This window comes from Hibiscus syriacus, unplaced genomic scaffold, assembly GCF_006381635.1.
Source record: "Hibiscus syriacus cultivar Baekdansim isolate YM2019G1 unplaced genomic scaffold, ASM638163v2 tig00116971_pilon, whole genome shotgun sequence".
In the NCBI taxonomy this organism is placed as follows: domain Eukaryota; kingdom Viridiplantae; phylum Streptophyta; class Magnoliopsida; order Malvales; family Malvaceae; genus Hibiscus; species Hibiscus syriacus.
Window position 1 is genome coordinate 1101742 of NW_024063495.1, and position 72089 is coordinate 1173830.

The 72089-nt window shown below is 34.9% G+C and overlaps 6 protein-coding genes and 1 pseudogene across 7 annotated transcripts; 3 read left to right on the forward strand and 4 right to left on the reverse strand.

Moving 5' to 3' along the window:
* Positions 1–21383: 21383 nt before the first annotated feature.
* LOC120192097 (autophagy-related protein 16-like) lies at positions 21384–22046 on the forward strand. The gene has a single exon (XM_039194947.1). The coding sequence runs from the start codon at positions 21384–21386 to the stop codon at positions 22044–22046; it is 663 nt and encodes a 220-aa protein (XP_039050878.1).
* A 438-nt stretch (positions 22047–22484) lies between these two features.
* On the reverse strand, positions 22485–26944 carry LOC120191738 (CBBY-like protein). The gene is made up of 8 exons (XM_039194657.1): positions 26602–26944; positions 26454–26524; positions 25755–25913; positions 25037–25103; positions 24283–24378; positions 23973–24019; positions 23480–23560; positions 22485–22765 (listed from the first exon to the last, which is right to left on the reverse strand). Exons 1-8 carry the CDS (start codon positions 26905–26907, stop codon positions 22642–22644), a joined length of 951 nt encoding a protein of 316 aa, XP_039050588.1. The 5' UTR covers positions 26908–26944; the 3' UTR covers positions 22485–22641.
* Positions 26945–45903: 18959 nt separating this feature from the next.
* On the reverse strand, positions 45904–47755 carry LOC120192083 (heme chaperone HemW-like). Its single transcript, XM_039194937.1, has 2 exons — positions 46903–47755; positions 45904–46812 (listed from the first exon to the last, which is right to left on the reverse strand). Exons 1-2 carry the CDS (start codon positions 47694–47696, stop codon positions 46092–46094), a joined length of 1515 nt encoding a protein of 504 aa, XP_039050868.1. The 5' UTR covers positions 47697–47755; the 3' UTR covers positions 45904–46091.
* Positions 47756–49133: 1378 nt separating this feature from the next.
* LOC120192084 (26S proteasome non-ATPase regulatory subunit 6 homolog) lies at positions 49134–52252 on the forward strand. Its single transcript, XM_039194938.1, has 8 exons — positions 49134–49391; positions 49498–49612; positions 50493–50583; positions 50697–50842; positions 50944–51163; positions 51261–51369; positions 51507–51675; positions 51892–52252. Exons 1-8 carry the CDS (start codon positions 49253–49255, stop codon positions 52064–52066), a joined length of 1164 nt encoding a protein of 387 aa, XP_039050869.1. The 5' UTR covers positions 49134–49252; the 3' UTR covers positions 52067–52252.
* A 1351-nt stretch (positions 52253–53603) lies between these two features.
* LOC120191939 lies at positions 53604–58995 on the forward strand. 2 transcript variants are annotated; one of them, XM_039194801.1, is made up of 8 exons: positions 53604–54309; positions 55760–55927; positions 56114–56212; positions 56305–56406; positions 56499–56618; positions 57020–57142; positions 57308–57598; positions 58626–58995. In XM_039194801.1, exons 1-8 carry the CDS (start codon positions 53815–53817, stop codon positions 58905–58907), a joined length of 1680 nt encoding a protein of 559 aa, XP_039050732.1. In that variant the 5' UTR covers positions 53604–53814; the 3' UTR covers positions 58908–58995. The 2 variants fall into 2 exon arrangements, with proteins under 2 accessions (XP_039050732.1, XP_039050733.1); XM_039194802.1 differs by having other exon boundaries at positions 57029–57142.
* Positions 58996–63504: 4509 nt separating this feature from the next.
* On the reverse strand, positions 63505–68588 carry LOC120191990 (transcription factor GTE8-like). Its single transcript, XM_039194836.1, has 9 exons — positions 66586–68588; positions 66452–66500; positions 65175–65236; positions 64960–65029; positions 64791–64871; positions 64602–64717; positions 64411–64477; positions 64177–64307; positions 63505–63940 (listed from the first exon to the last, which is right to left on the reverse strand). The coding sequence occupies exons 1-9, from the start codon at positions 67834–67836 to the stop codon at positions 63665–63667; spliced, it is 2103 nt and encodes a 700-aa protein (XP_039050767.1). The 5' UTR covers positions 67837–68588; the 3' UTR covers positions 63505–63664.
* A 1147-nt stretch (positions 68589–69735) lies between these two features.
* LOC120191778 overlaps positions 69736–72089 on the reverse strand; it is a 6638-nt pseudogene continuing 4284 nt past the window's right edge.

Here is a 72089-nt window from a genome sequence, read left to right on the forward strand (position 1 = left end):
AGGGAAGAAAAAAATTGTAAAATAATTAAATTTAAAAAATATTGTGATGTGAAAACTAAATAAAGAAGAGTAAAGGTGAATTTGATAATTAAAACAAAGTGCAGGATAAATTTAAAAAGAAATTTTCATGAAATTAAAAAGGGTAAAATTAATTTTCAAAAATTTTAGGGACTAAAACTGTAATTTGACCCTATTCTATTAAAAACACACGATCCTAGGGTGAAACGGTAGGTTTCGGGTCGACTATAAAGCCCAAAAAGAATAAACATATTTCATATTTTCCTCCCTCCAAAATCGATCAAAACACCCAAACTTCAAATTCTCTCAACCGTTCTTCTGTCCTTCATGACACGAAGAACATTCAACCCCAAAATCAGATTCCAGCCAGCGAGGCGTAGATCGGCATCAGTCGCCGTTCATCGACAGTGAGACCCCAAAAAATTTCATTTTTAAAAAATTTCCATCTCTTTCTTCGAATACCATTCGTTTTCATAAAAAAAAGCCTCAGGAAGGGCTAGATCTAAGAAAAACTTTCCGAAAGCCCTCCCCGATCATCGGCTTTTTCATTTTTCGAGGGTAAAAAAGAAAAGCAAAAGAGATCAAGCAACATGCAAGAGCAAAACCAAGGTAGGTAAAAAATACCTTTTTATTTCGTGTTTCCTTTTCGAATTTTACAAGAATTCCTTGCCTCTTTTCTAACTTATTTTTGCTTTGTTTTTGCAGGAATTTATAGCCTAAACATTCCTTATTTTTCGTTCGATTTAGTGTTTCATTAGGATAGAAATACATGGTTGTTTTTTTGAATCGTATGAAATCGTGTTTGTTGAGTTGTGTGGTTGGTTTCGTCGAGAAAACGGGTGGTGGGTTGCGGCTGGGATGAAAACTCTCCAAGCCATCTTGATCATCGGATGACACGTTGATCCGACGGTCCAGGACATGCGGCGTTGAAGGAAAATAACAAACCCTAGCTCAATCAAAGCCTTGAAATGCGGGCCTACCTTTGGGTTGAATTGGGCCTACACATAAAACAAAACCAACAAAAAACGTTAAAATAATATAATATAAATATATAATAATATAATATATGTATTATGTGAATATAAATACTATAAGGTTTAATAACATAATATATGTATGCTATATCACATAAAATAATCAAAAAAATAACATATTATATAATGAGGTTAGACGAACATGTGTGGCTACAGCTACCCCTCTTTGCCCATAGTCGTGTAACAGGAATAGGGCAAATATTACAAGACACAATTTTCGTCTATCCTGGGGTTCAACGTCCTCTATTATGGGGATCAATTCATATCTCATCGAATATTTCCGTCGTAGAGTTGAAATTCGATGTTATGATTAGTTTGTTAATTCGGACGGAATTACAGAGAACTCCCTTTATGTAAAGTTGAAAAGACTGTTTGCACGATATCCATTGTCATAACGTTGAAATCGTGGTTGACTCCTTCGCTGTGAAATTGAGTTGAACTGGAAAATATTGAGCACGATATCATTCGTGTGAAGTTGAAATTGTAGACATTTTGAGCGTGATAACCTTCGTTGTGAGGTTGAAACGAGCTCAGTATTGAAAGTAGCTCACGAATCGTCTTCTAGCTTTTCCTTCATGAAGCTGAAATTTGACCTGAAGACTTTGGTATGAAAATGGTTATGCATTGCTGAGTTGAGCTGAGGCATAAATGACTCCCTTGTCATGGAGTTAGGTCAATCTTTTGGGTTTGATATCCTTCATTGTGAAGTCAAAATCGTAGGTCAAAATTTGAATCGAAAAGTGGCTCCTTGCTGCAAATCTTAGTCAACCTTGGTCTTTTTCTTGGTTTAAAGATCTTGGTATGAAAATTTGACCGGAAAGTAGTTCCTTGTAGCTACCTTGCGGTAAATACATCCTCGAGCTGAATGGAATCGAAATCGAAAGTTCTCATTGCCAGATAATTCTTCTTGCCTTGAGTTATGTTGTACTAGACTGTGAGATAACTTCTTCTTGTTGCGGATTACTTATTTCTATGACACTAAGTCAATACATAGCCACCTGATTTAAATGTGTTGCAAAGAGGTGGGAATATCATGGGTTCCCATTTAAATTCACTGATATTTAATCTGGCCAATCTTCTTTCTCGGTTTTTCTGAATTTCCTTCCTCTTTAATATAGGAAAGACAGAGTGGATCCATCCTTGCAACAGATTCCTAAATCCTCTTCCTACTTTGGTACTCTTCCCAAGGTCTGTTTGATCTCATTTAATGCATTCGGAGAGCCGAGGATTGGAAATCTTTCTCCCTCATAAATGTGGCATTCACAAAACTCTAGAGAGCGGAACGAACACTCTATCACTTCATCATTTATTTATATATGGGCATCAGTGGTCATTCTCCACGATATCTTCTTCAGTATTAACAATTACCAGAGCCCCGTCAATGAAAAACTTGACTTTCTGGTGCAGCGTAGATGGTACTGCTCCAGCTTGATGGATCTAAGGCATTTCTAAAAGGCATTTGTAGGAAGGCATGATGTCCAACACCGAGAATTTGATGTTGTAAGTAGCAGGTCCAATAATTAAAGGTATCTCAATCTTCCAGATTACTTCTCTCTTGGTCCCGTCAAATGCTCGACCCTTATTTTGGCATGCTTCATATGGGAAGTATCACTGGTATCCTTTTCAAAGTAACTAAAATCATCACATTAAGGGCAAAACCATTGACGATTAACACACTCGGTAAGGCGTGTCCCTTGCAATGGGTGGTGATGTGTAATGCCTTAGCTCGACCTCTTCCTCCAGACGGAATCTCATCATCAGAAAATGAGATGAGATTATTAGCTTGAATATTGTTAACAGTCGATCCATCTTGCTGACTGATATGTCTTGTGGCACAAACGTCTGATTTAGGACATTCAAAAGTGTTCATGTGTCTATGAACTTAGCAGCAGTGCCAACATTGAAATACGTATCGACAGGCTGTGTAATTGTTCTACGATGATGTATTCGTTGTGTTTTAAAAAATTTAGAAACTCTATAGCTTTTCCTCCTTTATTGGCTCGTTTATTGTCAGCACATCCCCTTTGAAGGGTTCAAGTGGTCTATGGGGGACTTAGCCTCTTGGGAGTAGCGTTTCCCCATGATATACCCCACTTTGTTGTCATATTCCTGCAAGGTGCTTACTTGGCATTCATACTTCCAAGACACTTGCTTGATGTCCTTGTAGGAAAAAGGTCGGGGTGTTGTGATCACCACCTTTGCTTGTGTTTTCTTTGCTATCTTCACTTTAGGGGTCATTACCAAAGGATGACCCCTATCATATCCACCTTCGAATGATTCTCTGGTAGTATAAACATCCGCTTCCAGAGAGTCTCAGACTTCTTCATAGAATTCCAGCTCCTTCATATCCATCATGAGCTAGATCAAAGCTTTAAACTTCGGGTAATCTTGCATCTCATGCCCTTCTTCATTGTGGTAGCAATAGTGATTACCATCTCCACTCCTTGATGTATCTAAATGTGGTGCAAGAAACCCTGCTTTCACCATCTGGCTCCATACCCAAGCCAAAGGGGACTTTATTTCAGAAAAACCAGTTTTAACTTTCATGCCTTTCTCTGTAGTGACTGCATAATCCCAGTCTCTTGATGATTAGGCAAATGATTTTGTGCAATATTTGGTGATATTGAGTTAAAGTGATCCATTCTTGTTACGCATTCTTTGTACGATTCTCTTGAATGCGAGGCAATTCTCAATAGTGTACCCCGGTACACTGATAACTCCTAAAAAGGCTACTTTTAAGACCTTTTCATTTAAGTTATTATTTTTTAAAAGCTCATTTTAGTCATTTTAGGATCATGTAGTTGCATATAATTGCATTTGTGGTGGTATTGTTATTTTATCTCTTAAGGGTATTGATGAGAGAAAAGTACAATTGGTTGTGGTGCAGGAAATAGTAAACAAAAGGTTGCACTGGGAAGGAATGATGTGGCATCACACGTTGCTGAAGCAGATTGAAATGCCTTGGCATTTCTGGCGCAAAAAAGGACAAAAAGATATTTTTGTACAGACAGCTGGCACTGTATGTGAATGATGGTTGTAACCGCCTACTGGGGGACCACTGCCACCTGGAGGATAAGGTTCATGCAAAAGGTGTGACTCTAGGGGTATGAGGGTAATTTAAACCCAACAACCTCATTATTACCCTAGATATTTTTATTATATATTACACCTCATAAGGGAGAGAAAAAATAGATAGAGATAGAGGAGAGGAAGATTTTCAGCAAATTTCTTATCTTTTTCATTGTTTCCCTTTCTTCTTCCTTGAGTGGTGTTCCTCTATTGATAAGCTCTGAGGAGTGGCGAGCTAGGCGTCCGAGAGGAGCTAGTGAGCTAAGGCGATTCATGGTGGCCGATGAGAGCTTTGGTGGCGCGTCGAAGGCTTCTTCTCCCTTCCCTTTGCTATTATTTTTCATTATTATTTAGGTTGTTTGGAACAAATATTTCATGGCTTGTTCTATGGATGATTCGAACCCCACCATGAACTAACCTTATTTGGTGGGGTTATTTTGATGGATGTTTGACTTTATTTTAATGGTAGATTTATGTTTATCTTTGGTATTTTCCTGCTTTGCTTATGTATGCTTCATCATCTAAGCTTGTAAGAGGCATAAGAGTGTCTATTTCTTAGATGAAGGCTAGGTGTTCGAGAGAAACTTAGCTAAAAATACTTGTAGTATTCGAGAGAAATACAATACAAGATCCTCATAAGCAATGGCTATAGTATTTTCATAAGCTTTGAACCGGCCTAAGAATACTATATCCTAATACCTTAGTACTCGAGAGAGACTAAGATAGGATTTCAACAACTAAAAAGGGGTAGTTTTTATCAATAGTATAGGCTTCCATAGCTGAGACTGAGAGGAGATACCGTGGCATTCTATTATGTTAGGTTCTTTGACTAGAGATAGCGGGAGCACTTTCCACAAACTCTGTCGAGCAAGTGAAGTTTTGATAGATTACATCTGTCTGAGAGATAAGTTTAGCATCCTTAAATCAATCCATACCATTCATTCCAGTGGAAGCTTGTCGTGTGAGGATTATCAACTTATAATTTATTTGTTGTTTTTACCATTTTTCATTTCCTTGACATTTCAATCATTCTCAACATTAAAATATGTTCTTGCCACTGCATTTCCATTTGCTACACTATCAGACATCAATCCATATCCACCAACATACACTTGCCATTGCCGTGATATTGTACATATCAACACTAACTATACTTAAATAGTGCTTTACTTTGGTTAGACTTTTGTAATTTCAATAATCCCTGTGGATACGATACTCACTCATCACTTTATTACTTGAGTGATTGTGTATACTTGCACATTATTTGCGTATAATTTTATAGTTCTCACAACACGCAACAAGTTTTTGGCGTCATTGCCGGGGATTGACAGCCTGAAGTTAATTTGTTTTGCCAGTGCATTTTATTTTTGCATTTTTTGTGTGTATAGTTTACTAGATATTTTTATTTTATTATTTTTCAGGTTTATTTAGTTTATGCGTTAAAGACATTCTGAAGAGCATTGGAACCGATAGAACCTGAGATTGAAAGACTCTTTAGACAAAGAAGACATGTTCAACGTGCTCAAGGAAATATGTATCAGATTGGAAACCAAGGAATTGGTCAGGATGATAGAATTCAGGATGTCGAGGCATTAGAAAATGTTGAACCTGTTGATAGGCCTCGTGTTATTCGTGATCATTTAAATTCGATGCTGGATGATCTGAATCCTGAAATTATGGCACCCGAAATTCAAGGTGCACATTTCGAGCTTAAACCAATCATGTTCAACATGTTGAATTCCATTGGGTAGTTTGGGGGTATGCCAACTGAACATGCTAGGAAACATATTCAAAATTTTCTGGAAGTTTGTGATTCTTTCCGCCAAGAAGGAATGCATGCGGATGTTCTGAAATTAAAGTTGTTTCCGTATTCATTGCGTGACTAAGCAAGGGCTTGGTTGAGTGGTGTTCCATCCGGTTCGATGGAATCATGGGATGATCTTTGCAAGATTTTCTTATTGCGGTACAACCACCGAACATGAATACTCAACCAATGAATGACATAGCATCCTTTTGCCAGGGCGACGACGAATCCATGTATGAGTGCTGGGATCGTTATAAGAGTTCGTTTTGAAAGTGTTCAAATCATGGTTTTCACGATTGGACTCAAGTAGTTATGCTCTATAATGGAGTATTGCACCCACGATGATGATTGATGCCTCGGTAAATGGGACATTGTTGGATAAATCACCTAGTGAGGCGTTTGATATCTTGGAAAAATTGCTAATAATGATTATCAATTTCCTTTCTCAAGGATGGGAGTGGGAGAAAAGCACTTGGAGCATTTGAGTTATATACCAAGGATTCGATGTCCGCTCAACTCTCAGCTATCACTAATATGCTGAAAAATTTACAACGTTCCACTGAGTTGAAGGAAGTGAAAGCAACTAGCTTGGTATGTCTGTTATGCCAAGGCAATCATCACGAGAGTGAATTCTGAACCACATGAGTCCATCAACTTTGTAGGAAATTTCAATCGAGGCAATAACAATCCTTACTCTAACACTTATAATGTTGGATGGCGTCAGCATCCCAATTTCTCATGGGGAAATCAAGGAGCCCACAATACTAGTCAACCCACTCGGTAACAGAATCACAATGAGCCTCAAGGTTACCAAAATGCTATGTCATTGCATAATACCAACAAAGGAGTTTCATCTTCAATGAGCATGAGTTCATTGGAAGCTACAATTCAAGAGTTCATATTTACTACGAAGACAATGTTGCAAGACCATTATACTTCAATTAAGAATCAATGAGCTTTACTTCATAGTCAAGGCGCCTTACTTCAAAGCCATAGCTCGTCTATGAGAGCTTTGGAAGGTCAAGTTGGTCATATTGCTACAGCATTACAAGAGCATCAGCAAGGACGTTTACAAAGTGACACTGAAGTCACTAAAACGCATGGAAAAGAGCATTACAACGTGTTAACTCTTAGGAGTGGAACACAAATCAATCAACAAGTCAAGGCTAGTGGGGCACAACATGATGATTCTACTCCCACTACTGATAATGGTGAAGCTGAATTACATGATGATATCATTTCTGAAAAGGACAAGGAGGAGGGTTCTACTAAGGCACCAAATTCTGATGCCAAGGCAAAAGTAATTCATATTCTTGAACTTAAGGAAGCTAGACCCCCACTACCCTTCCCATAAAGATTGAAGAAACATAATGATGAAGTTTAGTTCAAGAAGTTTATGGACATTCTTGATCAACTCCATATAATGTATCTCTCTTGGAAGCTATTGAACAAATGCCGACGTATGCGAAATTTCTCAAGGAAATATGTACTAAGAAAAGGAAAGTATAGACTTATGAGACTGTTGCCACGACAACAGAATTTTGTTCTTCATTGAGTAAGTTGTCACCAAAGCAAAATGATTCGGGCAGCTTCATTATTCCTTGTTCTATTGGAGCTAATTTCGTGTGAAAGGCACTATGTGATCTTGGCCGAGTGTCAACTTAATGCCGAAATCTATATTCTTGAAGCTTGGCATAGGAGATGCAAAACCACCTCAGTTATTTTACAACTTGCCGACAAATCTCATGTTAAACCTGAAGGGAGATCGAGGATGTCATAGTAAGGGTGGATAAGTTTGTGTGTTCGGTCGACTTCTTAATTTTGGACTGTGAAGTTTATGCCAATGCACCCATCATTCTGGGAAGACCTTTCCTAGCCACTGGATGTATCTTGATAGATTGTGAAAAATGTGAACTCATGAGAGTGATTGATTAGTTTGTGACTCTCAATGTGTTTCGAACTCTCAAGTATGTCAATGACAGTAAAGAATGCCAATGCATTTCTGAATTGAACTCAGTAATTGAAGAAGAAGCTGAACATATTTGCTAGAACAATTTCATTCAGCTAGCAAAGAATGAATATTGGGTGGATAATGAAAGCTTAGTGGATACGACAACTTCCCAATTTTGGATGAGCAATCTAGCTTACTACAAGCTAGATCAGGTATGAATTTTGAACCTCTGAGTTTTGATGAATTTATTCCTCCTAAGCCTTCATTATTGCATGCACCTACTTTAAAGCTTAAAACTTTGCCAGGGCATCTTAAATATGTTTATTTGGGTAGCGATAAAACTTTACCGGTGATTATTTTCGCTAACCTTACTGTTAACCAAGAGCAAAGTTTGTTAAGTGTTTTGATGTAGCATAAGAAAGCAATTGGTTGGACTATGGCTGACTTGAAAGGAATTAGTCTTACGATTTGCATGCACAAGATTCTGCTCAAGATTGCCATGGCAATTCGATAGAACGTCAAAGAATACTCAACCCTGTTATGAAGAAGGTGGTAATGAAAGAAATCCTGAAATGGCTTGATGCTAGAGTGATTTACCCTATCAAATAGCTCATGGGTGAGCCCTCTACAATGTGTTCCGAAGAAATGAGGCACGACAGTGGTTACCAAAGGATAATGAGCTATTACCCACTCGCACTGTTACCGGATGGAGGTTATGCATAGATTATAGAAAACTCAACAAAGCTACAAAGAATGATCATTTTCCTCTACCTTTCATCGACCAAATGTTAGATCGATTGGCCGACAAAGCATTCTATTGTTTTTTAGATGGATACTCGGGGTACAATCAAATTGTCATCGCACCAGAGGACCAAGAAAAGACTATATTTACTTGTCCCTATGTCACTTTTACCTTTAGAATGATGCCTTTTAGACTCTGTAATGCCCCGACAACGTTTCAGCGCTATATGCAAGCCATATTTTAGACATGTTTGAGGATTTTCTGGAGATATTCATAGATGACTTTTCTGTTTCTAGAGACAATTTTGAACGATGCCTCGACAATTTGGCAAAATTTCTCAAAAGATGCGAGGAGGTGATTTGGACTTAAATTGGGAAAAATGTCACTTCATGGTGACTGAATGCATTGTGTTAGGCCACAAAATATCTCAAAAGGGCATTAAGGTTGATAAAGAAAAGATTGAAGTAATTGAAAAATTACCACCACCAACTTCGGTAATGAGTATAAGAAGTTTTCTTAGACATGCTGGATTCTATAGAAGATTTATCAAAGACTTCTCCAAGATTTCTAAGCCCTTGTGCACATTGCTTCAACAAAACCACCCTTTGTGTTTGACAAGTTATGCCTCGACACATTCACTGATCTGAAACAAAGATTGATCTCGGCACCTATTGTAGTTCCTCCGATTGGACATCGCTATTTGACTTGATGTGATGCAAGCAATTATGTCATAGGAGCTGTTTTGGGGTAACGTCGAGGTAAACTTTTTCATGTTATATATTACTCTAGCCACACTTTGAATGAAGCATAATTGAACTACACCACCATGAAAAAGAATTACTTGTCATGGTATTTACTTTTTATAAATTTAGATCATACCTAATAGGCACTAAAGTTATTGTTCACACTGATTATTGACTATAAAATACTTAGTGAACAAAAATGGATGCAAAGCCTAGACTTATTAAGTGGATCTTACTTTTGCAAGAATTCAACTTAGAGGTGGTAGATAGAAAATGAATTGAAAATCAAGTTATTGATCACTTATCTAGGCTAGAGAACAATTCTGAATGCCATGACACTGTAGTTATTCAAGAGGAATTTCCTGATGAGAAAATTTTATATGCCACGGCAATCTCATGGTACGCTGACCATGTTAATTTTCTTGTTAGTGGAATATTGTCTTTTGATTTAGACAGCCAGGGTAAAAAGAAGTTCAAGCACGATGCAAGGCATTTTTGGGATGGGCCATATTTGTTTAATCATTGTGTCGATCAACTCATTAGACGATGTGTACCTGAAGAAGAAGAAGAATGTGACATTTATACCATTGTCATTCAGCCTCAAGTGGAGGCCATTTTGGTGGAGCAAGGATTGCTGCTAAGGTCTTGCAATCAGGCTTTTACTGGCCAACTCTGTTCAGAGATGCTCAAGCATTTTACAAATCTTGTGATCGATGCCAACGGACTAGAAACATATCCAGACGAAATGAAATGCCATTGTAAAATATTTTGGAAGTGGAGTTATTTGATGTGAGGGGAATCGATTTCATGGGACCATTCCCATCTTCTGGAGGAAATCTATATATCTTGCTTGCTGTGGATTATGTATCAAAGTAGGTGGAAGCAATAGCAACATCAAGGAATGACTCTAAAATCGTACTCAAGTTTTTGCACAAATATATTTTCACTCAGTTTGGAGTACCTCGTGCTATCATTAATGATCAAGGAACCTACTTTGATAACAAGTTGATTGCTAAGGCATTAAGGAGATATGGAGTTGACATAAGATTACCACGGCATATCAACGCAAACAAATGGCCAAGCAGAGATATCCAATCGAGAGATCAAGCAGATTTTAGAGAAAGTGGTGAACCCAATGCATAAGGATTGGTCGCCAAAGTTAGATGAAGCACTTTGGGCCTATAAAACAGTGTTCAAGACTCCTTTGGGAATATCACCATTCAAGCTGGTGTATGGGAAAGCTTGTCGTCTCCCGGTTGAACTTGAACATAAGGCGTACTGGGCCATTAAGCAATTGAATTTTGATGTTCAACTAGCTGGGGAGCAGAGATTACTGGAACTTAATGAAATGGAAGAGTTTAGAGCACAAGCATATGAGAATGCTCGGATATACAAGGAGAAAACCAAGAAGTGGTACGACCAAAAACTGATGCCACGGCATTTTCATGTGGGCCAACAAGTATTGTTTTATAACTCCAGACTCAAACATTTTCCTGGAAGCTTAAATCTCGATGGTCAGGACCATTTGAGGTGCATTTTGTCTATCCCCATGGAGCAGTTGACATCAAGAATATAGAGGATGGGACGATCTTCAAAGTCAATGGCCAGCGTCTGAAAGCATATAATGGAGTTCCACCATCGCAAAACAAGGCAGTGTTGTATCTGCATGATGCTGAAGAGTTCCCAGTTGAGAACCAAATTTCGAAGCCAACATTGAATTCTATGACTGTGCATAAATAATAAATTTATTTTTCCTTTATTTTATTTTTTAATTCTTATTTTATTTTGTAGATAATTTTTTATTTGTTTTGTAGGAACTACAGTACTTAAGCCGTGAAAGGAGCGGTTACCAAGGGAGGAAAGGACAAAGTAATCAATTGGGGAAAAGATTTTTTTGATTTATTCCTTTTGTCTTTTATTTTATTTTTGATTTTTACTTTTCCCTCTCTATTTTGTCCCATCACCATTACTTTTACAGTTTACTTTTTTCTTTTCCTATAAACACATTTACCCCCACCCACTCATTTTTTTCAACTGTCATATCACTCATTTCATTTTTAACTTTTTCTTTTTATCTCTCATTTCTTCATCTTCTTTCTTCATTTTCCCCATAGCCGAAATTCTTCAAGCTTTCAAAGCTTCTTCCTTTTTCATTTTTCTTGCTTCACAAATATTGAAAAAAATGGTACGTACAAGACCAACCAAAGCCGAAGTTCCCGTTTTTTAACAGTTCGAAAATGATGAAGCCAAAGCACAGTTTCAAATTTCAAGAATAGGAAACTTTTCTTTGAGTTGGGATTCATTTTTACCGATGAAGTCGACGGCGGTTTTTGACCGGACGTGATATACATATTGCTCCACATAAATGGAAAAAGTTTGTAAGGCATATGGGTTCAATGAAAGCTCACTGGTTAAAGAGTTTTATGCCAACATCTCCAAGCTGAACCAAACACTCCATTGTTGTGCGAGGTAAGCATAACTGGTTTACACCATCTGCGATTAATAGATACTTTCATTTGCAGGATGTTGAGGACCAACATACCAAGTTCGAAAATGATTCTAATAGCTCCACATATGATGAGATTTTGGAGGATTTATGCTTCGTAAACACTACATGGAATAGTCGACAAAACAATCGATATTCGGTCAACCGTGAGCATCTACAACCACGTGCCAAGTTATGGAACCATTTTCTAAAGCATAAACTTATGCCTATATCTCACAATACGACATATCTCTTTCTCGTTTAATGTTTTTACATTCGATCATGGTAGTTCGTCCTATTGATGTGGGCCGAATCATTGTTCATAAAGTGCATAAGTGTTTAGGTAAAAAGGCAAGTGCTTTAGTGTCCCAATTTAATCATTTTGTGTGTAAGAAAAAGGAAATGAGAATGCTTTTGATGAGATTTTATCTGGAGTTTCGGGCATTACTAGGGATAGATTACCATTGTTATTGGAAATGAAAATCCAAAATCTAAGGCCCCTGCTCATGAGAAGTCAGCAGGTGATGAACAATCAAATGACGAGGCAAAGATGCTTGCTCTCGAAGAAGTTGTGATGAAACTTAGACTCACTTACACGTTTTACATGGTGATATTCGTAATTTCTTTGGTTATGTTAAGCAGAATGTTGTGGTGGAAATGATGTTCCAAGAAATCCTTCCCCATGTCCAACAGAATTTTCTAGGCTTTTTGGATGAAATTCTACTGGTATTCAATGCTGAGGCATCTCCCGAGCCAGAGCAAGATGACATCGATCCTCCAATTGATGAACCAACTCCTGACCTGCAACATTCTGAGGCACTGAATCACTTGTTGCTCTTGCTGAAAAAACACTCAGTCCAATTCATGTGCCCGATCCTTCTCCTATACCATGTAGTGGTCGACGTACCAAAACCTTGGCTGGACGCATCAATATAGCACATTACTACTCTAGTTCTTCAGAGTCTAGGCCAACACCACTACGAAAGTGCACCAGACGAGGAACTGCTACCACCTCCAAGGCAACACCACCACGCAAAACATGAGGTACCTCCACTTACATTCATTTGCATTTATTTTGCATTTCATTGCATGTCATATAGTTTTTTATTTTCTAATTTAGTTTAGTTCTCTTTAAGCATTGAGGATAATGCTTCCCTTAAGTTTGGGGGAGGTAGTATTCTCGGTAGAGCATATGCATGATAGTATTAGCATAACATTATGCCATGGCATCAGTAAATAGTATTACAGTTAGATAGAATGTTTTGAGGATACCCGATGATGATGAACTTAGGCTAGAAATTGAATATAAATGACTATTGAGAATGATAGAACGGATTCTAGGCTTGATGTTTTGTGAATTATTTTTACACGATTTGTATGTTCTCTATACTTAGGAAATTTAGAAAATTTTTTATGAAGGAACTCTAGTTAGTTTTGGCATTGAAATTTAGTATTGTGCTTGAAAGATAAATAAAAAATAACTCCCTTATATTTGAGACTGTGAATAAATGCTTAGGCATAGCTGTAGAGGGACACTCCGCTTTGTCGTGGCATTGCCTGGAACTCTCTTTAATAAATGGCAACCATATGCATATGAGTGAATGAAAGTAGTCGCGGAATGACTCTACTTAACTAGCTCGGGGTGGAAGGTATGCTCCATTTCACTTAGAGTGTGGGAGTAAATGTGATTAGCTGACTCCATTCGTAGCAACAATAGTAAAAAAAAGTTCATTAAAAAGGGAGTAAAAATGTGCTTAATGAATGAGTAAATGCCTTGGCAAACCTAGGGGACAAGCTGAGAAATCGTCTAAATTTGCTAAGTATATATTGGATACAATCACAAACACACACCACAAAGGATCTTAACCTAGGAAAAAGTAATTGAATTCTTGATATGTCTAACATGTGAAGCAAATTTTTCTGAGGGTTGAAATTCAATTTTTTCATACTGTCTTATTGTTGAAAATTGTCATGATATTTTGGTAATGTAATTGTTAAACATTGCTTGAGGACAAGCATTAGCTTAAGTTTGGGGGTGTGAAAACTTCTAAAAAGGTTTTTAAGGCCTTTTTCAATTAAGTTATTGTTTATTTAAAAGCTCATTTTAGTCATTTTAGGATCATGTAGTTGCATATAATTGCATTTGTGGTGGTATTGTTATTTTATCTCTTAAGGGTGTTGTATGAGAGAAAGGTGCAGATTGGTTGTGTGTGCAGGAAATAGCAAGAAAAATGTTGCATTGGGAAGGAATGTGTGGCATCACACGTTGCAGAAGCAGATTGAAATGCCTTGGCCTTTCTGGCGTAGAAAAGGACAAAGAGATATTTTTGTATGAGGACAACTGGCAATGCACGTGAATGATGGTTGTTCTGCCACCCGGAGGATAAGGTTCACGCACAAGATGTGACTCTAGGGGTATGAGGGGTATTTTGAACATAATAACCTCATCATTACCCCTAGATATTTTTATTATATATTAAACCTCATAAGGGAGAGAAAAAATATAGATAGAGATAGAAGAGATGAAGCTTTTCAGCAACATTTTCTTATCTTTTTCACCATTTCCCTTTCTTCTTCTGTTAGTGGTATTCCTCCATTTATAAGCTCCAAGAAGTGGCAAGCTAGGCGTTCGAGAGAAGCTAGTGAGCTAAGGCGTTCGTTGTGGTCGAGGAGAGCTCTGGTGGCGCGCGTCGAAGGCTTCTTCTCCCTTCTATTTGCTGCTATTTTTCCATTTATTATTTGGGTTATTTGGAACGAATATTTCATGGCTTGTTCTATGGATGATTCGAACCCCACCATGAACTAACCTTATTTGGTGGGGTTATTTTGATGGATGTTTGACTTTATTTTAATGGTATATTTATGTTTATATTTGGTATTTTCCTGCTTTGCTTATGTATGCTTCATCATCTAAGCTTGTAAGAGTCATGAGAGTGTCCATTTCTTAGATGAAGGCTAGGTGTTCGAGAGAAACTTAGCTAAAAATACTTGTAGTATTCGAGAGAAACACAATACAAGATCCTCATAAGCAATGGGCTATAGTATTTTCATAAGCTTTGAACCGGCCTAGGAATACTATATCCTAATACCTTAGTACTCGAGAGAGACTAAGATAGGATTTCAACAACTAAAAAGGGGTAGTTTTTATCAATAGTATAGGCTACCATAGCTGAGACTGAGAGGATATGTTGTGGCATTCTATTCTGTTAGGTTCCTTTGACTAAAGATAGCAGGAGCACTTTCAGCAAACTCTGTCGAGCAAGTGAAGTTTTGATAGATTAAATCTGCCTGAGAGATAAGTTTAGCATCTTAAATCAATCCATGCCATTCATTCCAGTGGAAGCTTGTCGTGTGAGGATTATCAACTTATCATTTATTTGTTATTTTTACCATTTTTCATTTCCTTGACATTTCAATCATTCTCAACATTAAAATTTGTTCTTGCCAGTGCATTTTCATTTGCTACACCATCAGATCATCAATCCATATCCACTAACATACACTTTCCATTGTCGTGACTTTGTACATATCAACACTAACTATACTTAGATAGAGTAGTGTTTTTCTTTGGTTAGACTTTTGTAATTTCAACCAATCCATGTGGATACGATACTCACTCATCACTTTATTACTTGAGCGATTGTGTGTACTTGTACATTATTTGCTTATAATTTTATAGTACTCTCAGCATGCAACACACACAACCATGATATTTGCAGTGAGCGTTCTCATCATACCATCTGAGGTATGGGGGCTTCATAGGTTCCACTGGGTATGGTGACACTACATGAGTGTCAAAGAGTTGTTGATATAGTTCCTTGTACGTCATGGGAATATGATCAAAATACTCATTTTCTCTTTCTTTCCTAGGTTCCCTCGGATTGTGTCTAGAAGTACCTGACGGTACAGCTGCAGTTATTTTTAGTTTGAGATTGTAACACCATTAATGGCATTGTAGGTGTTGATGTTATTAATCTCTAATCTCTCTTCTTTATAGGAGGTTTCTTGTTGGATTCCCTCTTCGATCTTGTCTTGTTTTATAGCCATTTCAATAATCTCTCCGGCCATAACTAAGTTAGAAAAATTTTCTGATGTGATTGCAACCAGGTGCCCGAAGTAAGGAGCCTTCAGGGTTTGCATAGAGAGCTTATTGGTTTCCTTCTCATCCAAGGGTGGATGAACTTGCACAGTTAAATCCCTCCATCTCTGTGCATATTGTCTGAAACTTTCGTTATGCTTCTTCTCCATGCTTTGCAACATAACCTGATCTGGTCTCATATCATTTATATGCTTGTATTGTTACCAAAAAAGGCTTGGCTAGATCTTTCCAGGTCTTAATCAGTTCAGCTGGTTGTACCACCGGATGGTCAAACCAGACAGGCTCTCATTAAAGCAATGAATCATGAGTTGATCATTTCCTACATATCATGTCATCTTCCAACAGAACATGGTGATGTGAGCTGAAGGGAAACTATTTCATCGAGCTTCTCGAACTCGGGGACTGAATTTTGGTGAAAGCACCAAATTCGGGATTAAGCTCAGCTCTAAAACATCGACTCTATAATAATCATGGTCCCCCTTAACCACCTTCATTTGGTCTTCCAATAGCTTGATCTTTTCTTTCATCTTCTTTGCATTGTCTTCCTTATCAAAATCTGGTATATGGTAATTATTTGGATTATTCTCAGGGTTGGATAGAAATATGTAACTTTATAGCATATGAGGCTTTCGTTTTTGCAACGGAAGAGTCCCCTTGTAGTCCAGGTAAAATTCCAGGTGAAATAACCACTTGCGGGGTAGGTGGTATAGTTAATCCTTCAGACGAACCTGCCCAGCACTTGTTTGATTTAAGCCATATAACTTGGAAACAATTTGATCGACCAAAGACTCTTGGCTCTTAGTGATCGACTCCAGAGTACTTTGATTATTCTGGCTTATCTTTTCTTCTAACTCCCTTTGCAACCTCGCCAAGTTCTCTTCGAGTTGAGCGATTTGGCTTCATTTGTCTTTTCTTTGTGCGGGTGTTGTGCAGATGATGCGTGTCCAAAACTTGTAGAGGTAAATCCGGTGTTTGTTCCCTCTTCTGATGAGACATTTTTTGTTAGTTAATGTGAATGTTAAAATATGGAAAACAAAAATAAAATGCAAAGTATGAAATGCAATGCATGATGCATGAGAATTACAGGCACTGATCTAGAAACGTGTCTGTTATTATAAATAATCTTTATTGAGACAAAAGTGTTTTAATTTTAAGAGACACAAAATATCTTAAAGGTACATTCTGACTAAATCTTTTAAACCCAAACATCTTCTAATAGGTTAACAAGTCTTCTTCTTTCATCTGTCACAGGTTGAATACCCTATCGAACCACTCGGTTTCTCTTGCTAAACCATGCAAATAACGAGCTACTTTTTGTACTTGCTCCAAGAAATCTCAGATGGCTGCATCTCTAGCTTTCACCCTTTGTTGAGCTTGTTCCAACGAAAACGCCACTGAAACCCTCCATCAAAGGGAACTATCTGAAGCTCACTTACTTATTTCTTGAACTCGTCCACAATGGCCTCCAACTCAGCTATGGTTTTATCATCACATTCTTGATATTTCTGAAGAGACTTCTCTAAATCAACTGGATCCTCAAACGCTTGTTATGGTGCTAGTTTTCTAGCAAACATCTCTAGGAAGTCTTTAGTTGTTATTTCAAGGTATCTCTTTTATCCTTCCCTTCAAACCTCCTTTTCAGGCTACTAGTTTTACTTTTCCAGTACTCAGAAAACCTTTTCAGATTAGAATTGCTCTGGACTTGTTCTTGATATCCTTTTCTCAAGTCTTCGAGATCAAAGCAGATTTTCTTCTGTTCCTTTTCTAACTTGTCTTCCCGATCCTTCTGAGTATCGACATTTAATTTCCACTGGAATCTTTCAGCCTCGAGTTCCCTTAGCCTTTGTTTCAGCACTTTTTTTTCAGCTTCAAATTCTTTCCTTGTTATCTCTAGCTCAGAGGGAACATGCTTAAGATGTTCTTCCATTATTTGAGTATCTTCATAATATGGCACGGGGATGGTGTCATTTTTCTTTAACCTCCTCCATTCCAAATAGTCTGGAGTAAGCATGTCTTTAGCGTCCAAGACATCTATATGAAACATTTTCTTCCATGACTCAGCTACTTATTTGACCTTTTTCTTGTAGTTATCCCCATGGTATGCAAATTTCGATCCAGATATCTTACTCCTCCCCATAATCCAAGTAATGTCATAGTTTATGAATCTCAACATCGGAAAAGAATGTCATTTTGGGTTAACCAATGAGCTCTCCAAACAATATCCCTATCTTGAAGGTATATGAATACTTTCATCCACTTTTCTTTTGGGATGCCTTCTTGCCATTTTAGGGTAAGGAATTCCCCCAAAGAAGAATAAGTGGTGTTGAATTGGCGGTAAGAAATCTCGTTAGTCTTTCAGAAGTGACTGTGGATCCAAACTTGGAGAAGCTATGCAGACCCTATAATTCTTCCTCTGCCATTCTTTCTACAGTGGTTGAGGGAGTGAAAAGTTTCAGCTAAAATTGATGTTACTAGATTTACTCATTTTGGGAGTTGTTCGAACAATTCCACCAACAGTCGCCTCAATGTATCCCAAAGTCTTCGGGAAGATAACCAAACCATAAAGGCCCAACGCAAAAAGGTTCATTGTCTTCCATTCATTGAGGTGATTCTTCATTAGTTACTTAATATGGGTCCAAGCAATTCCCTCCTCGCTACCTTTGTGTTGAATCTGGTCAATTACCCATTTCTCATCTACCCCCTGTAACTTTTGCCAGCCCGTTCTTGAAAGGCTGACTTTTAATGTGCTTGATGTAGACTCGATCCATTATGATTCCCTCGTAATGCAGCAATGTGGTATACTCTTTGATTGTGGGTACCATGTCTTCTTAGTTAAAGGTGAAATAATTGTACCCCGGATTCTAGAATTGTACTAGGGCTCTAATTAGAGGTTCATCTGTCTTGGCATAGAGTTGCAGATTATGTGTGTAACGAACATTTTTTTATGGATCAATTACCTCTTTTTATGATGTAAATAGAAAAAACAAACATGAAAGAAAAATCAGTTAGTAATATAGAAATAATAATGATAAATTGCATGCTTTGAACAGGAAATAAAACATCCTAGGTTTTGAAATGGAGTTTCGGGGTGGGCTCTAATTCCCTGTAGTCTTCAGTTTAGGTTCTAAAGAAGGTACTCGAGTTCTCTTTGCTAGTGCCTTATTGGGCTTGTCGACCCTCAGTCCTAAGCCCATTACAAGCCTATACGGAGAATAAATTCACACGAAGACATAAGGTTTGCTAGTGCCTTATTGGGCTTGTCGACCCTCAGTCCTAAGCCCATTATAAGCCTATACGGAGAATAAATTCACACGAAGACATAAGGTTTATGAATCCCGAAGGTTACTTGCTAGGCTTATACGGAGAATAAATTCTCACGAAGGCGTCATTTTCACCTCCACTTAAGAAAAGGTTTGGAGCTCAAGTATAGAGCCTGAGATGAAAATGTTTAATAAGTTGAATCCATTAAAAACGTCAATATAATTATTTACTTGAAAATTAATCAAAGGTAAGTAATAAGGATCGAAAAATTAACTTAAAATTTAAACTTACAATTTTCACTTAAGAAGACAAATGGAAATTAGCCTTAGCCTGACTCACTTACTTGTTCCCAGTGGAGTCGCCAAGCTGTCGTAACCGTCTTTCGGGTGGGCCCAAAATTAGGCTTCGACTTAAATAAGTGGGTTAGAGTCACCACCGATCATTTATCTTTAAAATAAGAACTAGGTTGATCAGGCACCTCGGTTTATTTTCTTACCTGATCTGCATCTTACCAAAAATATGTCGGGATCAGGAGTCAGTTACAGTCAGGGAAGGATTAGCACCCTTGTATTATCCTTTCGGCATTAATTTAATTTCCAGTTATCTTAAATAAGAAAATTACAAGTTAAATTAAAAAGTAAAAATTCGATCCAAACTACTCACCTTTAATTGATTTAAAGTACCCCTAAAAAGGTCAAAAAATGTTAGAATGTAAAAATAAAATATTGAATGAATCAAAAGGAAAAATTAGCAAAAAATTAAATTTTAATACTTTAAATTAAACAAAGACAAAAAGAAACATGCACATATATACATACCGAGAAATAAACGGAAATAAAATTAAAATAATATAACACAAAAAATAAATGGGATAAACTCATGCCCAACAAGGGGTCAAATCATGTATATTAAGAAAACGTGGAATAAAAAGGATAAAAAAGGAATAATGTAAAGGGAAGAAAAAATTGCAAAATAATTAATTTAAAAATAAAAATTGTGATGCGAAAACAAAATAAAGAAGAGTATGGGCGAATTTTATAATTAAAACAAAGTGCAGGACAAATTTAAAAAAAAATTAATGAAATTCGATAAAAAGGGTAAAATCAATTTTCAAAAAAGTTTCAGGAACAAAAACTGTAGTTTACCCCATTCCATTGAAAACACATGGATCTTGGGGTGAAACTGACGGGTTTCGGGTCGGCTATAAAGCCCATAAAGAAGAAACATATTTCATTTTTCCTCCCCTTCCAAAATCGATCAAAACACCCAAACTTCAAATTCTCTCAATTGTTCTTCATGACACAAATAACATTCAACCCCAAACCCATATTTCAACCGACATTGCCTCGTCGACCGTCATTCATCGACGGTGAGACCCCAAAAAAATTATTTTTCAAAAGCTTTCCATCCCTTTCTTCGAATATACCATTCGTTTTCACAAAAAAGGCTCAGGGAGGGCTAGATCTGAGCAAAACTTTCTGAAAGCCCTCCCTCGATCATCGGCTTTGTCCTTTTTTGAGAGTTTTTTCTAGTCAAAAAAAGAAAAAGAAAAGAGATCAAGCAATATGCAAGAGCAAAACCGAGGTAGGTAAAAAAATAATACCTTTTTATTTCTTGTTTCCTTTTGAATTTTACAAGAATTCCTTGCCTCTTTTCTAGCTTATTTTTGCTTTCTTTTTGCAGGAATTTATAGCCTAAACATTCCTTATTTTCGTTCGGTTTAGTGTTTCATTAGGATAGAAATACATGGTTGTTTTTTTAAATCCTATGAAATCGTGTTTGTTGAGTTGTGGTGGTTGGTTGCGTTGAGAAAACGGGTAGTGGGTTGCGGCTGGGATAAAAACTCTCCAAGCCATCTCGACCGTCGGATGGCCCGTTGATCCGACGGTCCAGGACATACGGCACTGAAGGAAAGCAGTAAACCCTAACTCCATCAAAGCCTTGACATGTGGCCCTGCCTTTGGGTTGAATTGAGCCTACACATAAAACAAAACCAACAAAAAACGTTAAAATAATAATACTATAAATATATATAATATAATATATGTATTATGCAATATAAATACTATACGGTTTAATAACATAATATATGTATGCTATATCACATAAAATAATCAAAAAAATATGTTTACATTATATAATATAAATAGCATATTATATAATGAGGTCGGACGAAAATGCGTAGCTACACTAGCACCGGATCTTTAATCCAAAATCTTTCTGGCTGTCTTGGTTCCGTCCTTGATCTCGCAATTACCCATGACAATAGCTTCGTAATAGCAGCAAGCAGTTCAAACAGGGATGTCAAATCCGGACGAATCTGGCATTCTCTCACAGGTCACAAGGATAAAGTTTGTGCTGTAGATGTGAGCAAAGTATCGAGTCGTCATGTTGTGAGTGCTGCTTATGATCGGACGATAAAAATGTGGGATTTGCAGAAAGGTTACTGCACCAACACTATAGTTTTTCACAGCAACTGCAATGCTCTTTGCTTCAGCACAGTTGGACTGACCATATGCTCGGGTCACGTCGATGGGAATCTCCGTTTGAGGGATATTCAGACCGGAAAATTAGTTAGTGAAGTTGCGGCACATTCTCTTCCCATTACATCTATCTCTCTGTCTCGAAACAGAAATGTTGTATTGACAAGTGGCAGAGATAGTTTGCATAATTTATTCGATATACGATCTTTGGAGTTTGTGGTACACTCAGAGCAACCGGAAGCAGGGTGGCATCTAATTGGAGTCGCTCGTGTATTAGTCTGGATGACAATTATATTGCTGCCGGCTCTGCCGATGGATCCATCTACATTTGGTTGTTATCAAAAGCCGACATTGTAAGAACTCTGAAGGAGCACACTGTTCCAGTTATGTCCTGTACTTGGAGTGGACTCGGAAAACCATTAGCCTCTGCAGATAAGAATGGGGTTGACTGTATCTGGACATGATCCACTGGTTGTACATGGAATGGACACTGACCTAGGGTACTTATCAGAAGCAGGTATGTTCAATATTCTCTATGTTTGAATATGTACTTTGAGGATCCTTGTAGGGTTATATTCCGATGCTATTGTTTGAATATGTCTCATTACAAGTCAGAGTAACATAAACATGGAAAAACAGTATAGTTGTATATATACACGTTTAAAATGATGATTTGTGTGTGGAATTCGCTTTTGGTTGTTCTATTGAATCCGGTTTGATTTCGATTTGGACAATAGTTAACATATTCAACCAGCTTGATTCCATGGCATTATTTAACGTCTTTAGCAGTTTCAGAACCAAGAAATACAAGTTTAATCTAAATTTTCAGTTTTTCAGTGATATTTCAGCAGTCAGTCGCCAAAAGTGACAGACCATTAATGAATAGTTAGACAACAGAAGTAAGCTACTGATCTCAACAAGCAATCATGGAAACAAAATAATATTGTAAGGTTTAACTAACATACTGTTTCTCAAGAAGGCTTGCGCAGAATGCCAGATCGAACCTCTCTTCTGGTGGATCTCCGATGCAATCGAACACTGCATCCGCATTTAAGAAGTCTTCATCGGCTGTGTAACTGCAACCACAGGACCACTCAATGTTAAACATGAATTGTTAATGCTTCGCATCTTCTTTAGTTCTCAAGTAACAAACAAATTCAGCTGACATCAGAAAGAAGGATACTGTAATAGGTCTATATTCTATAATGGCGAATGAACGCGATTATAAAGTAAAAAGAAGTAAAAACAAAGATTAAGATTTATGTAAAAAAATTAAATCGGAAAAAATCACGGGTAAAGAAGAAGTTTCATTTGGAAAACAGATTACAAGAGAATTTACGGTTAAACGCAATTCAGAGTTTAATCAATTTGCTACAAACTCTTAAATCCTAGTATCCATTTATAAGGACAAGAGTCTGATTATAAAGGAAATCTACGTATAAAAAATCTATTCAAACTGAGTTTTCTTTTCTTAATCAACATAAAATAGGAGAAGTAGAGTTTTGTACGGATTTAACAACCTTGTACTACTGGGGTTCTGCCCACGGTCTTTCTCCAAAACAAATCCCCTATTGTTCTTTCTTTCATTTTTTATCAAATCATTTGTATCACGAACTTTTTCAGCCGGATCATAACGGAATCAGTTCACACAACTCTAAAAGATCGGTAATTAGTAGGGCATTACATTCGGTTGATTCGACCAGAGAAAAAAAACAATTGAAACCAATTTAATCATCTAATTCAGCCTATAGTTTAGGAGCACAGATGTCTCATTTGGTAAAGAAATTTACCCGCTCTTTGTCACTATGCAAGTCATTCCAGCCGCTTTGGCAGCAGCAAGTCCTATGGCACTGTCTTCTACAACAACACAGCTATGGAAAAACATCGGGAAGAAAAAAAAATCAGATCTGATCTCCAGTATATATCAACAAATGTAAGATAACAACAGATAAACATAAGCTTTTATAATTACTGATCTTCCAGTATCGAGTATCGGTCAAGCACAATATATGTCTATATTGTTTTAAATCTTTATTTTTCTTAAAGTACTCGTTTCCGGCATCAATATCCAACAAATATCTACACATGAGTACGGAATATGATACTCCGAAGACTCATCATGGGAATCTTGCAGAAAATTAGCCATACCCGTGTTAGACACAGGTTGGACACACTTCTGTGTCTTACTCTCACAGCCGAGTCCGAGTAACATAGATACATATGATGTAATTTGTTAATTTTGCATCGAAAAACATCAGTGAAGGCTACGTTACGATGCAATACCTTGAAGGTTCAACACCGAGTGTGTTTGCTGCTAATGTATAGATGGCCTGCCATAAAGAACATGTACTCTTTAAGGTAATCCATCTTTATGTAGACAAAAATATGAATGAATTTGAACCAAGTAAACTGTAATGAGACACTTGTGAACCACAACGGAATAAAAGTACGGTTAAAGGGTTTCTTTGGCAGATAAATGTCCCCATTTTCTTCAAAAATGTGTCCCAATTAGATATGTCTCGATTAAATTTATAAACGAATGAAAGTTTGTTTTGTAAATATATATAAAAATTAAGAGGGATAAAATACTCACTGGATCAGGTTTCTTACGAGGAACCACATCACCGGCAAAAATCTGTATTTTTTCTGCACGTTCTGGTCCCAGTAAACAAGAAACTACAGCAGAGACCTATAAAAATAGTAATGGACTTGTTTATGAGAAATAGGATTGAGAATTCAAAAAGAACACTGAGTGGCAGGTTTGTTTGAGACTCCACAAATATGCTTTGCTATGTGTTGATGGGAAAATGTTGGTTGTGACGGTTGTAAACGGTCCATCTCTCTCACAGAATCACTGGACGTGATTCTCCGCTCAAACCAGAAGGAGTGAATCATTTACAGATGGGAAAATGTTGGTTGTGACAATTGTAAACGGTCCATCTCTCTCACAGAATCACTGGACGTGATTCTCCGCTCAAACCAGAAGGAGTGAATCATTTACAGTCTCACAACCAACATTTTCCCATCAACACTAAAGCTCCTAAATTAGGAAGTATTTGTGTCTTGCATCCACTAAATAGGTATGAAGATATAATTGTTTAAGAATATGCTAAATACATGGAAAAACTTCTAAAGTGTCGAACCCATACTCATATACCACACGCTCGAGTCTTAGTAACATAACTGCAAATCATCCTTAAACTTGGCAATCTATGCATATGCAATTATTGTGTTCTATATATTTTCTGTTTCAGCAGTGTAAACAACGAAAATAAGTTGTCATGTTTATCACATTACTTCCATGTCTAATAAATGTTTTCTGTCTGTATAAAACCTGATTAGCATACCGCCTTCTCATTGGATGTACTGCACACTGCAACTTTTACTCCTTTCTCCAAAGCTTGATCAATCAATCTGTGTGATATAATCACAAATAACTCGAAAGGCTAGAATCTATCCATCTAAAATATCTCAAAATAACACAAACATTTGAGTACCAAAATGCAATTTTGTAAGATCCGAGTACTAAACACAAACATTTGAGTACTAAAATCAAATGTTATCTGGATTCGAGTGAGTGTCGGATATGATTATGTGTTCAAATAATCAACTTTTCCATGGTATTCTTTGTAAACATGCTAAAGAATCACATCTACGATTAACTCGAACCTGTAACTAATTAAGCGGATGTGATGCCAAACAAACATTTGAGTAACAAAGTTCAACATTACTCGAGAATCTGGTGAGTGTCGGATATGGCATATGGGTATATCTCCCACAATAGGTGTACTTTGGAAAGATCAAACCCATATCAATGTCTGAATAAAAGTAATCAGTTAAAAGATAAAGGTCAACATAGTGATCAAACAATAAAATAAACACTAAAATTTTACGTAGAAAACCTTTAGGAAAAACAGAAGAAAGTTTACTTTTATCAAACTATATTTTCCTACTTTCTTCCAATCAATTTGATTCTAACAAAGTCGAACACAAATGTAAAACACTAACTTTATATGGAACATCATACAGACTGCATAGGTTAAAAGAAGTAAGAGAGGGACTAACTTGGCTACACCGGGACGAAGAGGTAGCAATCTATTTTCAATAAGGGCCATGAACAGCTCGGTTTTTCGTTTATGAAGAGAAGCAATGAATTCCTTTCTTTCTTCTTCACTCTTCGGAGCTTTATCTGGCCACCCTGTCTTGTTAAAGTAAGCAGTCATCCTAAAAAAACATAGAAATAACTTAGTTGCGTTTTGGAATTTAGATTTCAAAAAGAACGTAAATTGTATGATAAAATGTTTGCATTTCTCAAATTCTTGGATTTCATTTCATTCTCATCTTGGATCCTGAGTTATTTATACCTCGTGTATTCATTTCATTCTCACAATTTATAGAATAAATATTATCCAAATCCAAAATTTAATATTCATGATTTCAAATTACTTTAGGTAGAATTTAGGAACTTGGATGTCAGACTTTGGATTGAGCATAATATACATAAAACAGTCTCGTGATTACTTACCAAATATACGGATGTGAGGGATGCCTACTTAGCAGTGAATTTCAAATTCCCAAGGAATTTATGAACCGAACAAATTTATGGTTTTTATACTTTCAAAATATACAGTATGCTGAAATCAACAACTGTAGGCATTTCATTCTTACAATTTTCATGGAAAATGGAATTTTCATATCCAGATTCGAAGCATAACTTCAAGCTCTTATTCATTTGAAAATGAAAGAAAATGTAAAATATATTACCTTTCTTTCCCACCACCAATTTTGAGCAACTCTCCGTACAATTCCACATCCCATGTAACGCCTAATTCTTTCTGCAATTCGCACAATAAAAAAATCCCTACAATTTTTTTTAAAAAATACACAAAAATGAAAAGAGCTTGAAATTTACTTCATCGAAAGTATCATTGAACGAAACCCGGTGGCCATCCTTCTCAGTATCAACGAGAACACCATCGCAGTCAAACAGAAGAGCAGAAGGAAGAGTACTCGAAGATGAAGAAGAAGCAGCCGATGAGCATTTGATCCTGAAAGAAGTAGAAATTTGCTTTGTTGCTGAAAAAGAATAGAGTGAACGAGATGGTGAGTTCTTTGCAATGAATAAACGGCGGTGGCCGAAAGGGGAATCTTTGGGTTTAACAGAAGAAGAAGATGAAGGAATTGGTGGCAGTGAAAGAGAGATGGCGGCGGAAGCCATTTTCACAGCTGTGATTTTCAAGCTGTGATTTTTCTTTTCTCTCTCAGCATATCCGCCACAATTTCCCACGAAAAACATATCGGTCTTTCAACGTTGAATTGAACCGGATCGGGTCGACAATATAAAACAAAGGGTAAACTACACGTTTAGTATCCCCAACTATTACTTTTGTTCTGTTTTGGTCACTTAATTATTATGTTTTCAAAATCATATATAACATTATATTTAATTTTAATAACACACTATTAAAAAAGTAACATAATTGTTGACGATATATTTTTTAAAAAAAGGGTAAATTATGCATTTAGTATCTAAACTATCAATTTTTCTGTTTTATATCTAAACTTTCAATTTTTTAAAATCATACTTAAATTTTACTTTTTGTTTCATTTTAATATCACGTCCTTAAAAACTTAACGTGTTTAGTACATAAACTATCAATTTTGGTCCGTCTTAGTGCCTAAATTTTCATTTTTTTTTCAAAACTTAAGTATGATTTAGGTACTAAATGTGTTTTGGTACCTAGACTTTCATTTTTTTCAAAGCTTAATGGTGGGGTACTAAAATGAAATATAAACTAAACTTTAGGTATGGTTTTGAAAAAATTGAAAGTTTAGGTACTAAAACGGATCAAAACTAATAGTTTAGGTATTAAATGCGTAATTTACCCTAAAAAATTAATGATGACATGGCCTTACCAATTATGATACATCAACATCACTGCTAATTTTTAACATGGATTACTAAAATGAAACCAAAACGTAATATTAAGTATGATTTTTGAAATAAAAATAGTTGAGTGACTAAAATAGAATAAAAGTGATAATTAAGACTAAACTTGTAATTTACTCTAAAATGAATATTTCAAAGTTTTTATGGGAATTAGATCATTGTCTTATTTAAATAAATATTTAATAATAAAGGAGTATTTTTATTAAATTTTAATTGAAATTGTAGAAATTAGTGTGATTTTATTATTTTTTAGTATAATGATGATTAACTATTTGAATGAGATTTAATAGAGTTTTTAAAATTTATTGTTCAATTTAATTTAATGACAATTGTTTTTAATTAGAGTTATTATATTCTGTCTTACACGACAAAAATTAAGTAGAATGATAAAAAAATATATAAATTATATAAAATTTTGAATTCAGATTTTATAGATAAGAAATAATATTAAGAAAGTTTACCTTCAAAACATGATTAAGTTGATTTGAGATATTTATGTCCTCTCGATTCATTGAAGGGTAATTCTGGTCGGGTTCCTATAAGCCAGCTAACCAAGTTTATCAAGAGGGAAGATGCAGGTTCATGGGATTCTTGGGATGATGGCTCTCTTCAGCAGCTTAGGAAGATTCTGAGCACTAAGCATGCCAAAAGTCACGAGAGAGACGATGCATTTTCAGATGATACGTCCCGGCAGCAGCTTAGGAAGAATGGCCTCACACAAATATCTAGTTCAGCACCACCGACTTCGACCGGCCTCTTTAATGCCCATGGAAGGGGTGCAAGATGACTTTCAAGTGGGCATGGGCTCGAACTGAACACATAAGGGTTCACACAGGTGCTCGCCCTTAAGTGTGTGCCGAGGAAGGCTGTGGCCACACATTCCGTTTTGTGTCAGATTTCAGTCGTCACAAAAGGAAGACCGGTCATTCAGCAAAGAAAGGCAAGAGAAAACCCGAAGCGCGAAAACTATAAAATTAACACTTCTGATGAACCTGTTGCCATTCAGGTTGAAGAGAATGGTAGGTTAATTATGTTGAATAGTAGGGTTAGGATTTGCCCCATTGTTGCCATTCAGAGAACTGTTGATTATGTATTGTCATTGGGTTTCATCATGCCCATTCATTCACTTGCAATCAAGGCTGAAGATACTCATTTTTTTTCATTTGAATATTATTTATATTATTATTATTATTATTAATAAATAGTTTTACAGGCTCATTTACAAATCCTGAAGCCCAAAGAAATGCAAACCCAACCCGGTTGAGAAATCCTAACCCTTCTAGGGTTTCCCCAAGCTGCCAGCCGCCGTTGGGAAGATGAGCAGCCACTTAATCCTTTGCTGCCAGGTGATCCAACCGACGCTACCGACGTTTCCACTGCCAGGTGCTTCAACTACAACGTCGCCGTCCTCAACAGCTGCCACGACGCCCGTCGAAGCCCCCAGAAGAGTCATTCCAGCCGTCCACGCGTCCCATTCTTCCGTGAGTCACCACAAGTTCGGTGACTCACCAAAGTTTACTCCTTTAACCAGTCTAAAGCCATCATCGTGGTGGCCTATAAAAATGGCCACCATACCTGTGAAAAAGAAAAAAAAACGGGGAGTGACCGAGAGATACCGAGCAAAACAGAAGAAAAAAAAAGCCAAACACAGAAAAAAAGAGGAACCACCAACAACAGACAGCAACAAGAACACGAACCCACAGCAGCCAATATAACAGAAAGAGAAGAAAAGAAGAGAGAGCTTACTCTGTCATTGGAGGCTTTCCTAGATCTAGGAAATTCTAAGGGCTTTTAAGATAAATAGAGGTCGTATTCGGCCTTAGGAAGTGAAGATCTACATTTTGGTGTATTTTGAGTTTTCCGGCCACCGTGAACAGTGGCCGGCGGCGGCGGTTATTGTCGGAGCAAGGCGGCCGGTGAGTGGCCAGTTCTCTCCCCCGGTGGATGATTTTAGAGAGAAGGGGGAGAAATTCTCTCCTAAGAGAGAAAGAAAAGAAAGAAAATGAAAAGCTTTGGCCCTTAAGGGCCGGTTATAGGGTTTTTATACCCTCATCAAAACGGCGTCGTTTCGATGAGGGTGTATGCGTAATTTCGCACATGGTAAAATCATTTACTAAGCCATCTCAGTTTGTAACTTTTACGTTTTAGTCACTGGAATGATTTTCTGGACATTTTAATTTTTTCTTCGAAATTTATTTTATCGTATTTTAGTCCATACCAGTATACATATATTTTAGATTAAATACTAGATTTAGTCCCTCATGTTTTGATAAATTTCAGTTTAAATTCTCAATAATTAATAAGGCTAAATTACATTATTAGCACTTATATTTTTTATTTTTTTTTGAGTTAAAGCTTTTAATTTTAATTAAGTTTTATTTTAATCACATATTAGTAATTAGGGGCTAATTACACTATTAGTAATTATAATTTTATAATAATTTGAATTATGTTCATTAAATTTTGATATTTTACAGTTTATTCCTATTGTTTTAATTTTTATTTGTTTTAGTCACTTTTAAATTGCAATTTTAATTTTTTTTATTACACTATATGTTCCAATACTTTAAATTATAGTTACTTATATACCTTTCCTTAAATCACGTATTAATTTAAATAGTTGTAGTTGAAAAAGTGCTTTTGTTTATTATAAGACTTTGATGTTGATTAAATGGAAAATTACTTACCCTCAATCGTGTAAACCAAATCTCTGCTTTTGCATTGAATTATTTTAGCTATATATTTAGGGCCAATACCATAATTAGTCCTTAATGTTTTTTATTTTATATAGTTCGATAATTTTTATTTTTTATTTATATACTTTACAATTAATTTCATAATTTTAATTTCTTTTAATCATTATTATTGCAATATTATTTTATTTTACTTTTATATTCAATTATTGCTTCAATTATTATTTTTATTATCTTAGTCATAAAATATATAATAAATAATATTATTTATTTGTTTTTCTATGAAATAAAAATTATTTATGAACTATATGTTTAAATTTATTCTATATTATTTTAAGAAATATTTTAGTTATTTATTTATTTTTTAATGTTGAAGGAAAGAGATGTCTTAAAGTAATAGAAGCCCTTTTCTAAATATTTTTAAATAAATATATCTTACTATATTAAAATAAATTTTTTAAATGTTAGTATTTATTTTTTTTAATATCAAAGAAAAGAGTTGTCTTAAGATACCTAGAAGCCCTTTTCTGATATTTCCAAATAAATAAATATTTTACTTATAAATATATAAATTAATATTTAAAATTATTTTTGCAAATAAAAAATTTGAATTTAAATTCTATATTAGAGACAATTTATAATTAAAAAGTACCAATTTGGGCGTTGTAGGGTGCTAATCCTTCCCTAAACATAACCGACCACGAATCTTTTTTTAAAGAACGAATTTTTGGTTATAAACGCATATCAGTTCATCTTTTAACTGATGTTTTCTTAAAACTCTTTTAAAAGATAATTTTTAGGTATTTGACCTACCTGACCCAAAAGGCCGATGGTGACTCCCAAATTATTTTAAAAAAAACATTATTAACATCACTTTTCCTGCCAAGTAAAAAAATTCGTGCCCGGACGAAAACCGGTTACGACAGCTTGGCGACTCCGCTGGGGATTGTCAAACTTTAAACTTAATTATAAATTGTCTCTATTAATTAGAAATTAAAAATTCATTTATTTAATTTTTAATTCTTTTCTTTCAAATTTTTATTACTTATTATTTTTATATTATTTATTAATATTTTTTCAGGTATTAATTATTTTATTTATCTGTTAGAGGTTTGAACATTTCTCCTCACACACAACACTTGCATTGCATAAGCTTTTTAATTAAGTTTGTCCCTTTTAAGTGGGAGTGAAAGCGACGTCTTCGTGAGAATTTATTCTCCGTGTCAGACCTAGCAAGTAACTTTCGGGGTTCAATTGCTCTATGTCTTCGTGAGAATTTATTCTCCGTGTCAGGCATAGAGAAATGTGTCCCCTCGAATTGAACTCAATCCGCTTAAGTCTGTAATGGACTAGGATTGAGGGTTTGACAGCCCAAGGGGGCATCAACAAGGACAATTCGAGTGCCTTTACTCCTAGAACTGAAACTCTGCATATAATAAACCCTAGAAATTCACCTAATCTAAGACAGTACTGAAACCCTCTCCATAGGTGTACACAAAGGAGAAATAAGCTCTAGCTTTTAATTTATTTTTCTCTCTGAATAAATTCCTGCGAATTAGTAATCATGTTGTTAGGTTAATTTTTCCAAACAAAGCATGGAACTAGAAAGCATGAGGTTAGGATATATTATATACCACGATAGGTAGAATATTTTCTTTTCATTAATTAGTACTTACCAATTTATTTATTTCTTTTCTCATTTTTATTTTTCATACATTTTGTTTTGTTTTAACTTGTTTATATTGATTTATTTTTGTTTTGTGTCTGCATTACATGATCATGGCATAACCAAAAGGTGTTGACTTAAAAGACTGTTCATCAAATTGAAAAGAAATCGTAAATGGACAAAAAGTTTTATGCTCAAAAAAAATATGATGCGGCCAAGGAAAGACATCCTGAAGAAACTACGAGGATCGAGGGAAGTTCTGTATATAGAGAACCGGTTATATTAATACCAAAAGTATTACACAAAGATCCTACCAGATTGATACCAAAAGCAGCCTATGGTAAGAGCATCAGTCAGGGCATTCAGAGTGGAGGAGGTTTTTACGAAGCTCAAGCATGTTATTTGAAGGACTTGAACGACCAAAACAAGAAATTGAGCACAGAAATGAAAACCATGCATGGAGATTTTCAGAAGATCAGTCAAGCCTTTCAAAATGCTGGCCTAGGAAGCACCCCAGAAGAGTGGATCACAGGGGTCACCAAGCTGAAAAAGAACTGCAACTTATATGAAGATCTTGTTCAAGAACTTCTTGGACAGAAAGGTTCTCTTACAAGGGAAAATGAGCAACTCGAGAAGTGACACAAAGATGAAGGAGAATGTCATAGGAAGAAGTTGCAGTCCAGACAAGCAATATGTCCCTTAAGCTGATAGACTAATTTGGCTTTGGAGAAGTTAGGAATGAAATATATCCCTATATGTAAAGTTTTGTTTGATGTACCGAAACTTTTGCGTTCAATGAAATCTGTTCTAAGATGATCACTCTTGAGTAACACCTTTTCATACATGCATTTGTATTTTGCATTTGTACATTTTTACGTTTGTATTTACATTTACATTTTTAAATTTACATCATGCATTAAAACATATTTAATTAAATAATAATGTTTATTTATTTTCAATATCAAAGAAAAGGGCAGTCTTAATATAACTGGATGTCCTATTCTGGTATTTTAAATAATTTACATTTACATTTTTACAATTCCATATTTACATTTGGCATCTTTGCATTTGTATTTTATGTTGCTTTTATATTGCACAATTTTTTTATTGTTACATTCACATATTTACATTTGCCTTTGGCATCTTTGCATTTTTTATGTCATAATACATTAAAACATTCATTCATTAAAATAAGGATTTCAAACGAAGTGATCTTGGTTTTTCCTTGAAGCAAGAACGCTCAGCACAACACAAGAAAAATGTCTAAAGAAACTGAGGATAGGCTAGCCAAATTTGAGATAGAGCAGAAAGAAATACAAGAGGAATTAAGGAGCAAGTTGGCACAAATTGAAGCTAATATCACAAATTCTCATATCGATCTACTGAACAATATGAAAGAAATGATTGAGAAGCACCAGACAGCTGGAAAGAGTCTTGTTGAAAACCCCACAAATTCTTTGGGTGTTACACCTGTTCATATTCCTGAGTTCACCTCTGTACCCCAGGAAATTCAATCACCAATTTACTTTGCTGTTAAGAACTCACCATATCAAGCTGGAGCATCATTCCCCACTGATTGTCCTACTACTTCTGAGTTGAAGCCTGATGAATTTTGTATTAGTAATGAGGTCCTTGACCTAAACAAATCAGTTGAGAATGAAAAATTCACTCAACGACTGGAAAATATAGAAGAGGTGATAAAATCTATAGAGACAGTTGAGTCACTTTATGGGTTTGATGCCAAAGAACTAAGTTTGGTCCCTGGCCTGGTTATTCCAACAAATTTCAAGGTTCCAGATTTTGAGAAGTATAATGGGACCACATGCCCTTCATATCACTATGTATTGTCGTCGTATGACTGGCTATGTAGAGAATGAAAAGTTGTTGATCCACTGTTTCCAAGACAGTTTATCTGGGTCTGCATCTAGATGGTATAATCAGCTAAAACGTACTCAAATACGTTCTTTGAGGGATTTAGCTCAAGCTTTTTTGGGTCAATACAAGCACATGACTGATATGGCCCCTGATCGAACAATGTTGCAAAGCATGAATATGAAGTGCAATGAAAGCTTTCGACAATATTCACAATGATAGAAAGACGTTGCTTCTCAAGTACATCCACCATTGACTGAAAAAGAGTTCACTACTTTGTTCATCAGCACATTAAATTTTCCTTATGTTAATCACATGATAGGGGTTGTCCCTAATAATTTCTCTGACATCATCATATGGAGAAATCATCGAATGGCTATCAAGAATGGCAAGATAAGAGGCTCTGACAATACTAAAGTCAAAAAAGAAGTTGGGGTTAATACAGTGAGTCTTATTCAGTTAAACATGGTGCCAAACCTTATAGAGTGATCAAGAAGAAAAAGAATGTGCAGGGATTTCAATTTCCTCCCTTCACTGTTCGAGTGAAAAATTGAATCCAAAAATGCTCTCAGCCAGATCAATTACTCCACAACTTGATCAATCACAGTGGCCTCCAAATGAGAATTGGACCTATAAGAAAGTTCCTTGGATAAATCAGACTGGAATTCCAAATTGTTCAGCTAAGGTTCCTGGTAATCTTAAGGGAAATTTCCAAGACCCTTTAGAGCAAGCAATTCAAAAATGTAAGATAAAAGAAGGGATTAAGGTTCAATGTTCAGAAACCGTTGTTGAAACAGAAACTAATGTAACCAAATCCTACGAAGTATATCGGGCACAAGAAAATGGGAAAAGAAATCAAAAGGCTCCCATGGATGTAATTCGAGATTGGCCTATAGGTCTAAAAAAGAATGAGGCAGATATCACCCAGAAGACACCTCAGATACATGTATCAGATTTTCCGAAAACCAGTAAGGCAAAGGATAACTTAAGAAATCTGGTTAATATTACCCCAGTTATAGCTGAAATGAGCATTCAGAAATCCCTCGATAACATGAGAACATTCATTCGTTCAGAACGATCAAAGAAAGTGATAGCCTCGCGAGCGAGAAAAACTCTAAAGGTGTTTCAAGAATCTATCTCAGACATGTACCCTCATTTGGTTAAAGGTCAATACATTACACCAAGATTGGTGAAGGTGTCACCAAAGCCTTATGCCCATTGCTATGATCAAAATAGCTTCTGTAATTTTCACTTGGGAGTATCTGGACATTCAACAGGGAATTGTTGGTCACTGTTAAAGGAAATAGAGACGCTCGTTAACAAGGGAGTCTTGACACAAGAAATGATCAAGAAATGGGGGCAAATAAGGATAAAAATCATGGGCCAAGTACACACCCAACAATAGAGGAGTAATGATGCATAAACAAATGGAAGTGTTATCTACCACTGTAGTACTTTCTATTTTTAGCATCTTGTTTGAATATTTTTTGTTCCTTTCTCCGCCTTTTGTGCAATAAATAAATATGTGTTTCTTTTATGGTTATGAGCAAGGAGTCAAATTTTAATCTTGAGATTATTGAGTATCAAGTAGATTAAATATTCTTTTAATTTTTCAAGAGTTATAGATCTATTGGCAAGTGGTAAAATTATATCTTCAATATCCCATCCAATGCCAATTACTCAAACCAAATCCTGACACTACAAAGATTCTGAAGAAATGTCTCCACCTGTTTTTGAGACACCTACTCCAGATGTTTACCTTTTCGGGTATAGTTGATTGATGATACTACATTCCACTATATACAGACTTCAAAAGTCACACATTTGTCTTTCCGAACACAAAACCATCATAAACCAAAAGACCTCAAAAGAACCAAACTTTCAATTATCCGTGAATCTTACTACAAGAAGAGACGAGATGAGGCATCAGGGACCAACTCATTGAACATAATTTTGAGTGATTGGAGTATACTCAGAGAAAAAAAATGATTGATTGAAATAAATATGTCATGCATTAATTACATTTTTCATGTAAGTAAAGTTAATCTTGAATATTCATTCCCCTAGAGATACCTCTTTTTACAAAGATTTCTATGTATGAGATGACTAACTTCGCGCACAGATCAAGCACGCCAACTCAGTGTCATATCACCCAAAGATGAATGGGGCATTTGCAAGAGCAAATAACAACCTTAAGAGAATCATTACAAAGACCACTGAAGCTTACAAGGATTAGCACGAGAACCTTTTGCCTTATATGCATATTGAATTACTGTGCGAACATTTACTGGGGCAACATCTTATTGTTTAGTCTATGGGATGGAAGCAGTATTACCAATTGAAGTTAAGATCCCATCATTTTGTATCCTAAAGGAGGACAAATTGGAGAAGACTGAATGTATCTAAGCTCGATTTAATCAATTAAACCTTATTGATGAGAATCAATTGAAAGCTATTTACCATGAGCAAATGCATCAGAAATGGACAAGAAAATACATCCAAAAGAATTCCAAGAGGATGATCTAGTGCTGAAAAGATTTTGCCTATACATAAAGATTTCCGGGGGGAAATAGATGCCTAATTGGGAAGGGTCATACGTTGTAAAGAAGGCTTTTTTTCCGGAGAAACGTTGATCTTGGCAAAAATGGATGAGAAAGTTCTGAGAAACCAAATAAACTTAGATTCTGTCAAGAAATATTATACTTGAAGAAGAAAAAAGGACAAAAAGGAAAAAGAGGTGAAAAAAGAAAAATCCAGCAAAGAAAGAAAAAAAGAAAGAAAAAAAAGGAAAAAGAAAAAGGGAGAAATTGAATCAAGATGGGTGACTCCAGAGAGCCTCAAGTTACAAGATGGATCAAGTACAATTAATTCAGATATTCATATTCAACAAGAAGAGCAAGAAATGATGAAGATATGAAAAAATGGAAATGAATCCAAATTTGGCATTTTAGAGGGATCCAGATGATGGAAAAATTCCCAACAAGGCAGATCCAAGTCAAGCAAAGCAAGAAGGCATCTAAAGAGAATATCTTCAGATTTCATTCCGCCTCTCAAGATTGATTTTTATTTGCAAAAATTGGTTTTTAAAATCTTTAATGCATGATATAAAAAATGATAAAAGGGGGGTTCAAGATGTAAATTTTTAAATAAACATCTTGAAACCAAAGGAGGATTCGAGTTGAAAACCTGAAAAGGCGGCTTGAATATTGAATGGTGCAACAACGACATAAGAGACGATTTTAAGCTCTTAAAAGAAGCACCGCACATCCCAAAGACGTTCCTGAGATTTTGGAAACGAGAAGCATCTTTACAAGATGAGCATAACAACCTTTTCTTCAAGTCAGTGGAAGCCAAAGCGACATACTGAACCAACTTGAAAGAACCTACTTTACCAAAATCAACCTACACCTCAAATCAGTCAATAATTTTGACACTTGCCATAGGACTATGATTTTTGAATGATTTAAAAGTGTAGTTGATTTATTTGATATTAATTAAATTCATTGTTTATGATTATATTGTGAACCTGAAAGGGGTAATACTTTACAAAATTCTTTCATTCTTCAATAAAGAAAGGAGAAAAAAACATTTTCAAACAGGACAGTCTCAAATGAGGAAGTTCTTTGAAGCAATTGTTGCTTATTCTACCTCTGTTGTAGAAAAAGAATGAACGAGGCCAGAATAATGAAGCACTTCACATTTTTGAAGGCAAGTGGTCCAAGAATCCAGAAAACCTGGAGAATTGAACTTGTGACACTCTCCGATGACATTATTAGCAGCTCATCAAGAAAGATTATCGTTTATCTCATGCTGAGGGCGATAAGCATCACCAGACAGATTATTTTCCCCAACCATCAATTCATGTTCTCTAGAAGATTACATCATAGAGCCATGAACAAGTCACTACCTGCACTCTGGTTATACCGTGATACTGGCTCAAGTCTTGATACATCATTGCTACTTCTTCTATGCCGATCACTTTCTTTGTCAATATGATATTCATTATGTCCTTCAGAAGATTGCTGAATTTGAATTTGAGGACTTATGGCACAGAATAAGACATTGAACAGAATCTACCCTTATAGGTCTTTTATATAGGGTAACATTGGTTACAGGATTCCAAAATTTGAAGATGACCAGTTTTACTACCAACTAAACCGTTCTATGATTCGAAAAGAGTGGGATATATTGGAGCAGCTGAAGAGAGAGTTGTCGTAGCAGTCATTGCAAGAAAAAACACCAAAAAAAATCTTCTAGTTCATCCTGATTATGTTTATTTCTTCCAGTAAGGTTGTTACACTTGATGCCACCGACAACAAGGTCGAGTCCGTTAAATCTACTCATCAATTGCTCCAACCGATCTTCATTCAGTTCTTGCACATCTGTTTTCAAATATATGCCAAGACAGTAGAATGCGACCTTTGCATCACTGATCCCAGAGAAAAGAGACAGGACATTGATACCACCATGGAACATGTCTCTATACAGATCCTCATGTATGGTTTTTAGGGAAACCTAGAAGCATTTCCACCACATCAGGTTCAAGTGGAACAACTTTATTCCTTCCAACCCATACCAGATTCCATTTTGGCATTCATCAAGAATATACTTATGGACACTCGAAGATGGCTCATCATCACAAGCTTCAAGAACCTTGCGGATCTTTTCTGTCAATTTGGCACTTCCTGTACATGTTTGTAAACAGTTCAACTTTGTTCTTGGATCCCAGGAAGGCCATCATTTCTTTGTCAATAGAAAAATATCATGTATAGTGCATGGAGAAAACAAAATAAGAGGAAATCTGTTCTCAATTGGAAGATTATAAATATAGCCCCTTTTCAGTATAGCAGCATGAAAATGCTTCAAATCTACAAATTCTGGCTCTACATCGAATAAGTACTGTGATATTCCAGTCCAAACATTAACTGGAGCAAGTGCCACATTCTCGTAGTAGAAATAAGAAGACCAAATAGCAACTTCTGGAAGTGTTCTTTGAGTTATCTGATCTGGTTTGGTATGAACCTCAAAACCAATCATTAGATTTGAAAGATGAATTTGCTCATAGTAGAAATAAGGAGACCTAATAGCATCTTCTGGAAATGTTCTTTGAGTTATCTGATCTGGTTCGGTAGGAACCCCAGAACCAATCATTGGAATTGAAAGATGAACTACATGATCGTCTTCATTAAGAAGCTTCTTTTCAAGCTTCCTCTGCTTCTTCCTTTTCCACAAATCATTGCCCGAGTTTCACATTTTCCTGTAATTGGGATCATTGCATAATGGCTTCCTATCTTCTATCGGAAGAAGTGTGCCAGTAGCCTTAGCCATTTGAGCAGCACATATAAAATCTGTCAACTCTGTAATTGATGAATCCAGACCACATCTCTCCATGGCTATTGAAGCCTCAACATATGAATATCCTGTTTTTGTCAAGTATAACAGTTTATTCTCCTCATCAGAATCAGAATTCAGGATTTCCTCGGTATCAGAAAGAACTATCAATATCTGTGAAATCATCCTGAAATATTACTTCATAATCAGATGAGTTGTTATCAGAATCAACATGTTGCATGGGTGTGGATTTTTCAAGAGCATTGTATATGTAGTCTTGCTATTGCATCAGATTACTGTTTGCATAAATTGGTTTCTCTCCTATGGAAAAGTATACTTCAGAGATGGCCTTCACTGAAAGATGATAAGCCATTGTGTCAGCCTGGAACGGATTACCAAGTAATTTATACTACTCTGTCTTACTAGATCCCTCCAGATACAGAAAATGGTCACCTTATTCAGAAGACACATATCTCAGACGTTTCTGTCAGAATGATTGAGTACTTCTTAAATTTGTGAAAACATGAAGAGAATTTCTCCAGTTACTTGACAATACTACTGTTTAGTGACACCAGAATGAGATTATTCAAGATAAACAGATTTGGGGCACGAATAAAGCTACAAGTACCTACAACAGTTCATTGTCAAAATTGGACCTCGTGGGGATCATGACATTTCAGTCAAACAGACATTGAGAGTGAATCAGACAAATCTAGAGGGACATCTTGAGGGCCCATTTCAATCAGAAATAGAATATTGGGGCATTTTGAAGGCTCACAACATAATGAATATTTGGGCATTCTTGGAGGCTCATCTCAACAAGAAATAATGTTAAGCACACTTTTAACATCTGTATCAGCAAATGTTGGGGCATTTTAAAGGTTCCTTCAGACAGATCCATGTGGGGCATTTTGAAGGACCAGATTAACAAGAAGCAAATGTCGGGCATGCTGAAAGCCCATTTCAATCAGAATTAGAATTGTTGATGCATTTTTGAATATTTGTATTAGCAAATGTTGGGACATGCTGAAGGCCCACATCATTATGTGTTAAAAATCATTGACTTGAGCAGATATTTCTAATGAGACAGAAAAATATGAAGAATGAAAATGGTGAAACAATAACAGTCAATCTGACTACACATAATTGCTTCGTTCATCAGGCAGTTGCATTAGGGTCTTGTTGTTGAACAAATATCTACTCAGCAAATATATTTTCAAATACCCAATCTTCTTAACCATGTGTCACATGACATGTTTTCTTTGTTAAGCTACATCATGGTTGCATGAATAAAGATGGTCCCCTTGTAGACTATTCGATCCAAGGATTAGTTCCTCGAGATTTCGAACTCTGAATTTGGCCTTTTGTGTGTCGATGATAATTGAAAATATTTCTTTGAGATTCTTGTCAGTTAGTTTCAACCATACCGTTGAGGTTACGAAGCTGTTTTTCACATCAGTTTTGTTTACTTGATGACATTAAAGAGAGAAGCTCATGTATATTGCTCTTTCCCGATGTTACTGGGGTTATCATTGCCAGCTAGACTGAACCGAGTTTTCATCTATTTGGTTTATCATGTGCGTTTCATCCCCAGCATCAAGAATTCTACGGATATTTTTCCATACATGGCTCTTATAGTGGGTGTGTTTCTAATTCCTACAATGCTCATTACAGAAGAAACGTGATCAGTATTACATTTCCCTTGCCCGAGATGATATCAAGAGTAATTAGTGTCTTCTATTCAATTCGACACCAGCATATCTTGTGAATTTGACCAACTTTTTGTTCATACCAACATCACACTTGAATCCCCATTGAGTTTTGTTCTCAAATGGTCTTGTGACATCATACAAAAACTTTGAACACCATGCAAAGAGATTCAATGATTGAGAAATCTTGGCATAAGCCAAAAAAAAGATGAATGTGTTGTCAAATGCTTTACGAACATTTGAGCTGAAACCATATGAGATGAAGAATATGTTGTCAAATGTTTTACGAACTAGTTATTCTGATGTTGAACCAATGTTGTGATCATATGGTTTCCATTTTTGATCCAAGATGAAGTTTGTCTTCTTCAACTTCAAGATTATAAGTTGAGATATGATGAAGATTTCTTTCCGCAGAATGAGAGTTGAAATTTTAACAAACAAGAAACTAAGGTTGAACTACAGGTTGTTGTTAAGCATCTCGACATGATATGGTCCAAGTTGCCTTATTCAAGATCTGATTTAAATGTGGGGACAGGAAAGGAATTGAGATAAATTCTCCTTGTGATGTGTTTCAATAGTTAAATTAGAACAGACTCTAGTTAAATTAGAACAGACTCTACTCTCCTAATTAATCCATGCTGAGTCAAACATATCTACATCTACATCTACATTCTTCAAAGATGATAGATTCTCTCTTCAAAGATGATAGATTCCTTTTTAAAGATGACAGATTCTCTTTTCAAAGATGAAAGCTTTATCGGATTTCTGCACAACTCCAAGCAAAGAAAGTTGGTTTTATCCAAGACAAAATGGGGCATCAAGGTCATAGTTCTGACTACGACAAGAGTTCCACAAATGAAACAATTCTTCTGAGACTTTCATGAAGCAAAGAAGACATAAAGATACAAGTTGATCAGATGGTTCTTCAAAATGCAAGCTTGATAGCATAAGTTGCTACACTGATATCCAGATGTGACACTGACAATAAATGATGAAGTGAAGGAAAACCAAGTTCACCATTTTGAAGTCAAATGAAGATTGCATCAACATTCATGCATCATATTTAGGCATTTGCAAAAATAGGTGCATTTTCATTCATTTTATCCATGTTGAATTTTGACATGAATTTCAAAGATTTTAGCAAAGATTTAAATCCATCATTCAATGGATCAACATTGCAAGTAGAGTTCATAATAAGAAGAACTCATCTGAAGAAAGAAGAAGAAGTTCATAATGAGAAGAACTTGTTCAACTTTTCGCTTGAATTCATCATTTGATGGATCACATTACCAGGTCGAGTTCATAATGAGAAGAACTCATCTGAAGAAGGAAGAAGAAGTTTGTAATGAGAAGAACTTGTTCAACTTTTCGCTCGAATTCATCACTAGATGGATCAACTTTTCCAGAGAGAGTTCATAATGAGAAGAACTCATCTGAAGAAGCAAGAAGAAGTTCATAATAAGAAGAACTTGTTCAACTTTTCGCTTGAATTCATCATTCGATTGATCAGCAGTGCCAGTTAGAGTTCATAATGAGAAGAACTCATCTGAAGAATAAAGAAGAAGTTCATAATGAGAAGAACTTGTTCAACTTTTTGCTTAAATTCATCACTCGGTGGATCAGTAGTGCCAGTTAGTTCATAATGAGAAGAACTCGTCTAAAGAATGAAGAAGAAGTTCATAATGAGAAGAATTTGTTCAACCTTTTGCTTAAATTCATCACTTGATGGATCAACTTTTCCAGAGAAAGTTCATAATGAGAAGAACTCATCTGAAGAAGGAAGAAGAAGTTCATAATGAGAAGAGCTTATTCAACCTTTGCTAGATTACATCACAAAAGGAGATGAGTTGTCATCCCCAGTGAAAAAGTTCATAATGAGAAGAGCTAATCCCAGAGAAAAATTATTTCAACATTCTAATCATAATCAAGTGAAGTCAAATGAAAAAAAACTTATTATCTTTTCGTCTTTGCTCTATTCTTGTTAACACAAGAATAAACAAAGAGGGGCAGCTGAAGATACTCATTTTTTTCATTTGAATATTATTTATATTATTATTATTATTATTATTATTATTATTATTATTATTATTTTATTATTAATAAATATTTTCACATGCCCATTTACAAATCCTGAAGCCCAAAGAAATGCAAACCCAACCCGGTTGAGAAACACTAACCCTTCTAGGGTTTCCCCAAGCTGCCAGCCGCCGTTGGGAAGATGAGCAGCCACTTTATCCTTTGCTGCCAGGTGGTCCAACCGACGCTACCGACGTTTCCACTGCCAGGTGCTTCAACTACAACGCCGCCGTCCTCAACAGCTGCCACGACGCGCGTCGAAGCCCCCAGAAGAGTCATTCCAGCCGTCCACGCGTCCCATTCTTCCGTGAGTCACCACAAGTTCGGTGACTCACCAAAGTTTACTCCTTTAACCAGTCTAAAGCCATCATCGTGGTGGCCTATAAAAATGGCCACCATACCTGTGAAAAAGAAAAAAAAAACGGGGAGTGACCGAGAGATACCGAGCAAAACAGAAGAAAAAAAAAAGCCAAACACAGAAAAAAAGAGGAACCACCAACAACAGACAGCAACAAGAACACGAACCCACAGCAGCCAATATAACAGAAAGAGAAGAAAAGAAGAGAGAGCTTACTCTGTCATTGGAGGCTTTCGAAACGTCGCCGGAAACCTTCGAACTTCGAAGGTAAAATCCTAGATCTAGGAAATTCTAAGGGCTTTTAAGATAAATAGAGGTCGTATTCGGCCTTAGGAAGTGAAGATCTACATTTTGGTGTATTTTGAGTTTTTCGGCCACCGTGAACAGTGGCCGGCGACGGCGGTTATTGCCGGAGCAAGGCGGCCGGTGAGTGGCCAGTTCTCTCCCCCGGTGGATGATTTTAGAGAGAAGGGGGAGAAATTCTCTCCTAAGAGAGAAAGAAAAGAAAGAAAATGAAAAGCTTTGGCCCTTAAGGGCCGGTTATAGGGTTTTTATACCCTCATCAAAACGGCGTCGTTTCGATGAGGGTGTATGCGTAATTTCGCACATGGTAAAATCATTTACTAAGCCATCTCAGTTTGTAACTTTTACGTTTTAGTCACTGGAATGATTTTCTGGACATTTTAATTTTTTCTTCGAAATTTATTTTATCGTATTTTAGTCCATACCAGTATACATATATTTTAGATTAAATACTAGATTTAGTCCCTCATGTTTTGATAAATTTCAGTTTAAATTCTCAATAATTAATAAGGCTAAATTACATTATTAGCACTTATATTTTTTATTTTTTTTGAGTTAAAGCTTTTAATTTTAATTAAGTTTTATTTTAATCACATATTAGTAATTAGGGGCTAATTACACTATTAGTAATTATAATTTTATAATAATTTGAATTATGTTCATTAAATTTTGATATTTTACAGTTTATTCCTATTGTTTTAATTTTTATTTGTTTTAGTCACTTTTAAATTGCAATTTTAATTTTTTTATTACACTATATGTTCCAATACTTTAAATTATAGTTACTTATATACCTTTCCTTAAATCACGTATTAATTTTAAAATAGTTGTAGTTGAAAAAGTGCTTTTGTTTTATTATAAGACTTTTGATGTTGATTAAATGGAAAAGTATACTTACCCTCAATCGTGTAAACCAAATCTCTGCTTTTGCATTGAATTATTTTAGCTATATATATTTAGGGCCAATACCATAATTAGTCCTTAATGTTTTTTTTATTTTATAATAGTTCGATAATTTTTATTTTTTATTTTATATACTTTACAATTTAATTTATAATTTTAATTTCTTTTAATCATTATTTATTTGCAATATTATTTTATTATTACTTTTATATTTCAATTATTGCTTCAATTATTATTTTATTATTATCTTAGTCATATAAATATATATAATAAATAATATTTATTTATTTTGTTTTTCTATGAAATAAAAATCTTATTTATGAACTATATATGTTTAAATTTTATTCTATTATTATTTTAAGAAAATATTTTAGTTATTTATTTATTTTTTAATGTTGAAGGAAAGAGCTGTCTTAAAGCAACTAGAAGTCCTTTTCTAAATATTTTTAAATAAATAAATATCTTACTATATTAAAATAAATTTTTTAAATGTTTGAGTTATTTATTTATTTTTTAATATCAAAGAAAAGAGTTGTCTTAAGATACCTAGAAGCCCTTTTCTGATATTTTCAAATAAATAAATATTTTACTTATAAATATATATAAATTAATAGATTTTCTTAAAAATATAGTAATAAATTTGAGATAACAGAATTATAAATTAAAAATTTGAATTCTTAAATTCTATTATTAGAGACAATTTTTAATTAAAAAGTACCAATTTTGGGCGTTGTAGGGGTGCTAATCCTTCCCTAAACGTAACGATCTTTTTTTAAAGAACGAATTTTTGGTTATAAACGCAGATCAGTTTATCTTTTAACTGATGTTTTCTTAAAACTCTTTTAAAAGATAATTTTTAGGTATTCGACCTACCTGACCCAAAAGGCCGATGGCGACTCCTAAATTATTTTTAAAAAAACCATTTATTAACATCACTTTTTCCGCCAAGTAAAAAAATTCGTGCCCGGACGAAAACCAGTTACGACAAAGGCAATCTGCAAAACTCAGATACTGCCAACATACTCATCCTTTTATTTGGCCTAGCTTGGTGTTACCATCTTAAACAGGAATCATAAATCCCAACTTCAAATATGTATTAGAGTTGATCTTAAGATATAAGTGTTGACATCAAAGTGTTGGATGAAAAATAACTGAGGATTTAACTCTCCATTACACCAGGCATATATTTATGGCTAAATTGTCATATCATCCCAATGAAACCTTGAACTCCCAACACAGCAAAACCATTTACTAAAAGAAAAAGGAAGAAATAAAATTTAAGAGTTGAACTACCAAGTAAAATTAATTCTTACGTATACATATTGTATGCGTATGTGTTATGTGTATATAATACCTTGGAGTAGGAGGAGATGAGGGAATGTCGGGATTTTTTATAGGAAGAAGATGACATGACATTGACGGTGGCTCTGGTTTTCTTCTCATCTCTGGCTTTGTTGAATATTATTGTAAACAGCTGTGGCTGGATTGTTTACATCCCACTCTCCAAATTTAGGCAATGGTTTCCCCCTTTGCTGCTGAAATCATAGTCTTCTATTCACTAACCTATCTATGTTGCAGCAATAACCCAAATGCAACACAAACCATAAAAGAAGTTGACATTTGAAACTCAAACTTCTAGGAGAAATAACCCCAAATGCAGTAGATATCAATTCGTTTGATAATAAAAAGCCATCCGGATCACTGAGACGAATATAAGCTAATCCTTGTCCGATATTATTTTCATCCAACAATATGGCATTGTATTCATCTGCAGTTAAAACTGTTCTTTGCTCATTTAAACAAAGCACATGCCCACTTTCAACGTAAGGCTTATAAGCCTCACAAAGAGAAGCTACAAACGAGTTCCCAAATGCACATCGGAAAGACTTCAAATCGAGCCCTCTTGCAGTTCTAAGAGAGAGCATCACAACATCTGAAGCCAAGTCTCTGACATCCATATTGGTATCCCCGGTGTAATCAGCCGTGCCATTCTCCAAGCTCTGAACAAAATCGATGTACCCTCTCATTTTCTTGGGTCTTGAAAACCTCATTCCATTTACATAACTAGCAGACCCTAGGCCAAAACCATAAAATGGTTTGTTTTTCCAGTATGTAAAATTGTGTTTACATTCAAATCCGTCTCGGCAATAACTGCTGATTTCGTAATGGTTATAACCGGCATCTGAAAGCATTCTTGATGCCATTCTATAAAAACCGGCAGACTGCACATCTGAAGGTAAAGGAAACTCGCCCGGTGTGTACCTACAAGGATTTTAATATTAAGATATATGCTCCAAAATTAAATATTTCTACAAACATACACCCGAATCCGTGTATCATAGTAATGCTTACAATGTCCCAAATTTGGTGCCTTGTTCAACTTGCAAATCATAGACAGAGACGTGGTTTGGCTGAGCTTCAATGATTAACCGCAAGCTTTCCTCCCACATTTGTGGAGTTTGATTAGGAAGAGATGATATGAGATCCGAGCTCCAATTCTCAACCCCACACGATTTCACCATCTCAATGGCCTCGTAGACCTCCTTAACTCCATGAGCTCTCCCACAAGCCTTTAACAGCTCTTCTTGAAACGCTTGAACTCCCAACGACACTCTATTCACTCCCAACGCCATCAAATCATCCATCTTCCTAAAGTCAAATGTTCCAGGATCCATTTCCATTGATATCTCGGCATCTGAAGTCACCCCAAATTTCACTCTCAGCAAATCAAGAATCGATGAAACCAACCTCGGTGGCACGAGGGACGGCGTTCCACCACCGAAGAAGACGGTTTCAAGTGGTTGGTGGGACTTGAAATTCACTTTGGAAGCATTTATTTCTCGGAGTAGTAATTGGATGTAGTTTGATATACGGGGATCGTCGTCGTCATTGGTTTGTGTTGGTGAGTGAGAGCCGAGAGCGACGATTGGGAAGTCGCAGTAGTAGCAGCGTTTTCGACAGAAAGGGAGGTGAATGTAAGCCGAAGTTGGAGCAAGTTGAGTGGTTGTGAAGATGTTGGGTGAGGCATTTTGTCGAACAGTTGGAGCGGTGTTCAAATTAGCGTTGATTGCGCGGAAAAGGAGTCTTGGATAATTGGGTTTGGCTGGAAAAGTGGAGAAGATTGGAGTAAGGCTAGATTTGAGCATTACTTGATGAACAGCAACGAGATTATCACGTAATGGAGTGGTGGTGAAGATGAAGAGAATTCCTAACACCGGCTCGAGATATAGATGTTATATGATCCAAGGGAATATGGGCCGGACCGATATATGTTCTGTGAAATTAATCCAATTTTATTCCATCCTAATTTTATAAGGGTATGATACTAAAAAATGTAATTTATATTTGATAAAATAATCAATTTGGTACTTATTTAGAAAAATAGTTTAATATTTTATTTTAGGATAAAATGATTCTTAATGATTGATTAAATAGTCACTTTTTTTTTACTTTTGAAGCATTTTAATCCCCAACATTTTATTTTAAGGCAAAAGACTCTTATTTTAGAGTGTTGATCATTTATTGACTAACATTTTCTATCAATAGAGACCTTTTTACCCTAAAATAAAACATTGCGAGCCAAAATAGTTCAAAAAGATAATAGAGTCAAAATTACTATTTAATCAATCGTAATGAGGCATTTTTAATATTATATCTATTATAATTATAATATATTTTTTATATTAATTAAATAAAATTTTGAAACTAAATTATTCGGTTAAAAAATAATATCTTTAAAATTGACTGAAAATTAACTCAATCCATGTGTTACGTCATCATGTATATATAAACAATCACATTAATATCTTGGATTGTTATGTCAACGCAATGAATTACCATGTCAACATTATTAGTTGTCTTAATAGTATTGTAACCGTTCATGTTAGTTAAATAATAAAATTGATATAATTAAATAATTTCGAAGATGGATATATTTTAAAACAATCAGAACATTCAGATTTAGTTTGCTTAAGGAGCAAAATGATCCTTAAAACCTATTTTTGTGAGTAAATTGATAGCGTGTAAAAAATTAAATGACCGTTATCATAATTTATCCAAATAATAATAATAATAATAAATTCGATAAAATTTGAGTTTTTCAAATTGAACCAGTTATAGTCAAGCACATAGCTCTTATTTGCACTTTCATAAAAAATATAGTCATACAATTAACTCTCAATATTTGAACAAATTATCACTTTAGTCACTATTTGTTAGAGTATTTTAATCTCAATGTATTACTTTTTTTTATCAAAATAATTCATGATGAACGGAAATCATTAGTTGATTAATGATCAATATATATTGTTGAAAATTTCATAGTACTTAGTGATAATGTAGTATGTTTCACATCACTAATTAAATACATATAAAGATGCTACGTCAATAACATGTTATGATTGTTAGTCAATTAACGGTTTCCATCTAACAATGACTATTTCCATAAAAATTAAAATGTTGGGGCTAAAATGCTAAAAAAATAATAGAGTCAAAATGACTTTTCGTACAAATATTGGGGGCTAACTTTGTCATTAAACCTTCAGAAAAAAGCGCAATATTTCCGTCGCGTATGTGAATATAGCTCCCGGGTGAGTCCCGACATCTCCTATGTTCCGTTTTCCTCCTCTCGCAAGCAAACTCTGAAAAGAGAAGCATAACTCTTTTCATTCCAACTCAGTGGTTTCACTCGATCTACTCACCAATGGACGCACAAGACGGAAATCAGCAGTCGCAGCAACTCATACTCGGCCATAACGTTTTCCTCCTCAAGCACCCAGATGTACCTGACATAGAGAAGGTCCGCCTCAAGGACGAGGTCCTCAACGCGGTAAAATCCAACGGTAACTCATCCGATTTAACTCTTATATTTTTTCCGAGTCAATTATTCTTGCTCAACTAACACCAATTCTTCGCTTGTTTTCTTCATGGTTGTGGCGGCGGCTGTAGAAATGACTCCATATTACGAAACCCTAGTTGCTGATAAAGTGGTGGAGCTGGATCAGAGCGTTTTGGACTCGATGCATACCAAGAATGAAGACGAGATTAAGAAGATCGACGAGAAGTGAGATTTTATTCAGTTTATTATTTTCTTTCAATTTTTCATGTCTGCTTATTGATTACTTAGGATTGACCGGAATTTATCATATTTAGGTTTTATGGTTTAATAATTGTTAATCGGAAGTGCAAGATTTTAGGTTTGGGATTTTTCCAGGGATCTAATAATTTAGAGCTTTTAGCCTAAAGAGAAGTTAGGAGAAAGAGACTAATTCTGAATGAATTAGGGTTTTCAAGAATTGAGATTTTAATTAAGTGTATTGGGTGGATTAAATTTTATTTTTATTTTCTTTCCTTTTATCAAACATTTCTGTTTAATAACTGTTACCTTGAGAGGTGACTTATGGTTATGGTTCTTGTTTGGACTAAAAACATTGGCGAGAGTTATGAAGTCAAACATATTGTATTTTTTCTATCCATACAAGAATTTACATCTTCCAAACTCATAATTCATTTTCAATTGCATGAGTTGTGGTTCTGATTTCTCTACTTTTGTAAGAATACCGATTCTCCTGGTGATAATAAGCTATGTCGTTCTGACTTGCGTGTTGGACATGTATTCAGACATAAGTATGACTATGAGGATATGGTTTTCTAAGATTGCTTCAAATGTGTAGAAAAACTTGGGGAAAATGGAACATACCTGTGTGGAACGTATCCTTGAATCAGACACATCCGATTCCCAAGTAACTTTGGTAATAGGTATTGGATTAATGATGCTGTCAATTAGACAACAAAAAATATATAATCAATTACATCTCAGTACTTTTTGAACACTTCGATCCCCCCTTTAAAAAGGAAAGAAACACTTCTTGGCGACAGATGAATTGTTGTTTTCCTTCTTTCTTTAATTATGTTCAACCGAAGCATGTCTGTTGCCATTTTAGGATTGCTGATGCTGAAGAAAACTTGGGCGAAAGTGAAGTTCGAGAAGCTCATTTAGCTAAATCCTTATATTACATTCGGATTGGTGAAAAGGTAATAATAACTGTAGTTTATTGTTCTTAAAGGGTGATGTCTGCTCGTATGGTTACACTTGAGTGCTATATTTTTCAACTCAACTCATACGGTCATACCCATCACGAATCTAGGAAAAAACGCTGGAGCAATTAAAGCTGACGGAAACCAAGACGGTTGCTGTTGGGCAAAAGATGGACTTGGTGTTCTATACATTGCAGATTGGTTTTTTCTACATGGATTTTGATCTTATTTCCAAAAGCATTGATAAAGCGAAGAAGTATGTAATCATATTGATTGATAATATCCCATTAATTCTAACTTTTCCTGAACTTGAGATGTATGCCTTTTAACTTCTTGTTACTCCTATTTTGATGCCAGTTTATTTGAAGAAGGCGGTGACTGGGAGAGAAAGAACCGTTTGAAGGTATACGAAGGCTTATATTGCATGGCCACTCGGAATTTCAAGAAGGCGACCAATCTATTTTTGGATTCCATTTCAACCTTCACTACTTACGAGCTTTTCTCTTATGAGACATTCATATTTTACACTGTGCTTACCAGCATCATATCGTTGGATAGAGTTTCCCTTAAACAAAAGGTATTTTCTTCCGACTTTTACCTCAAAATTGTTGTCGTATGACTTGTACTACTTTATATTTGGGGCAGGCAGGTTTACTGATGGCTAAATGTTATAGGTTGTTGATGCTCCTGAGATCTTGACTGTTATTGGAAAAATACCGCATCTTTCGGAATTCTTAAATTCTCTTTATGATTGTCAGTACAAATCATTCTTCTTAGCATTCGGTATGTATAGCTATAGAATTATCACTTTGTTCCAATATCTATGCCTTATCTAGTCCCACTGCTTTCTCAACATTTGATAAAAGCTAAAATTTCTTTCACCGATCGATTTGTTCAATTTGTTTCGAATCATATATCAGCTGGCTTGACGGAGCAGATAAAACTGGACCGTTATTTGCACCCACATTTTCGGTTTTACATGAAGGAGGTCAGAACTGTTGTTTATTCTCAATTTCTCGAATCCTACAAGAGTGTTACCATTGAAGCCATGGCAAAGGCTTTCAGAGTGTCGGTTGAATTCATTGATCTGTAAGTGTTTGTACTAAATCATTATCTTATTCGGTTTTATACTCCTTTTTTCTGTTTCTTCTCATCGCTGCTAAAATCTCTATTACTTTGAATCTTCATTTTTCTTTAAATTCCTGTATCCAACACCCCTGTCCCATCCGTATCTGGACATGGGCATTGTGGTGTATTATATTGCCTGCCCTGGCATGAATGTTCTGTTTCTCTTCATGATTCCAGGGAGCTATCGCGGTTTATTGCAGCGGGGAAGCTTCACTGCAAGATCGACAAGGTTGCCGGTGTTCTCGAAACTAATCGCCCCGATGCGAAGAATGCGCTCTACCAGGCAACCATCAAACAAGGAGACTTCTTATTGAATCGCATCCAGAAGTTATCTCGCGTAATCGATCTGTGAATCAGTTTAGCATGCCCTATGAATTAGAAACGGATGACAGAATTGTCAAGTTTCAAAGGAACATGGGAACATACATTTATACTTTTGAATGTTTTCTCGTATCATGGTTTTTGATACACTTTCATTTCTTTCCTCTTTAGGCCAATGGATGTTATGCTACTGAAGTTTCCAAAGTTTCAAAATTGGTATTATCTGTTGTGTTCTTATTGTGTCCGTCTCTGATGATTCAGGCTATGGATGAGTTCGACTAGATATTAAGAATCGAGTCGAGTTCACTCAATTGTGTTAGTTAGGTGTTAAAGGATCTGAATGTTTCAGAGCCACAGATTATTCCCATGATTCGAAGGTTATATAATATTGGGTTGGTCTCATTTCTTTGCCTATTTGCAATTAAGTAATTAAGCTAAAGCTTACACAAATCAGGCAAATATTATTATTTTTCATACAAGACCCTTAATTAGAGTAGGAAAATTCGAAGGATATAAGGGGAGATTTCGAAGAGAACTCAGATTCAAACATTGAAACTAATATTATTATGAAAAACAATCATAGATCTTGAATGAAAGTTGAGGTAAAATTTTAGATTCAACGTTGTACATCAAAATATTTCATTAATATAATACATCAAGATATATCACAAAATAAATTATTCTTATTGAAAAAGTATTAAAAAAATTATTCATCTCTTCGTCGTTAATCTCTTATAAAAAAATTAATTTTTATTAAAAATCATGATTAATATAAGACCTTGATTTTGCTTTAAAACTAAATTAAAAGTTATTGGTTGTTAATTATAGCAGTTTCAGAAATCTACCATGGTGACCCATTGTACTGGGTATCTAACAATTAAAGTCCTACATTAATCATGATGTTTTCTAAACAATTCCTACTTAGGGGATTTGAACGAGAATTTTACTTCTAATACGTATTTAACCAACAAAGAGAGGAAAAGTGTTAATTAAGAGTTTTTAACCACATGCTCTAGAGATTATTGATATCGTGACTTTTAATAAAGAAAAAATATTTAATTATAATTGTATTAGAATTAAAACTAAACTTTTTTAAGGGATTAATCACGGAGAGATCCTTAAAAAAATTTAAATAGACAATTTATTTAATAGTGTATTTCAATATGAGACGTTCACTTTAAATTCATTTTTAAAACTTTGATTTAAAATATAATTAATCTTATTTAGAATTCAATTTTAATAAGTTTCTCCTCTCATCTTTTTTTTTATTATAAAATTTTACTTCATGATATATAATTTGCTTATTGTTCAATCTTACTCATGAGTAAGGTTTTGTATGAGAAAGTTTCCAAGGGTTTGAGTTTTGATGTATGTAGAAAATTCTTACAGGAAATTTATTCATTAAAATTAGATGTACGACATGAATTTATCTAAATTAATCCTGACAAAACTTTGAAATCGAGAGAAAAAAAATTGTAACTTCAAGGGAATTATGCAGACTCACTAACCAAATATAAAAACTTTTAAGATTAATGGTAAATTTTGAACTTCTATGGGTTTCCTTTTTAATCTCCGTATTTCAAATTTCGATCACTCCGCCAAGTCCCTCATTGTTTTCAAAATCGTTCTCTCTTCTTCGGTGTCTTCCTGGTTGAGCTGTATTTTCCTTACGTTTTAGATTTGGTAGATTCAAAATTAAATGCCTCAAGATCATAACATTTCCTCTCTAAATCCCTAATAAATTTCCCCCAATCAATCCCTTTGTATCTGCTTTCTCAAATGGCAACTTCAGCTTTCAAGCCAAAAACTAGGAGAGCTTCCCTCGCAAGCTCACCCGACGACTCTTCTTACTCAAACCGCTCCTCCTCCTCCGTCCACCGCCAGACCCGGAGTCTCAGCAGAGTCCCCCGACGGCTTCCTGGATCCGGCGACGATGAGGCGACTCCGGTTCCGAAGAGCAGGGGAAGGTTCGTTAATACCGTTAGGGGGGCGGGGTTCCCAGAGATTAGTCTCGATGATCTCGCTATCGAGCTCTTTGACTCTTCACTCCGAGGACGTTCCGCTTCACGGATTGATGACGTCACACCACACAATGGTAAAGGAGGAGGAGCAGGAGAGAATGTGAATCAGAGAAGAGGACGGTCGGTGTCCAGGCAAGAATTCAGGGGTAGTGTTGTAAATAACGGTGCTCGAGGAAGGTTAACTTCGGACACCGCTAGCTCCAGGAGGAGAAGATCGGTCTCTGTTGTTCGGTATCAAATTAGCGACTCGGAGGTACTATTGTTATCATCGTCGTTATCTACATTACTGTTGTTTTCATTCTTATGCGTGACGGTGACCTCATTATTTAGATGAATTCTTTAGTCATATCAGTATGTTTGGTTGTGTAAATGCTTAGTGGTTTAATTTAGGAGTATAAATATGGTTAAACTTACTGGTGGGTCTTATATTGGCAAATAGGTAAAAACCATAAGTGTAGTAGATTTCAATTGATTTGTGTTTTAAAGTGACATGAAATAAGCAGTTTAGCCTAATCGCGATTAAAGAAAAATGTTATTTTTTCAGATTATTTTAACATATGACAAGTCAGATTTTTTTTTTCTTTTTCAAGTTGAAGGTTATCACCATTTAGAATTTCACCTCTTTGCTTCAAAACTCAATATATAGGAAATTAGGGATTAAATTGCTCATTTTTCTAGTAAAATGATTAATTTGCTCTTTAGTCTATAATAAAGGGGCTTGCCATGTAGTAAATAGGAATGTTGTAATGAGACATTATCTGGGGACTGGACATAACTATCTGCTTGCTTGTTTGTGCTTGACGTTTGCTTAATTTGGAACCAAAGATCAATTTATGTGGCCAAGCCAACCAAAAATTTAATCATTTGTGGCATGCACTTGCTACATCTCCTCAACAGCGTTGCTTCATTTTAAGTTTAAATAAATTGGCCAAAATGATAATTTGATAAGGACTTCTGATTTCTCTTTCCAGTATTCAATAACTATCAAACTCTTTATGGTATAGCAAGTGTCATTGCTAAGTTTATGTTCCAAATTTAGAATTGTAAGCTGTTTCAGTGGCATTTGTTTTGTGGATGCCATGTTGCTGTGACTCTTCATTTTTCTTCTAATATCAGTGTTTGGCACCCATGTCAAACACATTTTTTTTCGTACATGGTTGTGGGATATGACCTTTCGAGTATGTGGAAAAACTTTAAAAAATTGAACATACCCGTACTAGACATGTACACATTTTAGACACTCACATCCGAGTCTGAATAACATAGTATAAATGTTCTTGATTTAGATCACAAATCATTTTCTATAATTGGATGGTAATTCATTTTCTATACTTGAATAGTAGGTAAATGTTCTTGATTAAGATCATAAATCATTTTCTATAATTGAATAGTAGTTCATTTTCAATACTTGAATAGAAGGTAACCTTTTATCATTTTTGGTATAATTGTGTTTCATTTGATGAAAATAAATGAGGAACTTTAGAATTTTTGCATGTCAAATATGTTTATTTTCTTGTAGTTATATTAAAAAGGTGAAGTATCATTGATAAGTGAAAACAGATAGTAATGTACTGCTGCACTTGATCAACTTGAATGGACAGGTTGGCTTTAATGAAACCTATTAATTTTTCATTGTACTAGGAATAATAATCAAAATACTAACTTGTTTTTGTGTATGCATTTTTTGTTTCTTAAATTGGTAGAGTGATCTAGATCATTCGCAGAACTCAAGCAACCGTTCTAGTATGAAGAGTTCTATTGTTGGAAACAATCAGATATCCTCCGCTAATAAGACAACAGCTTCAAATGATAGACAAGGCCTAAGAAGGTCTCTCAGCCAAAAAGACTTTAAGTATCATGATGGCTACTCTGTAAGCATCATCTGTCTCTTTGAAAAAAAATATCATTCTAACTTTTACTATTACCATTTAGGTGTGTGGAATTTTTATACAAGGATGCTATTAGTGGTTGGGGTAATCCTCACTGTACCTAGATATCTTTTAGAATCTTTCGAACTCATTTATTTCAAATTTGTTTCGCTCACTTGATGAAATCAGAGTCACTCTTCTGCTATAACTGATGAAGGGAAGGATGCTGCTCTTTCCAATAAAAATGGGATGGAGAGGACAATAAGAGCGGTTTATGCGCAGAAAAAGGTTGCTCCTCTCTTTTAAAAAATCATAACTCTGTAATAGCAACTAGGAGATGTTTTGCTAAATCTTACCCCTTTGTGTTCCTTGCCTGCTAGGGGGAGCACCCCATCGGGGATGATGTGAATGGTGGGTTATATGCTGCAATGCGAAATGAGCTTAGACATGCTGTGGAAGAGATCAAGACACAACTTGAACAAGTTTGAAAAAATTTTGTTTTAGTGAACATGAGCGTAATTTGCTTCATAAATTTGTATGCTAAAATCTTTGGATGTCATCTTGGTTTATGCAGTCAATGGTTAAAACAAAGAATCCTGGCATAATAAGTGGTAATAGCTTGCGGCCTGACAACCCTGATGTAAATCAGTCTGTTTCTGCAGCTAGAAGGAAGTGTACAACAAAATTGGAAAAGGTACAAAGTAATATCTTAAACTATTTATGCAACAATCCGCGTTCCAGTTTTATAGAAGTAACGAATTGTTCCAGTTTTAGTTCCTCGTACTTGTCCAATCCGCCTTCCAGGTAACATTGGTTCTGACTTGATACTATTGGTTTACGATAAGCATGAACCAATACTTCTTCCGGTTTTTACTTTATTGGAAAGCAAAAATGAGGTTGCATGTTAGTTGCTTTTCATGAGAAAAGTAACTTTTCCTAGTACTTTTCATGCATATTAACATGGTTTATGCTTGACAAGTAGATAATTATTAATATGATATTAATTGTTACTCTAAATCTTTGATGATATTTATTTACTTAATTAAACTCTGCATTTCATACCTGAAAACATTCGTGATTGGTTTTTATTTTTCAACTGGACAGTCTGAGAAGCGTAGAAAAGATTTATTAGCTAAGATTCTGTTGGAGGAGCAGCATGGGAGAGAGCTTTCTGAGCTAAATACCACTGATGTTGAGAAACCATTACGAGCCCGAAAGGTACAACTCCCTTGTACACTTGCTGCAATACTGCATGACTTTGTACTCTATATGGTTATTTTCGAGCCGGCGCCATTTTTGTTGTTAAATTCATTATGTTCTTTGTAAGAAACGTGATTTGGTCTTTCTTTTTATTGTTTAATCAACATACAAATTGTTTTCCAGAGGAGCAATGACAGATACAGAATGTCCCAGCAATTGACCGAGGAGGCCGGAAAGTACATCGATGATTTCATTTCTAATGTTGAAGATACAGATATTTCATCATTGGATGGAGACAGGAGCGATACTAGTTCAAGTATAGGGGGAATGACCAAGTCACCGATTTTCCAGAATCCGGCGGCGTTTAAATCTGTCCCTGTTGAAATGGATGGTGTAAATCTGCCTTGGTTACAGTGGGAGACTACTAACGGTGGTTCTCCTTCACCTTGCAAGAATAAACACAATCTTTCCCAGGTAATCTTATGCTCTACTTAGATATGGTAGGTGACAATAAAATGTTGAATATCGAACACTATTCGATCCATTTCCTCGTTGGATATTCAAATTTATTAGGGTAAAGTACATTATAGGCCATTAAACTATATTCAAATAATTGTTTTGGTCGCCTAACTTTTAAAAGTTATAGAATGATCAATATATTTATCAATCTTTTATATTTATTATAATGTCGTAATGATCATTTTATAGTAGTTTGATAAATTTAATGATCATTTTGTAATTTTTAAAAATTTAGTGATCAAAATGGTATTTAACATAGTTCATATGACTTCTAATGTACTTAACTTGTTATTCCGATCCATTCTATTTATACAAGAAATGGATTCGGATATATGAATTGGTGTTGCTTCTCCAGCTGCATTTTCCTTGAATCACTCATGTCTAACATCTATATTCGGTTAATTTTCTAATATGGGTATGAAATGATTTTCCAAATATGATACAACATTGAAGATGCATATTAGGACTTATCTAACAATCCATGTCCTAGTAACATTTAGGGATGAACATTTGATCCGACCTTATAGGATTTTATTTTTTTATTCAAAAAACTGAATTTAGATCGGATCGGATCAAATATTTTTAAAGGATAAAATTAAGTTAGGTCGGATTCAGATTTAGGGTGAATACTAATATAATTGGTTTTTATATATTTAAAGATAATTATTATAATATTCTCTTATCTATATTTTTTTTCAATTAAGTCTCTATTTTACCTAATAAAAATGAGAAATATATATATGTATCGAGCGGGGTCAGATCATATCGGATGTGGGTTTTTAACAAAAAAATTGGGTCGGATGACAAGTGAAAGAGTGTTGTACCCGAGTCAGATTCAGATGGGCTAATAACTCATTTCAATCCAAACCATGATCATCCCTAGTAACATTGTGATGTTTGCTTCCAATTACCAACAGTGACTGAGAAATGCAAACTTGAGTTGATTTTGTGTGTATATGTATACTGCATTGACATGCTATAGGAAGCTTCGAGTGCGCAAGATCTAAGCGATCGGTTGACGACCAGCAGCCGAGGGAGTTGGAGCCCAGAATTTAGCGACTGTCGACCTTCAAAAGATGTTGCAGAATCCGGTGGTGGAAATTACCAAAGCCAAATCTCTTTTTCAAATAAGAGGACGATGAAGTTGGATTTGGATGATTATCTAAAGCCCAACTGTGACGAAGCTTTACTCCTCGAAACGTGGAGCCAACGATATGGGATTAATTCAGGTACTCTTCTGCTATGTAACCACATCTTTAGTTAAAGGTCCAGTTTTTTTCTTTTAATTTTGTAATTTAGACTACAGTAATAACTTTTAATTTATTATTTAATAAGGGTTACTGTTGAAGGTATAGTCTAATTGTTTACTTTGGATGGAAATGATATATTGGATGTAGTTTTGAAGGAGATTTGTTAAGTGAAATTCATTTAATGATCTTTCAACAAACTTCTTGAATTTTCACCGTACTATTTATTATAATGAAATATATTAAGGTGGCGTTTGGTTCGTTGAAATGTTTCTGAGAGAATTGGAATCTGTGAAGGAATTAGAATCTGTCAGGAATTGGAACCCAATTTCATATTCTGTTTGGTTCGCAGGCATGTCATATGAATTTGATTTCAGTAATATAAAATGACAGGATTGCCGTAAATTGTTTTTTTTTTGCTTAATTTTAGTTTGTTTTATAAATTACATGTATCAATATATTATAAAATTTTAAAAAAATAAATTTTAATTTTATTGATTGATTGATTATTCATTTTAATAAATTATAAAAATCATGCTAATAAAAATCATAAGTTAAAATCATCCCAATTAGAGATGGCTATGGGTCAGGTTTTTGGTCCACCCGACCCGAATATATGAATTAGAAACCCGACCCGAAATAATAATAAAATTATTTTTATTCAATAAAAACAGTGATTTAATTGAAAAATATATATATAGAGGGGTATTATTATAATTATTCCTAAATATGTAATGTAAAATTATATATTTTTTTGGTCGGATCAGGTATTTTTCACCTTAAACTCGAACTCGACCCGACTCGAATATCACACTTTAAAAAAACCGACCCGACCAAAATAAAGTTTCACCTAACCCGAATATATGAATTAGAAATCTGACCCGAAATAATAAAAAAAATTATTTTTATTCAAAAAAAACAGTGATTTAATTGAAAAAAATTATATATAGAGGGTATTATTGTAATTATTCCTAAATATATAAGGTAAAATTATATATATTTTCGGGTCGAATATTTTTTACCCTAACCCGAACTCGACCCGACCCGAATATCATACTTAAAAAAACCGACCCGACCCGACCAAAATAAAGTTTCACCCGACCCGAACCGAATATATGAATTAGAAATCAGACCCGACCCGAAATAATAAAAAAATAATTTTATTCAATATATGAATAAGTTACCAAAAGATTGATGAGTGTAGTATGGTCAAATTTCAATTCCCTCCAACAAGGGAATTGAATTCTATCATAGAATAGATGATATTCACTTTCCTCATTGGATGGAAAGTTAAAGCCATGAGGGATTCCAATTCCCTTTGAATACTTGAACTAAACATGAGAAAGTGGTAGAATTGGATTCCAATTCCCCTAATTCTAAGGGATTCATGCAAACCAAACGTCACCTAAGAGTCATTAAATTATACTTAAATAATTGTTTTAGTTATTAAATTTTAAAAATTATAAAATTATTATTAATTTTTTATAATTATAATGAGGAATGTTAGTAGGACGGGTTTAGAGTTTGATCTCGTACTCGTCCCACACCTATCGGGAAGTTCTGCTGTGTGGTGGTTAAAAAACAGGTAAAAACGACGTGACTGGTTAAATAAGTAACCGGTTAAAATGTAGACCGGTTATGTTATATCATTTAACCGAGAATATTATCAAATACAATAACATATTAGGTAGCACTTATATAATGTAATAGGTAGCACTTATATAATTAAAATAGGTTAATTACTTAATTTGTTATTACAACATATTAGGTAAACACCTAAAATGTTACCAAATATAACATAACCGGTTAATTACTGGAAACATTATCAAGCACAATAACATATTAGGTAGCGATTATATAATGTAATAGGTATCGCTTCTATAATAAAATAAGTTAATTATTTAATTTGTTATTACAACATATTAGGTAAATGTCTAAAATGTTACCAATGATAACATAACCGGTTAATTACTGGAAACATTATCAATCACAATAACATATTAGGTAGCGCTTATATAACGTAATAGGTAACGCTTATATAATAAAATATGTTAATTATTTAATTTGTTATTACAACATATTAGGTAAACACATAAAATGTTACCAAAGATAACATAACCGGTTAATTACTAGAAACATTATTAAACATAATAACATATTAGGTAGCGCTTATGTGACAAAATAGGTAATTACTTACTTAATTTGTTATCAGTTATAATAAACTTACCTTAGGAATAAATGTTAACAAAATTTAAACTACCTATTACATTAAAATACATAACGGTTTTTTTGAAGATTGTTAATAATATAAACGGTAAAAAAATAGGCGATACCTATTACATTAAAATACCTACCGATTTTTTTGAAGGTTGCTAATAATGTAAACAGTAAAAAAAATAGTGTTACCTATTACATTAAAATACCTACCGGTTTTTTTGAAGGTTGCTAATAATGTAAACGTTAAAAAAATAGGCGCTACCTATTACATTAAACTACCTACCGAATATGTTGAAAGTATCGATTTCATTTAAATAAGTATCGACACTTTTGAAATTTAAAAGAAAAACAATAATAGCGCCTATAAAGTATCGATACTTTATAAAAATGTATCGATAATTTACAATATAACATGTAAAAATATGACAAAATCAGTTTCATTATGACAAAACCGGTAAAGAGCTACCTAATATGTTGTAAGTGTCGACACTTTATAAAAATATATCGATACTTTACAATATAACAGGTAAAAATATGACAAAACCAAATTCATTATGACAAAACCGGTAAAGAGCTACCTGATATGTTGAAAGTATCGATACTTTACAATATAACAGGTAAAAATATGACAAAATCAGTTTCATTATGACAAAACCGGTAAAGAGTTATCTTATATGTTGAAAGTATAAATACTTTTTATAAAATTATATCGATACTTTACAATATAACAGGTAAAAATATGACAAAACCAGTTTCATTATGACAAAACCGATAAAGAGCTACCTAATATGTTGAAAGTATATATACTTTTTGTACATGTATCGATAATTTGTTGAAAGTTATGTAATTTATGTTTCAAAAATTTTTAATAGTGCTTCATATTTTCTACCTACAATATTAATTTAATAATTTCATTTACACAAAAAATTATTTGATTGTTTAGATATTTTATAAAATATTATTTAGAATTTAAATTTAACAATTTTAACCAAAGATAATAATAAATATGTAATATCTATGTTTATTATTTTTAATTTAATAATAATATATATCGTAACATAAAAATAAATCATTAGACGTGTATAATTACTAAATTAATATCTTAAAACTCACTTAAAAGATAACCTTAAATTAATGTTTTCCACAGTAAAATAAATATGGACACTTATATATATGTATTGATATTTACCGATAATCAAAGTTTATAGGTTGCCAAATTTTTTAATAGTTTTTCATGTTTTCTACCTAAAATATTATTAGTCTGTCAACATAATAGTGCTAAATCGAATTTATTAAATATCTTTTAATATATCCGATAACACTGTATATTATTATGTCATTCAATGTCTATCCGCTCTTGCCCCCCCCCCACCCCACCCCACAACATCCTCGTTTAATAATAAACGTATGTATAAAATAAATATTTCTTTAATAATTTTGATAATACCTGTGTTGATTGATTTTTGAAACTTTTGTACTTGCATTGTATTTGAGATATTGCTTGTATTTGTCATGTAAAGATTTTTTAATTCATTATATCTTATTTTATCAATTAAAATTGATGACGATTCTACCACCTAACAAATCTCTCTTCGGACCCATCCATCGACCTTTCAGAGGCTAGCAGACTAGTAAATCGGCATCCTATTCCTAGCTTTAGAATTGCTTTCACTAAGGAGAAGCAAATGAAGTTGCACACTGGGCTTTCGAACGCCCCCAACCCTTTAAATAGTTAAAGTAATTTTATATACGTGTTGAGAATTCGGAAAATAAATATTTTTTTAAATAAAAAAGTTTGTATTTATTTAATTGATGCTTATATAAATATATTATATAAAATAAATTCGTGATGAATATAATAGAAATTAAGTGAATTCAAAATCTACATGAATAGTGAAACAAAAATAATATTAGTATTCAGAGTTGCAAGATGATGGTTATAAATTTTTATCTGCAATTACTTGTTGAACAAAAATAAAATTTTTTGAGGCAAACATTCAATTATTTTTTTATAAAAATTCAATAAATTCAAAAACTATTTTATCCTTTAAATATTCAAACTTCAACAAAAATAAATTTTTTGTGCCATGCTTATTATAAATGGAATACTTCAATTTTATCCTTAATATTCCAGGATTATATGAGAGATTGATCATTTTCTTTATTAATTAAAACTTAGATTGAGCAATTACTCAATTATGCGAGATTGATCATTTTTTTATTTAGTTTAAAATAAAAAAAATAAGCAAATAATAATAATAATAATTTCAAATATGTTTAAGCTTTCAGATTATTTAGTTTAGGATTTGAATTAAGAAAGAAAAGCCTACATATATACAACCAAGCAGCTTCATAAACCCGGGATTTAACACTAAACAAAATAAAAAGAGTACCAACTGACCAAACAACTTAAACCCTATGTCCCATATTTAGGTATAGGATTTCGATCTTCATCTCTACAGGTATGGTTTTTGCTTATGGTGTCGAAGAATGTTCTAGCATGCATAATTTCGAACAAACCTTAGATTCGACTCAACAAGCACAGGCAGAAAACAATTCAATCAATTTCACCTTTCTCGACATCATTTACCAGCACCGGAGCACTTTGGGGAGGTTCTTCTTCTTCTTCCTCCTCGTCCGCCTTCATGTATAAACCTAGTTGTTCGAGGGGATTGCTAATTCCCCGGAGATTGAAACTTCCCAACTCTTTTTGAGAATGACTTGGGCTAGTCTCCTCCATGAAATTAGGCACACTTTCATCGTTGGTTGTCCTAAGCATCTCTAGGTCTTCCATAAATCGACCGTTCTCATTGATGTCCACTGTCTTCTCCACCTGCAAAGGGCATAAACCTTTTCGTGTCACCATAACCTGTGTTGCCCCAACCCTTTATTGTTACTAAATTAATCGTGTTCGACTTACAACGACTCGAAATACATGGGGGGAAAAATAAAATAATCGAATATACCTATGAAGAATACCCATATCCAATACTTACACTCGAGTCTGATAACATAGACTGACAACATGGCACCACCTCAACTTATACATAGCATGATATCTTGATTTACCTTTAAAAGAGCCTGACGTGCGGCTTCTCTCTCCAGCTCCCTCTTCCTTTTAGCTTCAACAGCAGCTTCAGCTTCAGCTTTTCTCTTTGCCTCTTCCGCAGCTTTGGCCTCCGCTTGCAGTCGTGCTTTTTCTGATATCAGAGTAAAAGGGATCATTTTTTTGGGTGTTTGTTGGGGGGGGGGGGGGATGAACATTAATCCAGGGAAAAAATCAGCATTGACATAAAGCCTAACCTTCTCTCTGCCGTCTTTCAAGTTCCTCCCTCTCCATCTGCAATTTCTCCGGATCACCATTCTCACCCTGTGCTTAATCACATAATATTATATATATATATATATATGTGTGTGTGTTAATGTTGAGTCTTTGACCATAGTGCATCTATATACAAAACTCATGAATAACTGCATAAGGCTACTGTATTAACCTTTTCAAGTGCCTTTTCTCGAGCTTTAAGTATGGTGTCAACAAAACGTTTCCTCACTAGAGCCGCATGATAGAGCTTTTCGGGAGAGACTTGCCTCTCAGATGGAGCACTCTCCTCTATAATTTTACAGCATTACGGTGAGATGAGCCTCAACAGTAACACTACAGCCTTTTTAATAATTATTCTTACCCTCTTGTTGGCCATCTACCTCAATAGCATCAGGCTTATCATGAGAGTTTAACTCAACTTGACCAAACTCGTTTAAGAACTCTGCACAAGACAAGACAGTTTTAAGAAAGACCTGTGACAAAATTTTCATGAGGCATGCATAGTGCAAATACAAGGATGAGGATCTTACGATTTGCATCATCAGGAGGAGCAGCACTGCTGTTTTGTAAGTCGACATTTGTTCCCAAATACAAATTTTCCTACCACAAAAGAAGGGGGGAAAGATAATCTTTAGACCAGTGATACATTATGTTTTAAAACACACCCATTTGAGATAAAGAAGGGTGCATTCGTCTTCGGTTCACTAAAACATTTGATTCCAAAATTATCGAGATATAGATATACCTTCATAGAACTAACAGGTACTGAAGCTTTACCAGCATCTGACTCACAACCAGAATCTGAATCTGAAAAGAAAAATATCAAATGAAAAAAGGAAGATTGATGAAAGAAAAACAATACAAGTTTGCAATTGCTTTCGATTTGCATTCAAGATAAGACAAACAAAAGGCTAGGAAGTCATTTACAACTTACTGATGTCAACAAAGAATTATGAGATTCAAAGGTAGGTTAACAGATTCTATACTATATTTTTAAGGCTTGACTCAGATGGACCCCTATTTTAGTTACATCATCAATGAACATGAAACAGAAACTAATCCAAGAAACCTCATAAAGAAAATATAGTTAACGAAACGAGTCTAATTTGAGAAACTCTACTCTCGAAACCAGTAAGCTGGACATCATCCAGAAGACCATTGCAAACTCCCACGAAAACTAAAGAAAATCTACTCAGACTCAAGTGTGTCAGTCAGATATGGGTATGTGTCTAAAATGGCCATCTATTTTTTTTCTTCGTGAATTTGGAGGATTATATCCTTATACCTGTGTCCGAAAATGTGTTTGGCACCCATACCAGACACAGGTACTTTAAGAAAAATAGTCAGTCAGTAACTTGACGGTTAGACTTCAACGGTCAAAATCTCATAGTGGATAATGTCATATTTTACAAAGATAGGACCTATTACATAAAAGCTATTACGATTCCTTCATTCATTTGATATACGATACCCCACTATGAAATCAAGACAACAAAAATTTACAGAAGCTCGGCTTGCTGATTTATTCAATCCCCAAACCCGAGCTCAAACTAAGCTTTCGCATATACAATTTTGAATATTTAAAAAATATTTTAAAGCATAAGGCTGGTTTAGGCTTGCGAGCTGTTTGAATCGGGTATTACGATGTTTGAATTCGACTCACTCCATAACTCGAGCTCAAACTCTGCTAGATAATTTACAACTCAAATTTAATTTTATTTATTTGAATTCAAGAAGCTGACGGCACAAATTATCTCATTTGCACCAGTAAACAAAACCAACCACTAGGAGAACCTGATTCATCAATTGAGCTACTGGAACTACTGCATTTTACGGTTTGTATGGGTTCAAACCTTCTCTATTTCTACAGGGAAGTAGCTAGAAGTGGAAGATCACTGCCAGCAACTATATCTATGACCTTTTCAATTTGATCATTACCTAGACTAGAGAGAGAATATCGGTTACGATTTGACCTTGCTATCTGATAATAATCCAGGAAAGTACAGATGTAAAGTAAATTACCTTTACATGGCTGCATTGGTGAATTGTTAAATCCGGACTCATTAAGAAGCTACAATGATGAGAAAAACAAATCAATATCAGTCTTGCACTCCGGATAGAAAAATCAGTGGGGTCAGATAGAGACTTAGGACTACCTCCATTTCACAAGGTTCTGCTTGTGCTTGGTTTTTCTGCTTCCCCAGCAAATATTCATCCAAAAGTTTTCGCAATTTGAACAAGGTTTCGTCACTAAGAGCATCGATATCAATTTCAATCTCATCTTCACCCATTTGACCATCAGTAGAATTATGTTCCTTAAGGAAGTCAATAATATTTTCCGGCAATTCACCCAACAAAGACTCTAGTTCTGTGCTCAAAGACTGCTTTTCCTGATTGGGCATGATCTGTCTAACGGGCTCTGGCTTGATAATACTTTCTTTTGGGTTTATTTTTTTCTTTTCAAAAGGTAAAATGTCACAGTTCATTTCAACTTCTATAAGCTCCGCTGATATTGAAGGCTTAGCATCAACATTCGTCGTTATAGGAAGCTTTGTTTCTATAGCTTTCCATCTTGCTTCAAAATATTTACTTAGCGTCTCAGCCATAGTGTGGACATCATTCCCGGGCGGATTATATGTCATTGCATTTGAAAGTGTAAGCCGAACATCAGCAGCAAAGTCCAATGGACTAGCATACTTCCCTGTAGCCATCTTCTTCTTCACAGTGCCGAAATCCATAGGATGCTTAATGACAGTGAAATAATCCGGAATGTTCAACTTCACAACATCAACAGGGTTGTTAAAAACCCAACCAAAATTGTGTTGCATCAAACGGTTAAGCAAAGTCTCACATTGCTGCATCAAATAAGCATTTGAATTACTCACAGCCCCAGCTGGCTTCTGTTCAAAACGTTGAGATGTGGTCTTTTTTCTGTCGGTTCCGTTGTGTCCTCCAAATGGTTGCTTCTTCCCTTGTGAACTCAATACACCAGACCGGTTAAAATTCTCAAGTGGAGGCCTCTTGTTCCCATCACTGCAACTCCTGTTATCCATAGATGGCGATAAAAAATCAACACTTGAGCCCAAACTAGCAACTTTCTTCTGTAGCAATCGAACCTGTTCAAGCTCCAATTTTAATCTCAACTCCAAATCCTTTCTCTCTGATTGTGACATCTTTGACAACTGCAATGCTTGCATGGGGACTCCAAAATTATCATAACTACTGGCATTCAAACTGATACATTTCCTTGTAGGTGCACATGAACCCTCTGATGCCGTCATTTTTGCACCAATCCATCCTGATCTCCCTATCCCTTCTGATTCCCCCGTGGTCTCAACCACATGCCTATAACCAGGGATCAAACCAGAAGATTTCCCTCCCCTAAAATGCTCCTTAGACTTCCCCATCAATAGCTAAAATGAACACTTTCCAGATTCCTTCAGTCCTGCATAGTCAAATGGAATAGTTGGTGCCATAAGATTAACTTCCAATGACAGCGCATGTCAACGATTCCAGTAAGTTTTACAATCTTCCAAAGTTATAATTCAATGATTACTCAATCCACCACTTGTTACAACCTCAAATTTGAAATTGGTTTAAATTCTTTCAGAAGTTCACAAATGAGCAGTTCATTACTCTTCAAAAGTGTTCTAATTTCAAGAAAACTGTAAATTTTCAACCTATCAGCAGCCCTTTATACACCTCCAGTCAAACATCAATCTCAAACCTAGGGTTCACATTCATTAAATAATAGAATGTTCAAATCAAACCCTAATGAAAACACCAAAATTATAAACTTTCTTCATAAGTTCCAAATCAATGCCCTTTCAACAAGCCCTAAAACTGCTTTACTTTCCTTTCTTTGCAGCTCAAAATCTCAAAAAACTTCTTCTTTTTCCCTCGTTTTCAAACTATTACTTGAAACAAATTGGCCTCGGCGACGGGGAATTATTAGAGAAAATATGAAAGATTCAATACTTACTAAGCACAGAAAAATGAAACTAAAAAAAACTAATCTAAGCTCGTTTCGAGCATACTTTTAAAATGCGATCGGATAAAACCCAAAATCAGCCCCGCAATAATCTCGAAATTCAAAACCTGGATTCAGCTAAAGTGCCGCTGCTTCCCTCGAATAGATGCCCTAGAGAGAGACTGAAATTTCCCCTCCCCTTCTCTCTCATCGATCAAATATAGAAAGAAAACGTGAGCGAAAATGAGAGAAAAAGAGAGAGATTGCGGAAGTTGATGGGCTAAGCATTCGAGTTCTCTCTACTTAAAGGCCCAAAAAGGCTACTTTACGCGGCTATTTGAACTCATTCCCACCGTTAATTTAGTTTATATTTGTACATGGTCACATTTATGATTTATTCGAGACATCATTTGTATTAGATATTATATATATATAAAATTGAGTTTTTTTATTAAGCTAAAAGTATTATAAATTCATATGTTTTATATATTTTTTTAGTTATTTGACAATGAATGTTTAATTATACTCTTACAGTAGTTGTTGGTATTTGAACTCGTGACCTCTAAGAACAACAACGATTCCTTTAACCATTGAAGTAAGTTAATTAATATAAAAATAATTAAGTCTTTTAAAATTTATATTAAAATTATATTTTAAATTATCAATTAAAGGATCGTGAAGATTTATCATTTTAAAAAAAATAATGATTGTTAAAATAAAGTCGCATATATGATGGGAGTACATTTATTTCATATATTATATCATAAATTTTTAGTTTTATTTATTTAATTGATCCTTATAAATATATTATATGAAATGAGTCACGAGAATGGTATAGAGATTAGATAGATCTTAAGATCTTTGTGAATGGTGAGACGAGAATGAATTTAATCTTATAGGTTGTGAAGGAAATTAATTTTGAATCTTATCTGTATGGTGGGTCTTAGAATAAAAAAAAAAAAAAATTGGACGGAATCGGGAATAATATTATTTTAAAACTATTTTAAAAATTCTAAAAGAACCGCTGTATAATTCCTTAAGAAAAGAATCCATGCAATAATTAATTTTTTAAAAAAAATTATACTACTAGGTTTCCAAGCTTGAAGAAACATTTATTTCACAAGGAAAAAAATTATATTATCATTAAAAATAGGGAAAAATATGAAACATTAAGCATATTAAGAATTTTCATAACAAAAATATATTAATCTATCGAAAGTTATATAAACACAAAATATTTTAAATACGATTATAATACAAAAGATTAAAAATATATTAAGCATATTAAGAATTTTAGTTTTCATCGAGAATATATTGGCGCGATTCGTGCAAAGCAACTAAAGAGAAACGTACCAAAGAAATGGGGTTCATAAGTTCCAGATATGGTATTACAGTTTAGACACACCACCAGATAAAGAATGATTAATCAGGTCCCTCCTCAAGATCTTTCCGGCCGGATTTTTCGATAAAAGCAACACGTCAGATCTTCTTGTACGGTGCCACCTGCGAGAAAGGAAACCGACATCCCGGAATTAGATTCACCGGAAAAGTGCAATTAAGAAGCTCAAGACTGGTTCCCCCTTGTTATCTTAGAAACATGCCTGTTTTGCAATGTAATCAATGACTTGAACTCAGTGATGCTGCTTCCAGGTTTTCTCACTACATAGGCCATAGGAATCTGCCCGGCTTCTTCATCAGGGCACCTGTTTCCAGATTTAACAAATGGATACCATAATTGCAGCTCCACTGACAAATCTAGATCGACTACGAACTGTAAAACACAGTTATATTATCAAACAATGTTAACTGGACTCGTGCGTGAATGTTGGATACGAGTATGTGTCTGATACAAATGTGTTCAATTTATTTTCCAATTTCTCATAATTAATTCCGAATATTTGAGATGCTTCATGAAAAATGAAAACTCATAGTAACGAAGCTATCAAATGGACAGGAGGGGTAAATCGTCAAACATCATCACTTCTCGTTTTTTCCATCAATAATTGATGCGATTCGTTTTTTCATCAATAATTGATGCGATCAACGTGGATAATAATTTTATGAAGGAAATAGAGAATAGTTTATATGAAGAAGATGATGAATAGTGATAAAGACTGAAAGAGATTGAGATTGAAAGTGTCCCATCTCTAGTTTTGCATGATGATTTATATATAGCCCCTTTATTAATGTTGAAATTAGGTTTAGAGTGATCATAACTATTCGTAGGTTGTCATGTTAAATAGATCCAACTGTCATATAGTATATAACAGATCATGTAGATTTATTGTCTAGAGGATACAGAGCTCCGGAGGTGTCAAAGAACTCTGAAAGTCTCAAGATTCAACAGATAGAAAAATGACAACGGAAGTATGACTTTCAGAAAAGATTTAGAGGAGGTATGACAAAACACGAATACTTCAAGAAGAAAAATGGAGCTAAAGCAACATAAATGCAATACATACGGAATCACGGCTGCATCGGTGATTTCAGGATGGGAATGAAGTAAATGTTCCAATTCAGCAGGAGGGACCTGCAAATTGGATGGGATAAAATGAGATTGCTCTGTACATAAAAGATTAGATCAAAAAGCAGGGGAACTCATAATTCACCTGATATGCCTTGTATTTGATCAATTCTTTTAATAGAAAATAACCTCAGTGACCAAAAATGTCTTATAATATACGATTTTAACCATTTTTTTTTTTGATTTGTCAAAATGACCAACTAAATCGCAATGCGATCGATAATTCGCAACGCGATCTCCGGTATCGCAAATCAGTTTCCAGATTCGTAACGCGAACTTCGACTATCGCAATACGAACTTTGACTATCGCAATGCGAATATGTAAATCGCAATGCGATAGTCGACTATCGCAATGCGAATATGTAAATCGCAATGCGATAGTCGACTATCGCAATGCGAACTTGGACTATCGCATTACAATTTACATATTCGAAGACACGTATTACCACGACCACGATCACGACCCGAGACAGACGGCGGCAGCGGCGGCGCGCGAGAGTCCCCCTTGTTCTCTATCACTCAACAAGGAAGTGGGAAAGCCAAGCCTTAAATACCATTCCCAATAGTGTTTCCATACTATGTGGGATTGAGCATTACCACATTTGTTTCCAATACAATGTGATTATTCAGGAAACAATTAACAATCATGCACCTTAAACAACTGAATCAGCAAACCAATTGCATTAGTATTATACGATTAAATATGCATAATTAAATGTCAATCTACAATCAATCGCGATTATTGCAATTTTAAGTAAAACATTCAAAAATAATATCACTATTTAAGGCTCAATCTCACATAGTATTGGGAACAAGTGTTGGTAATGCTCAATCCCACATAGTATTGGAAACACTATTGGGAATGGTATTTAAGGCTTGGCTTTCCCACTTCCTTGTTGAGTGATAGAGAATAAGGGGGACTCTCGCGCGCCGCCGCCGCCGCCGTCCCGTCACGTCTCGGGTCGTGGTAATACGTCGTTGCGAATACTATCTTTTTAGAGAAAATTCTTAAGAAACAAATGCAATACTGTCGTTGCGATTTTGGACTATCGCAACGAACTTGGAAATAAATCGCAACGCGAACTTCGACTATCGCAACGAATTTTGGAATAAATCGCAACGCGAACTTGGACTATCGCAATGCGAATATGTAAATCGCAATGCGA

Excerpts from the sequence above, each read along its gene's own strand:
- LOC120192097 (XM_039194947.1), top strand. The coding sequence starts at position 21,384 with ATGCGTAGCTACACTAGCACCGGATCTTTAATCCAAAATCTTTCTGGC.
- LOC120191738 (XM_039194657.1), bottom strand. The coding sequence starts at position 26,907 with ATGGCTTCCGCCGCCATCTCTCTTTCACTGCCACCAATTCCTTCATCT. Across the intron at positions 24,379-25,036 it reads GTACATCCAATGAGAAGGCG|GTCTCTGCTGTAGTTTCTTG; the intron begins GTATGCTAATCA and ends CTATTTTTATAG. Across the intron at positions 24,020-24,282 it reads CTCGTAAGAAACCTGATCCA|GCCATCTATACATTAGCAGC; the intron begins GTGAGTATTTTA and ends TCTTTATGGCAG.
- LOC120192083 (XM_039194937.1), bottom strand. The coding sequence starts at position 47,696 with ATGCTCAAATCTAGCCTTACTCCAATCTTCTCCACTTTTCCAGCCAAA. Across the intron at positions 46,813-46,902 it reads GGCACCAAATTTGGGACATT|GTACACACCGGGCGAGTTTC; the intron begins GTAAGCATTACT and ends AAATCCTTGTAG.
- LOC120192084 (XM_039194938.1), top strand. The coding sequence starts at position 49,253 with ATGGACGCACAAGACGGAAATCAGCAGTCGCAGCAACTCATACTCGGC. Across the intron at positions 50,843-50,943 it reads AGCATTGATAAAGCGAAGAA|TTTATTTGAAGAAGGCGGTG; the intron begins GTATGTAATCAT and ends TTTTGATGCCAG. Across the intron at positions 51,676-51,891 it reads TCGGTTGAATTCATTGATCT|GGAGCTATCGCGGTTTATTG; the intron begins GTAAGTGTTTGT and ends TCATGATTCCAG.
- LOC120191939 (XM_039194801.1), top strand. The coding sequence starts at position 53,815 with ATGGCAACTTCAGCTTTCAAGCCAAAAACTAGGAGAGCTTCCCTCGCA. Across the intron at positions 55,928-56,113 it reads AGTATCATGATGGCTACTCT|AGTCACTCTTCTGCTATAAC; the intron begins GTAAGCATCATC and ends TGATGAAATCAG. Across the intron at positions 57,143-57,307 it reads AACCATTACGAGCCCGAAAG|AGGAGCAATGACAGATACAG; the intron begins GTACAACTCCCT and ends ATTGTTTTCCAG.
- LOC120191990 (XM_039194836.1), bottom strand. The coding sequence starts at position 67,836 with ATGGGGAAGTCTAAGGAGCATTTTAGGGGAGGGAAATCTTCTGGTTTG. Across the intron at positions 64,718-64,790 it reads GGTAGATGGCCAACAAGAGG|AGGAGAGTGCTCCATCTGAG; the intron begins GTAAGAATAATT and ends GTAAAATTATAG. Across the intron at positions 64,478-64,601 it reads GAGAAAAGGCACTTGAAAAG|GGTGAGAATGGTGATCCGGA; the intron begins GTTAATACAGTA and ends GATTAAGCACAG.